At 39.7% G+C, this 72,089-nt stretch overlaps 1 protein-coding gene across 1 annotated transcript; it reads left to right on the top strand.

Moving 5' to 3' along the window:
- Window positions 1-21,699: 21,699 nt before the first annotated feature.
- OFCC1 (orofacial cleft 1 candidate 1) lies at window positions 21,700-49,553 on the top strand (the record flags this gene model as incomplete). Its single annotated transcript, XM_010149309.1, has 6 exons — window positions 21,700-21,711; window positions 28,003-28,069; window positions 28,371-28,547; window positions 40,362-40,448; window positions 43,677-43,760; window positions 49,384-49,553. Coding segments are annotated over exons 1-6 (597 nt in total), but the record flags the coding sequence as incomplete, so codon positions are not given.
- Window positions 49,554-72,089: the final 22,536 nt, after the last annotated feature.

The raw sequence follows: 72,089 nt of genomic DNA, 5'->3' as shown, positions 1-72,089 counted from the left end.
GAAACAGGTTATGATGGCCTACTTGTAGAGCTGCTCCTCTTGACAGGCCAACTGATCTCACCACTCACCTCACCTCACTTGGCTCTTAAACTCCATGGAAATGAAGCGTTCTTTAAAAAGTCCCATGTCCAGAGAGGTCCTGTTTGTCTCTCTTGACCAGTTTTCTGTGAAGTAAGTGTAACCAATCCATCATAAATGAATGCAAGTTCTTCAAACGTGTGACCTCAACAGCACTTCAGAATGTCTTCAGACACTCCTCATGGAAATGATGTTTTCTGAGTTAATGGCTTTGAAGTGACTTTGTGCCAAGATGGTCTGGTCAGCTTGGGAAGGGCACTTCCCAAGATGTCTGCCTCTCTGGGAATGGGGAAAATCATTCATTAACTTCATAATGTTATTCTGATACCAAAGACAACCCAGAAATGTAGAAGTACTCTTTTCTGATTGTAGAGATGACATCCTTTACTTGATAAAAGGAAAGGAGTTGGACATCATTTGTTGCCTCATCTAGGTTCAGGGTCTAAGAAGCAAGAGCAACCAAGCTGTCTGTGCTTAAGAAATAAAAGTAGACTTCAAGAAATAAAACTCTTGGAAACCTTCATGAGGAAGCGACTTCCTCCCTCTGGCTTTTTAACCCTTCTACAAAGAGGAGTAGTGTCCCCATGATGAATATGAATGAGTGTGTGAGAAACAAGCAGCCAATAATGGCAGCATCCGATCATGTAGAGTTGATGAAAGAAGAAATAATGGTGTGCCCTCTACGAGTTATTACTGGTAGTTTCCATAAAAGTTAAGTAAATGAAGTCTGAGGCTCAGTTGAACCACATCTTGTCTTTCTTCTTGTGTGCCCAGGACAATACATTGTTGTGAATAGACCACCCGAGGGCTGGTCATGTGTTTTGGTAGAAATCATAGTTTTGTCAAACAAAGCAAAAGACATAATCATAGCCTTTTTATATTAAAAAACCTATTTTAATTATTATCGTGCATTTCCAATTAGAAATGTGTTAAACAGTTGCTATTAGAAGTTTAGAAGCATGAAAACAGCAAAATGCCAGAGAATTTATTTTGTAAAAGAACGTCATCCTTATTTTGCTCAGTATCAACAGAGTAACAAGGAAACAAAGATTCCTCCTCTGTTGGCCTCCCACCGCATTTTTTTTTTTTTTTTTTTGGGAGGGATAGAGGATCGGGAGGTTGGTTTCTTTCCCTGGCCCCTGATAAGAAAATCCTAAAAGTCACAATCTTTGTCAAAACAGTTATGGCCACAGAATAAAAAAATCTCTTGAAGCTGTAATTAGTTCACGTACAAAACGTGATGCCTAGCCATGTGCATTACTGGTGTTATGAGATGTACAATCCTTGGATGTGTGAAGTCTAGCTAGCACAACAATAAATCCCTGTGGAATATAATAGATGGTTGTAGATTGAGAAGGGAGTATATGCTGTTCTTATGGAGTTGACGGGATTCTGTACAGTGAGGGGGTGAAGTTTCTTTGAAAGATCACTTTGTAGCCTTAATAAGCCTAGATATAAGATGCCTTGAAACTTCCTTTTCTCTTTATGGTGTACATGGTATGGTACAATGCTATGATATCACCTGTTTTCAGATCCAAAATGATTTTAATCAGAGCTTTTGTTCTGGACATTCTGTGGAAAACTTCCGTTTACCTTTCAGGTTACTTACTTTATAGCCTGCTCTTCTTCTGGTGGTGCTTCTCCTGATAAAATATCATGTTAGTTACAGGTTAGACCTTGGAGACCGACCTCTGCTCCACAGTGCTCTGTGATACTCTCACCTTTGGTGTAATCTGCTCTAGCCGTGGAGTTACTCTGTGTTGTCACATTGATGCTGCTGCACCCTGTGGTTACCTGTGCTGTTAAACATCCACAGAGACTGGAAGAGAAGGAATGTTTTGAATTATACTTTGTTTTCCTGGGTATTACCAATGCTCCTTGGCTGATGGGCTGGCCAACATCACCTTTACTGGCCTGCTTGCTATGTTACATTGCTGGGACTGGCTGTAGGTTGCTGATGGAAAGTGACTTGTAGGCACCTGTGCAACCCTGCTGACATCAGGACATATGACCCTTCTTAGTCTGGTGGCCTCTGAATCTTGTAGTTTGACTGAGAGATGCTTTTTATACCTCTCTACTGTGAAACAGAAATTAATTCTCTATGAACTAGGAGAGACAGCTCTTTATTTGTGCTTCTGTTGTATGCAAATATTTTGGCTTCTCCAGTGCCCCATACAGCTGGTGTTCCGGTGAGGAGGAAAATATGGGGAAAACTCCATCACTGTGGATGAAAAGGTGATGATTGTTGTGCTTACCAACTGTGCAGACAGAGGCATTGCATCATTTGGGGGCAATCCTCACTTATTGGGGGTTATATACATGACTAAGTCCTGTGCTACTATCTCCTTTTGGACTTTCTTGTGTTTCCTCTTAAACTGCTTTGTTTTTATGTTACTATGGCATCTAAAGCATCAGGCAGGGGCCAGCAACCCAGCACAGGAAGGGCAGTACACAGAGCAACAGGCATTCCCTGATCTCAAGCATTGACAGTCCAAATGTTAGAAAAGAGGTGATATATGAATTAGGATCAAGGAAAGGACACGAGGGAAAAAAAGTCTCCACAGAGTAGGTATGGCACAGTCTGGGACTAGATTTTTAACATTAATTACAGTAATGCAAGTTTTAGTAATATGCTATTGCAGTTATGTATTTTCTGGATTGTACTTAATGTCTGCTGGGCTATTAAAATCATCTTGAAGATGATGGGTTATATATTTATTTTTGGCTGACTGGTTAAAAGAGACATGGAAACTTAGGGAAATACGGGACTAATCTAGGTCTTTATTTCATTTTCCAAATATTTATTTGGATTGAATAGGACCCTTAAATTTTGAGCAGACGATTTTATCAGCGAGGAATCACAACTGAGCTGATTGCAGCAGTTACACACATTTAAGTCCTCTGGGCAAGACCTGCTGCCACAAACACCGCTGGACTTCATCTCCTCCCCTGCAGTGGGGAGCAAGTTTGCAGTGACACGGAGCTCTGCCAGACACCAGCTGCAAACTTACAGAAGATCAGTGAAATTTAAAGGCGCTCTAGAGCATATACAGGGTGTTCTGTATCAGCAGGTGCTGGCAGTGGGCTGTGGCAGAAAGTCAAAGCTATTTCACTGACACATCTCCCCCCACCAGAGGGGGAAGCCAGAGGGGAAGCCCCAGTGGGGACTGAACATCCTTTGCTGTGCCTATAAACTACAAGAAGACATGCTACAATGGAGGTGTGATTCAGCATTATCTTGCAGTTAGATATATGAATCATAAAATATAACCAGGACTATATATAATAGCTGGTGTTTTGTAACCCCAGTGACTCACTGTGTCTTTCCTAAGGGGAGAAAGCCACTGGAGCCACCTCCTGTGGCTGCCTGAAAGGCACACCTTTCCAGGTCCTACCTGCTGCTCCTCACTTTGCACTCAATAAAAATCTCCCCTCTTGCTCCTCTCTCCACTAGCCAGGAGCCAAGAAACATCCTTCTGTCACTGCTGGTTCCTTGTGCCAAGCGGATGGACGTTGCAGGAGGTTTTCATCATGCTGCTTATCAGCTACTTCGACTTCATGACGCAAATATCTTCTCACTGTCAAACCTTCTGGGAGAAATTACCCGTAATTAGTTCAGTGTAGCTTATCCAGATACACTCTTTGATAGCAGTGCTACCACATTTGTTTCCCAAGCAGCAGTCATTATTATTAAAGAGAAAAATAAAAGAGCTTTTATACCCCATACTTAGACCCTGTTTCCCCCTTCTTTTAGGCATGGAATGGTGGTTTAACACTCTCTTCTTTAGCAGGATGTTTGTCAGATGCAGCTGTGGACAAGACCACCGTGTCCCAAGGAGGAGCTGGAAACTGGAGAGGTTTCTGGTGTTGACAGATTCGCTCTGGCACCTGATGCGGGTGCCAGCAGTCATCTCACGGGGGGACCTGGACGTCACTGTCACCATAGAGACAGTAACAAGGATTCGGTTTCAAAAGGTGAAGAGAAGCTGGGGATTAGGAAGGTAAGGCTGGGTCTGTCTAAGAACTCTCATGAAGGATTTTAAAACAATGCTGTGTTTGAAAGGATACCATAGTAGAGGGACTCTCTACTGTATATTTATGCACATGTGTAGATATGTGCACATAAATATACCTATATGCTTGCATATTTACATGAATTGTTTTGAACAGACTTGGATGCAAAAGAACTCAATGGAGGTTTTTAAAAGACCTTCCTAGTGTTCTGCTTGTGCTCCTCCCATTGATTTTTCTTTTACAGATGATAAAATATTCACTACCTCAATATTTTATCTGTTTTGCACAGAAGCTGAGTGAGCTCTGGTGTGTGGTAAATTAACTTTGTTCACTTCTGCCCCTTTTCTTGGTCTTCTGCTGTGCTTAAGCAATGATATGGATATATAGCAATGGTGAGTGTTGACAGGCAAGATAGGGATCAGCCATGAGTCATTGCTTAACCACATGGGATTTTTAAAACCTGGGCTTATACTGGTCCAGAACAGCTTCCGAACAATCTCTCTTGGACCACTCTTGTATCAGCAGATAAAACTGCCCCTCCTGATGGCTTACCCCGTCACCTGCAGATATAACCTCAGTGATGCATGGACTTGTTTAAAGCTTCGGTTTCCACACTTATGACCCCCAGCAAGGGCTTGACTCCAAAAGGATGTTTCTCATACCTTGAAAGCAAATGATAACTTAATGAGTATGGCTCTGGGGGGACATGATTGGCAACAAGGAGTCATTCATCCAGCAAAGCAACAGATGAACTATTAATGAATAACACAATATAAACATTACTGTAGAAGGGGTGGTAGAAGGCTTATAAAAGACTTTGTCTGCAATGCCACGCAGTGCTGGATGCCACCAGTATGGACAGGGCTGGATGCGTGTTTCTAATCTTGGGCCAGGGATGCTCAGCAGAGCCCTCCAGCTCCTCTTGTGTCTGCCCAGCCTGCCATAACTCCGGCTGGGAGTAGCCAGAGCACAGCAGGTTTCTTAACCATGACACACTCTTTGCCTTGAGAGCTGGAGGAAGTCTGGCATGGGAGCCAGATCTACTGGCTTTGTGTCAGCTCTGGGGTATCTTTACTGTTTTGGGAATTCCCCACTGGGGAGGTACCACTGCTGTTTGGAGCAGAGCTCAGATCTCAGCCCCTGGGGCTGTCCACTCTGGGAGAGGGTTTTGGCAAGGATGTATGGTGTTGTGTTTTTTTTTTTTTCCCTTTCTATTTCTAGGACTCTTTGATTTTATAAATAAGTGACAAGTAAAATTTTGGTATTTACCCTGTGGCTGAATATGCCACAGGGGTGTTTGCATGTGTGCGTAATACCATTTGTATTTATTATTCCTACTGCTGTCGTCACTCACACGTTTTCTGCAAACACAGAACAAAAGGCAGTAAGCTTATGGTCCAACTGCTGTGTAAAGACAGCAGAGGACACAAAGAGCGCCTGGGGGGCACAAGGAAACTGTGAGATAACATTGCTTGGGCTGCCGTTGTCAGACCTCTACAAGCCATGATAATACATGTATGCTTGATGCTAACAAAAGAAGAAACCAGCGTGTATGCGAAGAACCAAATGCTCTACATGCAGCTGGGGTTTGCATTTTTGGGGGTACCATTGTTGGGACATGCAGCTAGCTGGCTGACTTCTGTAACAAACTGCATTTTTAATTGATTTTTATCTGATGACTGCTGCAGGATCTTGTCTACCCAGATTTTAGTCTTGACTTCTCTTTCAGGAATCTTCTGACCAAATTGATCTTTGGTATTGATATGAAAATCTGTGTTGGTGAACTTTCAGGTTTGACTCACTTTATGGGATCAGCCTATGTGTCAGTTATGGCACATCTCTTCATTAACAATTTGATCATGCTTTTTAGGGAGAACAGGAACTGCAATTACATTAGATTTAGAGTTCATCCGGTTCAGCTCCCTGTCTCCCGTGGTGGTGGTCTCCTGATTTTCCAGAGGAAAAAAAGGAAATCCTGCACTGGGCAGGAAGGAGATAATTTGTCATTCTGTCTAAGGTCTAATAGAAACTTTGTTTCAGTGTTTAATAATTAAAAAAACCCCCAACCTTTAATGTAACACATGAGAACATTTCAAACCATGCAATTATCCTATCCTTTTTGGAATCCTGTTAAATTGTTTTCATGACATCCTTTGGCAAGTGGTTTTCAACTTTATCTTCTCCCTGAAAGTATTTCTTCTTAACTTTTTTCTTGACTCCCTCCAATTTCTTGAATGCCATCTTCCTCTTGAAGTAGAAGACAAGCGGACACAGATCCTGTTGATGTGTAGCTCTAGGTTATCCAGCATTTTGCATGCTTGCTTGATGCTTTCTTCTACGGTCAAACTGTTCTCCGAGAACTTGATTACCAATTGAGATTATTACAAAGCCAGATGTCTAGAAAGGAGTTGGATACTGACATTATCTAGATCTAATCTGAAAGACTTTACTGGTGTAGAAGCCACTTCTGAGGGACAGCAGAAGGAGTGGATGGAAAACCGTTCTTGATGTCCAGCCTAGAGACCTGCTCTTGGCACATTCAGTCAATTGTTCCTCTACTAGAGAGGTTCCTTAGCCACTACTCTGGTTGCTCACCCCCTAAAATCTGCTTTTGCCACAGAATGACCATGCTTTATCTGCTGGGGGGAGGATGGGAAACAACACCTATTCTAACAAGCACCATCTTTTTTCCCCCCTGTTGTTTATTAGTGGTGGGGGTAATAGAATTCCTCTCCTATAATGCTTCACACTTGACTGCCTGTGGGAAGTAGTCAAGACCTGCACCTGGAAATTATGCAATAATAACATTTTTTCTTCCTTTCTCACTACAGCAGGAGTATATATTTGTACCAGGTTTATGCCATAGTCTACCAGATGGTACAAGAAGTTGAGCAACTTCAGTTTATAGTGTTCTTCATAAGATTTCCTGTGTTTTTCTTTGGCTCAGGATGTTAAGATTGGCCACAGTTGTGGTTTTTGTTCTGAGGATAAGGGAATACCTGTCTGAAATCCTTCCATCGTGTTTGTTGGCATGTAGATAATTTACCACTTTGTCTTTAAAAGACAGGCAAAAGACAATGTGAAACTGATGTTGGGCATGATTTCAGAATATAGAGCTGTTTACTGACTGTAAGCATCTTTGTAGCTATCTTAAAGGTCACTTGAAAGATTGAACTCAGAGGCAATTGGAAAAACCCAAGCATCTAACCTACTGTATGGAAGTGTGTAGAAAGCAAGTTGTATCTAACTTTTGGCAATGATCACTATGATCAACAAAGTCTGTTTATTTTCACCTACATTCATTCTGTAAGAGGATGAATGAGGCAGAATGACTGTTCTGAGTGCTCAATGTTGTAGTAAGGGTGTACAATCACTTTTTGCATGAACCAGTGGACTCTGGGGAGGGTTTCTGAGTGAATGGAAACCCTGCTGTGCTGTTGACCTTTCTCTCATATTGGGCCCCAGTCAGCAAGGTTAAATTTGTAGACAATCCAGCCAGGATTTTTCCATGTCATAAAGGGAATGATGAGGAACTCTAAGCTCTGAACAGATGACTCAGTGTTGGTGGTGCTGAGTTAGACCTATCACTGTACCCATTGCAGAGGCACGCAGTCCACACCCAATTTCATCCTCTGCCCACACACAAATGTGTCATCTATCTGTACATGACTGAAGTGCTTATATCAGACACACTTGCCAAAATTGTGGGAACTGTCCTAAAAAGTTATTGTGTTCCAGCTTCTCAAGTATTTCTCTCCTCTCTGATCATTCTGTCCCCTCTTTGGATCTGTTGTATTTTCTAAGGGGTCCCTCTGTGCATGTAGGTCTGTATGGGAGAACCGTGTTTGCAGAGATGATTGTGAGTCATGCCAGTCTAAGGAAAATTAGTGGGAGGGATCCACTGAGCTAAAACAATGTATGGAATAGAAATGGATCACCTTGCTTATTTTGGATAGTAATATTTTCTCTTAATGCCAAGTATTCTATTCAAAAATTAGTTTGGATTAGTGGAATTGATAAAGGCACATGCTCTTCATTTCCATAATAGTAGAGGATTAAAATGTAGATGTATGTGACATCCCATCCATATGCAAGTCATGCTAGAATCAGTTTGATTCTATGAAACTTAGCACTGTAAAATTCATTCATCTTCACCACACTGTGTAAGAGAGGCTGTGAATTCATTCAGCTACTAGGAAAAAGTGACTTTCCAATCTAAAGATATGTGAACACATGTATCTTACGGTTTTGTAATTAACTTTCAGATGTATTAGAGATGTAGCCTTCCAGGGCCTTGGTCAAGACTTGAGTGTGTGCACATGTGTATCTCTGAGATTAGGAAATCTAAGCAAGGTTATCGGTGTTTGGGTTTTTTTTTTTTTTTAAGTGTAAGGCCTCAAGCCATCTCTCAGAGTGCAGGAAATTCAGAGTTTCCTTAGGCAAAGTATAATGAGAGTTTGTCTCAAAAGAAAGATGGAAGCTAAGGCATGGTTCATGAGAAGAAGGAGGTCTGTAAGCCACCCTCTTTTTGGAAAGAGGACACGATCTCCTCTCTGGGAAGAGTTGCTTTAGGTGCTGCTGACAGACTAATTGCTTCCTAATGCTAAACAGCTTGGAACTGGAGGAAAGAGAGTTTCTCCTGCAGAGCTGGGGAAAGAAAGGAATAGAAACAGGGAAAATCAGTTTCCCTATCCCCCTTCTCCTCTCAGAGGACTCGGGTATTAATGTCTTCTGGGGAAGGGATACATGGAGGCATGGTAGAAAACCAAAGTTTAGAGAAGCTATCATGAAATTTCTCTTGGTTAAATTTCTTTAGACTGCCAGTCCCAAGAATTCCCAATGTGAACACAAACCAAAAGATTTCACAGAGTCCTACTTCTGAACCAAGTCATGACTGAGTCACATCCTGCCTTACCTGACATTGCACAAACGATCCAGAGAAAATGGCATGATGCGACTCCTCTATGGTAATTTAAATAAGAAGGATGGTTGCTGGCATGCATTTCTCAACATGCGGTACAGCAAAATACTTTTCTGCAGAACTGTCAGCAAAGGCTGACACAGAACAAAGGAGGCACAGGCATTAATCTGGGATAATGATGGACAAGAGGTGTCAGGAGGAGCTGAGAAGATTTGATTCTTGTGACAATTTTTACTGGAAAGCCAGGAGCACAAGTTTGACTAATTTCCAAATGAGTCTGAATAGTTTGGCTAGTATTTATTTAAGCAGCAACTTAGAGTATTAATGGCAACAATACAAAGAAAAAGAGGAAGATCTTTATCAGTCAGTCTTATTTAAATTTTATATATTAAAAATATTTAAATATAACTGTGTAAGCTCACAGCACGCTGTGTTGTTAGTATCTGGGTTGTTAAGATACTGTTACACGGGAACAGGGACAAGTAGGAGCAAAGCATTTGATTCCACAACATCTGCAAATGCCAACAGAGGTTTGGCAGAACATGTGTGTGAAGCTTTGGCTGGTGGGTTTGAACCTGGAACTATCACTACAAGCCGCCTGCAATACTTGGGGTTTTAAGTACACTCTCCCTGGGTTACAATTGGTTGGAGAAATTACATTTAAAACAAAAGAAAGAGGTTGCCCCCACAAATCTGAGACTTATCCCCTGTGGGTATGGGATGATGTAACTCTACTAAAAAGTGTGGGTAACAGCTTACGGGGGCTGAAGACCTGGCAAAAGATCCCTGTTAACATCCACTGTTTTTCTGCTATCACCTACAACTGCTTCATGTAAGAACAGGCAAATACACTGCTGATACAAAGCCCTATCTGACTGGGTTTCATGTGGCCTCCTTCTTCCGTATCTGTGATCATGGCAACCTGTTTCACACCCACACCCGATTTCTTAATTTCCTCCACTGCCCCTTTCAAGTATCCTTGTGCTATATAAAGCAGCTGCTAGTGTTTAGTAACTTTCTGCACCTGTAGTGCAGTTGGTTTAGGACACTGCAGTAGATTTTCCTCACTCAAGCATGTTCAGATGCAAACTGTGCCCCTGGGCTGAGTGCTGGAAAGCATTCAGTATATTCAGTAGCACCGTTTGCAGATGGTGTGAAAGAAGCTGCTCTCAAGCCATCTTGTTAGCTTCAAGGCTGAGCATTTGTGGGCCAAACTGAAGCAAATGCTTTGACACCCTGATATGAAACCAGCCTGTTCCTGTTGTCTGCATGCCAAAGGAAGCTGTTTCTTAGTTGGTGAGTAAGGTATGAAGTGTAAACTTCAGGTTGAGACTCATGAAATTACCTTGCATGTTTTCAGGAGAAGGGGGATTGTGTGTTCCTGGTCAGCTTGCACCCAGATGTCAGCATACAGGTTGAGATTTCTTTTTGAAGAATGCCGAACAGACTTGCTCTTGAAACTGAAGCAAGGGATGCTTCTTGCTGAAACACTTTAGATTACTTCCCTTCTTACCCCAAATTAGTTTTCTAAAAATGCCTTTCCCCTCAACACAGGAAACTCATGTCCCCAGTACCTGTGCCCAGGTGAAGTGGTGGCCATGCATCAGACAGCTCAGCTCCTGTGCCAGCTGGACCGTGCCAGGGCAGAGTGTTGTGTCCTTTCCTGAACTGCTGAAGCAGCTTCCCAGTGCAAGGGAAGCAAGGATTCGGTGCAAGGATGCTTTCCCAGTGCAAGGGAAGCAAGGATTCGGTGCAAGGATGCTTTCCCAGTGGCTATTTCAAAATTCAGTCTCTGGTTTAGGCAGGGCAGACTCCAAAGGTTTGAAACTGTTACTCTGGTCTGGCCAGCTCAACCAATCCTTTCCCAGTATGTATGCTCATGCTGTCCACCAAACTTCATGCTTTAGCTTAGAGGCTTGTCCGAGACTATGCAATAAACGTGATGTAAAGCCAAGAACTGGATCTAAGTTTTTTGGGTTCAAGTAGAACAGCTTGGTCCTGAAACCTACTTCCTTCCTGAGATTTTTCTCCTTTAGGGGGCAGGGGTGGAAAAAAGAAAAGTTAGTTCTTTTAACACACTGAATGTCTACACATGCTTTGTTGTGGTGTACGTGCATCTGAATCCATCTTTTGCTTAAGGTGAACCCATCTTTGAACTCAATATTAAAGACTACAAAGTGGTTATAACTCTCAAAAGATGACAAAACAAGTCTCTTGAAAAATATTATGCCTAATATTTTTGCGGATGGGATGATCAAGAGGACTCTTGGTTCTGATCTGTCCTGTTGTTTTTCTATACTGTTCTTGTAAATGTCTGACAGGAAAAAAAGGAGTCAATACAGTGAAGTGTTATTGTTGGCATCATAAAACCACCACCTTAAAGACTCTGCATACTTTCCTTTCGTCCAAAAGTGGACTTCAGAATCTCTAGCATAATACCATAGATAGGTCTGGTTTATTGGCATTAAACAATGTATTTAGGGCAGGAATAAAGTATTGTGAAGTTTCTAGCATGCTACTCAGGGCCAGTACTCACATAATATTTATTGTCATCTTGGATACTGTGGCATAGTTTAGTACAAGGGAAAGAAAAAAGCCCTCAAAGTTAACTGCTGGCTTTACAATGCCCCATCTTCCTTCTTATTCTCATAAGCTGAACATCCAAAATCTGTTCATCTGATGCAAGTAAGTGGCTGAAGGAACTGTGTGTGGCCAGGCAGTTAGAGGACAGGCTCCATGTTAATCTCAGCCCATAGTGCTGCAGTTATGCCATTGTGGAGGACCTTTGGGATCTCACGGAGTCCTGCTGGGTTTTGCTTGTGGAGTGACTTGCTCACTGCAGCATAAACTCCTGTAATGGGGCATGATTTGTTTTGCTTTCTTTGGTCTTAATTAACTCAAACACCCAACAGCCAGTTGCAAGAAAACCTGTGAAAGACCCATCAGCTCACTCATTTGACAGATTAAGACATTTCCTAATCCAGCTCTCCAGTGGTCTGGAAGCATCTCCAGAAAGTCCTGAATGATAGGATTTGACAATCTAATGCAGATATTAAAAAGAAAAAAAAAGGGGGGGGGAATTTTTTAGGCATCCTTTATGAATATTAAGAAAGTAGAACGGGGCAGACTCCTTTCTCCTTCTCCTTAAAGATCACCTTCAGGGAAGTGTGAAGTGTTAGAAGTAACTAACCAAAAACCATATCAACATCTTCAACCCAAAATGCCATTACTTTGTATTTCATGAGAGTGAAGTGAAAAATGGAGAAGAATAAATTAATCCATTCTGAGACAAGCAGCCACTTGGAATACAGTTTTCACTTGCAACATGCTAAGTCTTAGCTAGGAAGAGCACATCAGTGAGCTAGGGCCTGGAAGGGGCATTGTAAGCAATACATTTTGCATTTTACTACTGCCTCATTCTGTGGGGACTCGTCTTGGTGGACGAAAAACTGAACATGAGCTGGCAGTGTGCGCTGGCAACCCGGAAGGTCAACCGTGTTCTGGACTGTATCCAGAGAAGTGTGGCCAGCAGGTCGAGGGAGGTGATTCTGCCCCTCTACTCTGCTCTGGTGAGACCCCACCTGGAGTGCTGCGTCCAGCTGTGGAGCCCTCAATATCAGAAGGATATTGACCAGTTGGAGTGAGTCCAGAGGAGGGCCACGAAGATGATCAGAGGGCTGGAGCACCTCTCCTATGATGAAAGGCTGCAAGAACTGGGCTTGTTCAGCCTGGAGAAGAGGAGGCGCTGAGGAGACCTCATTGCCGCTTTCCAGTATCTGAAGGGGGCCTACAAGGGTGCTGGGAGAGGACTTATTACAAGAGCCGGTAGTGATAGGACAAGGGGTAATGGGTACAAATTGAAATCAGGGAGGTTTAGATTAGATATCAGGAAGAAATTCTCCATGGAGAGGGTGGTGAGGCACTGGAACAGGTTGCCCAGAGATGTTATGGATGCCCCATCCCTGGATGTCTTCAAGGCCAGGCTGGATGTGGCTTTGAGCAACCTAGTCTAGTGGAAGGTGTCCCTGCCCATGGCAGGGGGGTTGGAACTAGATGATCTTTAAGGTCCCTTCCAACCCCAACCATTCTGTGATTTTATGATTCTAAGTAGAGAGAAAAAATATAGTTGTGGGTCAGATGGAACTGAAGGTCTGCTAAAGGTTTCTTCCAAGTCTTGATGTGATGAGGCATGGTGGCACTATGCAGCCTCACCCCCTCGCTCCCAGGTGGATCAGGGCTGTGTTTACCCTTTCAACAAGTTTCTGAAGTCTGAGGGAGAGATTGAATCTACAAGAGTTTAACATGATCATATGCAAATTTTTGTTTAGTTTTGGTGTTAGCAGTTTAGGAGGTGAATTGACTTTACAGAGAAGGAAGTAAAACAGACATGATTGTGTTTTAATATCTTCAGCTATCATGAGAAAAACCCACAGAAAATGTCACCTAAAATAAACATGCATTATACATGAAGCTTGCCAATCTCCCGTCCATCCTAAGACACAACCCCGTGTGAGTTTTGGTGCTTTACAAAGGCCATTTCTGCTGTTTCTACCAACTTCTCTGGACTTCCTGAGGCTTCTAGTTGTCCCTACCTTCTGGACAGGCCTTATCTAGTATTGATGGCAGGCTCTAAATTTTTCAAAATCAGTGGTGGTCTTCTCATTGATTTCAGTGAGCTCGGTGCCTTATTTAATTTCTGCACAGCACCACGTATGGGCTGCAGTTGGATGGCCTGCAATGGTAAAATCAGTCTGATCTGAAAAGTTGTTGCTCATCCATAGCTGGAAGTTACTACTGCTCTGTTGACTTGTCATAACTAACAGGGACTAATCCATGATTCCTTTTGTGTAGGTATGTAGTAAACTAGGCCAGCGTAGGTTTCACTTGATAGGCAAAAGCAGTAGAAAACGGCCACTGGTAAGTTTTTTTTAATCTGTCAATAATTTTTGGATTCAGTTAAATAGCTAATCTCCTTGTCAATAAATGATAGCAAGTGAATTAAGGTAACAAAAAAGCATTTTCACCTCGTGTTATAGCATCAGCCTATTTAAGTCTGTGTTAACTTCGCTGTTAACATTTGCATTAGGAAATCCTCTGCTTTTGAAGGTAGGAAAATGACGTTGAACGTTCAGGTGAAAAAGATCTCAGTATTTGAGTTATCTTTTGTCCACTTCAATGCTTTTAGTTTTTAGAATGTGACAGATCAGCACTATGTATTGGAAACTGCTTTCATCTTCCCCAAATGAGAAATAGTTCTCTCAAGTCAGTGAAATTATACTGACCTGAAACTCCTGAAAATGATGTTAGAATGAGGTCCTTAAGTTCCTAATTTTGGTATCTGGGGGGAAGGAAGGACAGACGAGGGATCAGAAGAAGTGAAGTACAATCATGCCATTTTAGTTCTGTAGAAATTTTCACATGTTCACTTACTACAAATGTGCTCGGTTGGGAGTGAGTTTATACATTAGTCTGCTGTATTCAACAAAGTAATTCATGCAAATATAGAGATGTGTGTGCATAAGTGTTTTCCAGAACTGAGACTATAAATTACGAAGTAGACTAGGCTTCAGTCATTCTCTTTCACTCATTACGTAATACTTTTTTCAATTGTAATAATCATCCAAGCCAAATCCTAAATAGGCAATCAATTTGTAGGCTTTAGCATCTGAAATGAGTAATGACATGCTTTGTAGAGCTGTTCTTCAGACTCTTCTTCTGTAGTAGTGAAAAAAGTAGTATTAAAAGCTAAGTTTAGATTGAACTATGGGTGTGGCCCAAGCTAGCACAAGCCAAAACTCACTTATTCTCCAACAAAGCAAGTGGTTCTGGGAAAACAGCTTCTTCTGGCTTAGTTTACTCACTTCTGTCAAGTGAAACCAGTTCTTTTGAGTGAGGCTATCTAAATGCTAGTATGCCATTAAAACCTCAAAGCCTTTTGCTTACCCTTTACAGAAAGGCAAATTTCCTGCCTTTTTACTTTCAGACTGCCCCAATCTGAAACTGAACAACCAGCTGTGGGGCAGCAAGGGATACCCAAGTTCGTGAGAGCAGGGATGCCCCACTCTTCCTCTAGCAGTGGACAAGTGAGAAGAGGGTGTTCTATGTGTGAGCATTCTCTCTAGAAACAGGCGGCTGGACTGCTCAGGCCAGGGTAGTTTGTCTTCTCCCTGGTTCTATATCCTTAAATCATTGCTGCATACTACTTTGGTGAAATCTTTCTTTCTCCCTCTCCCTTTTTTAGTTTTAAAAAAAAAAGTTAGCAATGCCTACTGCAATAGGGAATTGTTAGTAGATTCTGTTCTAGTTCTCATATTGCCAATCAGTGTATTTTTTTTGCCTTGTTCTGATAGCAGAGGAACGTAAACATTTTCAGATTCTTATTTACAAGGCTAGCAGTAAACTCTAATGCCATTATAGAATCTAGCTTCAGGATATGTTTTCTTTGATGGGAAAGCCCACTTAAGGATCTCCTTTTTCCTTGCTGGAGTTCCCTGTGCCCTGGTTGTGATGGTACAGCTATGTGCAGGACCAGTGAAGTGGTTCAAGGTAAATAATAAAAATGGAAAGTCTTTTTGGGACAAGTATTTTTAACCTGGCTTAGATCAACAGTAATAGCAGCCCAATGAGACCGCAGCAAGCTGCAGTCCATGGACAGGAATGAATGGCTGGAGAGATTAAGGGGGCAGAGAGCAGAAGCTTATTAAGCTGCTTCGTCACCAAGGAAAACGTGTCATGGGATCACTGCTGACTCTTCTACTCTTATGGAAGTCACGCAAGTCTCATTTTTACAGCTACTCCATTGGTTAGAAACCAGCTTTGGGCCTACTAGACATGCCTTCTACCTCAAAATGCAGGAATTTGGCTGAAGTTATATTTAACTGTTCTTTGCCTGATCAAGGTCTTAAGGTGGCTGCTTTTTATGTGCAATAAATGAAACATTGCTAGCATTTATTTCAAAAGGAGATTTGGTTCAGGAATTCAAATCCCGGAGTCAGAATTTCAATTGCTGATTTTCTGGCTGGAGCAAAAAAACTTCACACCTAGCCGTGCTGGCCAAGGATGTTTAAAACATGCCAGGCATGATTTTCCTGCTGTTATTGGTTGTAAACTAATGGAAATCACCAAAGTCTTCAGGTTGTGTACCTCTGGGTCTTATCAGCTAACTGTATCTTAAAACCAAACTGCAGTCCTGTTTGCTTATTAGTCAAAACATATCTTTACACAATGCCATTTCTCATTAGTAATATATAAGCAACACTGTTAAGTCTCTGTCCATTTTGTGTCACTTTCTCAGTTAGAGACATCATTACCTCAGTTTCCCTTCATTTGTACTCAGTGGTTATGTCTCGTTTACAGGTACCTGACAGAGGAATGTGCTCACTGTGTTGAATATATTGATACATATGTATAGTTGATGTCAGCTGGCATACAGAACAACATAAAGTGGAGTAATGTGAATGTATAAACAAATAGCCTATGTTGTTTCGTGTTGACACGTATATGACACTAATCCAGAAACTCGTGCCAGAGGCGAGTGAAATATGTTTTGAACCACTAGAGGCATTCCTTCTGGGATTGCTCATATGATATGATTTCTGTCTCTTTGCTTTCACTCAAACTCTACTGATCTATTAACAACAGTATTGAGATATATATATACTTTCTCAGATATCTAAAATACATTACCTTTAAAAGTTTGGGGTTTGGTTTTTTTTTTTTTTTTTTTTTGTATTTCCCAGTGCATTCTTGCTTATATTCTCACTTAATTCAGGGAGAAGATGTAGATAAAAACACCTGTAACATTACTTTTTTATAGACATATTTGAAATTTTAATCACTAACTGATAAACAACAAAATGGACTTTTTCCTAGTGTAGATCACACATGCTATTTGCAGGGAAACTTTCCTGGAAAATCATGCTCCAATATTCATAGGCTTACTTCCTAAACTGTGGGGTGTATAAAAGTAGTTTCTGATGGTTTGGTTTTTCTTTGTAGTAGTAGTGTAATAGTAGAGGTTCATGAGGAAGTGCTAAAATCTATGGCTAATACAGACAGTCACAAAACAAACTACTTGCTCCCTTAAAACAAATCAGGGAGGAAACTATGACACACTTTGCATTAGGGACACTTTCCACTAGGTCAGTTTGCTCAAAGCCCCACCCAGCCTGGCCTTGAACACTTCCAGGGAGAGGGCATCCACAACTTCTCTGGGCAACCTGTTCCAGTGTCTGACCATCCTCTCCATGAAGAATTTCTTCACTATATACAATCTAAATCTCCCCACTTTCAATTTATACCTGTTACCCCTTGTCCTGTCACTAGAGGCCCTTGTAAAAAGTCCCCCCCAGCTTCCTTGTAGGCCCCTTCAGGTACTGGAAGGTGCAATAAGGTCTCCCCGGAGCCTTCTCTTCTCCAGGCTGAACAAGCCCAACTCTCTCAGCCTGTACCCATAGCAGAGGTGCTTCAGCCCTCTGAGCACCTTCGTGGCCTCCTCTGGACTTGCTTCAACAGGTGCATGTCCTTGTTATGTTGGGGGACCCAGAGCTGGACATAGTACTCCAGGTGGAGTCTGAAGTTGACTGATGGTAGCTATTTTCTCCTTGTCTACACTTTTATTTCACTTTGCATATAGTATCCCCTTAGATTTTACAGTACTGTTTTTGTTCAATCCAAACATTAAAAGTTTCAGTGTTCTCAAATGTGAGACCTGGGACTTCATCAAGAGATGATCATCCGTAAGCCAGACTCCAAAGCAGCGTGATGAGTGTTCCTGTAGGGCACTTCCCATGTGGTGGGAAATTAAAATATTGGAATGGTGGCATTTGGTATTTGCTACTTCCACAGGAATTGCTAGCATGATAGAATGCACTGATTTTGGCCAAGATAGAGTTGAATTTCTTCATAGTAACTTGTATAGGGCTATGTTTTGTATTTCTGATAGAAGTGTTGATAATACAGGGATGTTTTAGGTATTGCTGAGCAGTGCTTACAGAAGATCAAGGCCTTTTGTGTTTCTCACACTGCCCCACCAGTGAGCAGGCTGGAGGGTGCACAAGAGACTGGGAGGGGACACAACTGGCACAACTGACTGCAACTGACCAAAGAGTTACCTCGCACCATATGATGTCATGCTCAGCAATAAAACTGGGGGTTAGGGGTGTAGGTTAAGGTTGGCTGGGGCTGCCATTGCTTGGAGACTGGCTGAGCATCAGTCAGTGGGTGATGAGCAATTTTTTAATTTTACATCATTTTTTAAAATTTTTTTTTCCCCTCTGTTTTTTCCCTCTTAAAAAAATTAAACTGTCTTTATCTCAACCCATGAGTGTTTGTACCCTTACCCCTCTGATTCTCTCTGGGTGAGGGGGTGAGTAAGCAGCTATGTAGTGCTTAGCTGCCTACTGAGGTTTATCAATAGAAAGATAATATATCTATCTACTTTTTCAAGCACATAGAAAAAAGCTAGGAACATTGCAACCTATCAAGCAAAGTAATTGAATGTGAGCTTAATTTTAAGTGCTAATGATCTTTATAAAAACATGTTTTCAGTAAACTCCTTACTTTTTTAAATTAAAAAAAAAGAAAAAACATAGGAAAGGATCTGAGATTACTTTGAAGGACCTGCTCCCCAAACTGATGATTAAAGAAGGATAAGCATGGCGCTTGCAGCTTCAAAGGTCAGTCTTGCTGAATTTAAGTGACTGATGGATTCTTTTCACCAGAGGTGCAATTTTCCCCTGAAGAAATACTTCGTAAAGACCAATGCTGGCTAGCTGGTATTTATGAGAGAGTCCAAAGGGAATTACAAGTAGGTTGTTAGGGTTATCATTTACTCAGTGGTTTCTGCCAATACTGTAGCACAGAGATCCCACAGCACTTCTTCTTAGCATGTGATAAATTGTGTACCAGGTGAAGGTGAGAAAGGAGTGAGGGCAGCCACTGTGGTGACAAACTGTTGCTTTGCTACTCCTGCTATGAACCTGCTATTTCTCTGCCAGCAATCCCCAGCACCTTAGCCGTGCTCAGCATTGCTCTACTTGGCCCATGATAACATGCCAGTGCATTTGGGAGAACTTTAAGGAGATGCTGGGTACGCGGCTACAAACATCAGTTTTAATTCTGCATGGCAAGGAAGGCTACATCTTCAAGATCCTTATTGTACAGTGGCTCTTCACGCAACCCAAGTGAGTTCCAGTGGCTGATACAGTATAAAGTATCAACTAGTTTGAGAAAGAGGTATCTCAGCCTGCTCCAGTGGAAAGATCTGTCGTTTTGATCTCTCCCATTTCTGTGACTGGCAACAGAAGCCCATCAGTGCAGTTGTGGTGTTATAAGAATTATTTTTGTTTCATCTCCCTCTATTTAATTCCTCCACCTTTGTATTAAAAGTAGATTATTTTAATTACAGAAAGCTGTTCAGATATGTTGCACATTTGATGTAGCTTCCTTAGTTATTCTTCTTATGTAAAAACTAGCTCAACTGGGGAAAAAGAAAAAAAAAAAAAAGAGGAGAAACTGGAAGCATCCAGTTTAATAACTTCTAAGAGGTTGCTTTATTTTGTCATCTTACTACAAATGTACTTAAAAATAACTGAAGTCCACCCCTAAATCATACAAAACATTACATCAGCTAAGTATAAAATAAAATATCTGGTTGCATCTGAAATAATTTTTATGTTGTTTTTTAGAGTGATGGAAAAATCACATACTTTGGTTTTGCTGTATGCTTTCAGGATTGCAAGCCAGTTTAGTGCTAATGATTCAGCTGTTATCCAGCTAAAGAAAATAGACTGAGGCTCAGTAAGGCCACAGTCAACACCAGTTAATGCAGTGTGGAATGTGTTGCCTGACTGGTATTAAAAAGAAAAAAGGAAAAGCAGTGTTTAGCACCTTAACTTAAAAAAACCAACAAAGTCGTCCCTAACCCACCCAAACAAACAGATTTCTCAGAAAACCCAAATAAAAGGAAATTCTTGAACTCTAAGAAAATCACTGTTAAGGCACTGATGTTATTAATGTATCTTCTGAATTCCTTGTTTATGTATCTTTGCCTTTGCTTTCCTAATTTGGTCAATCACACTCTTTAAGATAAGACTCCAAGTCTTCCCACTGATTTTTGGATTACTGGGACTATTGTGGCTTTGAAAGTCCTTATTACTGCATCTTTGGCTCCTCTTCAGTAAACAGATGTTGGCCATGGAGGGAAATGTTAAATTTACATCTTTATCAGTTCTGCCGAGATACTACCTTGGCCTAGAACCCCACCCTGGATTTTGGAACTGGGACTCCAGGGATGTTTTCTGACACGTATGATGACTAGGCACATGACCTTAGCCCACCTGTATGATCTTGGTGGGGCTTTATTTTCAATATTGCAGATTGCTATGGAGGAGAGGAGTTTTGGCATGGTTTCTGCAAAAGACATCTGCTATGGTGCAGGGGCTGTTTGGGCAGGGTAGAGCGGGAATTACCAGAACCGCAGCCCCCAACATCACTGCAATGGTCTTGGCACCTCGAGGAGGGCACTAAAATTGAAGAGTGATGGCAAAGGTCAGCGGAGTCTCAGCATCAGCAAAGCCTGGACAAAAGCTCAGCCCTTCATTTATTACTGAGGAACTGAAGAGACAATGCAGCCTTTTTCCGCAGAAGATTTGTGGCCCTGTCCACTGTCTATTGTATGGATTTCAATGAAACTTAAGTGCGTACTTAGAATTAAGTACTTCTTTTCCTGGTGCCCTCAGGAGAGTTTCCTCAAGTGGGGCCAAACGTACTTTGTACGGGGCATCTTCTGACCCAGAAGGTCAATTAAAACTTCTGAAGAACTCTGACGGGATATTTTTAATTGTTCAAGGTCTAGTTTTGTTTTCAGGCCCTGCAAAATAATCTGAATGTCTGTTTGTATAAATGCATAAGGGAAAAGCTGGCAAAGAAAGAAGCTTGCTCTTCATTGTGGTTCAGGTCCTGTGACTGTGGAGTCAGACTGAGTTTTGCTTTTTATTTCAATCAGTGCAGGGGCAACCTGTCTAGCCATTTGGAATGAATAATTATTTTTCCCCACATAGAGATAAAAATGAGGCATTTTTGCTAATGTGATAGGTAACTTGTAAAATTATTTTATGATTGATTAATGATTATAACCTCAGAGTAGTCTGTCCTTCTAATGGAAATCTCAGCACAGGTAGTGGGGTACAAGTGGGACTCACCTAAATGTCAGATCACAGAAACATTCCTGAGTCTGACAGCTTTGGTACTGTAAGCTTCAGGTTAGGTGTATTCCATGGCAAACTCTGCATTGTTTTCGTAGTTATGGCTTATGAATAGGAAATATCCACTTCTGGGCTACTTCCAATCAAAACATCATCTTTCATGTTACTTCACCTGAGCTTAAACTATGTTTTTCTTGTTTATCTTTGTTTGTTAGCTATTTTTTTAATGTGATCTGATGCAAAGTTGTTTTCAAAAAGATTCTCTATATCCTCCCTTTGCTCTTTGGCAAGGCAGGAGCAGGGACTGCAGTAGGAAAAGGCCTCCTATCTTGGCAGGTTTCTAGGCTGGTGCTCTGCAACCCTGCGTGTTAAACCTAAGGGTATTAATGGCAGTGTGAAGACTGAAAATTCAGATGCACTCTCTCTTTTGTTGCAGGAGGAAGCGTTTTCTGCTGAAGGTCTGAGAAAGGGCAGGCTGGCATGGAGAAAGAGGTAAGTGAAGAAAACCCACGCTGTAAAACAGAAAAATTAAAGAGGCTACTCCTAGCATTGCTATTTCATAATATTATTTGTAGTGTGATGGGAGGGAAGTCAGTAGACGCGTAGGCTCCTTTATATCATTGACAAGTCAAGGGAATGATTAACGAGAGCACCAGACAATGTAATGGTAGGAGAAGGCCCACAGAAGTTAAACAAAAGTGCCTTCAGAATTTAGAGAATTCCCATGATCCATAGTAGGACCTCATTGTGCTTGTCTACTGTTTCTATTTTTGATTAGATTTATAAACACAGCACCACATATTTTCATGTGGCTCATAGCCCCAGGGCAGAGAGAGATTGACTGCGCTGAAACTGTGAGGCTTGTGAATTTCGGGCAAGGGATGGAGTGAAATAAGTAGTGTAATTGTTTGTGTGGAGTGACCGTGGGACCTCCTCTGTTCTGAATTACACATGGTTCAACCCTTTGACCTAACCAACCTCGGCAATGCCTGGTAGATCTCCTAAAGCTGTGCTGAAAGGTCCTATCAGTGACATGTTGGAACATTATCTGTCATGTGAGATGTGTGCCAACAACCATATTAAACTACATTAATTACTAGTGAGGCCATGTTTGTGACAATCTCAACTTCGTTTAACCCATCATCATGATAGTTACTGTTTAAACAGGAAATACAAATGGGGACGATTTAGGAAATCAAAATGCAGCACCAATGTTTTCTTTAATAAATAGTATGTTTTACTTTATTTCCTTTCTATTTCCTCCCCATCCCCCACCTTTTATTGTTCCTGTCATTCGCTCTGTAGCTTGAGTTTTTGAGAGCTTTTCAATTTTAAGAGCAAGCAAGAAAGACTGCTTCGTAGTAACTCAACTAATATGCCAGTGTAATTGTTACTTCTTTCAGTGTAATTTTAAATGATATCACAGTTGACAGAAAGCACCAATGCTTCTTTTCTAGCAAGAAGCAAGCATGCTAAGGTTGTTTATGTAAGGCTGGAAGACCAGACATGGGTTATTCGCTTGAGGTACACCTTCGCTGCTGTATGTTCCAGCTAGCGCGTCTCTGTATGGCAGTGTTGCATATTTCTGGATCAGGAGTGAAGCATGCATTTCTTTTGAATTCTCAGAGAACAATTTTCTTATAGGCCTGACCTTATAGGTAGCAAAATGTACTGTGAGCCCCCAAAAGGCAGCCCAGTATGTAGAAAGTCAGAAGCATTCTTTGCACGTGGTTATTTTCTGAAACAATTCTGAATTTTATAGGGGAAGAGGCAAAAGGTCTCCTACTTGTTCCTGCATGGGCAGTATACAGGTTCAGTTGTAGCTACTGTGCCCGGTGTTATATTAGACTAGACACACGGGGTTATGTCTTCCACCTACACACTGAGCTAATTTTTTTAGACAAGGCTTTTCTTTAAGCCTCATTCTCCAGCTAGAACAGGCTTAAACAAAGTGGTTATTAATTTATTTGTTTTCTAATTGCTGCAGAGTCAGCTAAAAAATATGTTTGACCCTACTAAGTGTCATTCTCATTAGCAATGAAGAGTTTGCTCTCTGCAAAATCTAACGTGGAGTGCTTAAAGCAGACAGGTGCAAATTACAAGCTGTTTCTCTTTGGCTGCCATCCCTTAAATAGGCAAAGTAATAGGCTAGGAGAAGGAAAAAGGTTCCAGCTCCAGCTGCATAAAGGAAAGCCTTAACAGGGACTTAGCAGCTGGTTGCAAGAATTAAATGCTGTAAATACCAACTAACGCATTTGTGTGTTGGCTTTCACAGAGGAATATGTTTTTAGTAAGGCTCCATCCCTTTTTATGTGAGAGAATCATTCTTTGAAGACTGTGCTCTGCTTTATGTTGAAAAGCTAATGCTCTTGCTGAAGTGAATGAGAACAGAAGCCAACATACCTGTTCCTGTTTACCATCATCACACTCCTTAGAGCATTTCAGGCATTATTGGGTTCTTGGAGCCCTACCAGATTGACAATATTTCCAGCTACTTCTCTTTTGGCTGTATTCAAACAAGGCCCCAAAGGGGAAAAAACCAAAACCCAAACCAAACAAAAAAAACACACCACAAAAACCAAAACCAACCTACAAAAAAAATCATGGATGAATCTGCTGAGCTAGTTTGCTGATGTTAGAAACAGTTGTTCATATTAGGAACACCTAATTTAATTTCATGAAAGAGACATAACATGCCAGTATGTGTATGAATCTAAGGTATGTATTTCCTAAAAGGAACTAAAACTCTGTCATTCCAAAGTTGCTTTTCTTTTTGACTTCCAGCTTGCATGGGGACTGCTGTCTGGAAGCAGTAACTTTAACTTTAACTCTAAGGCTGCTGATGAGGTCTGTCTGTGTGATCTTCGTAAGCAGATAAGGGTAGGAAGACAGCTCAGAGCAGAGCTTGTTTACAGCAGGACATAAGAAAACAGCTAGACATAAATGAGGGCTGACGGTTTCATGAAGCACAATTGGTTGATCACAGATTCAATATGACTGCCCTGAACTGAGCGATGATCCGTACAGTATGCAAAATTCACTTTCTTGCTGGTCTGTGCCCACCAGCCTTCCAGCAGCTTTCCCAGAGCCCCTCAGCCACGGCTTTGAGTGGAACCAGAGCTGAACGCAGCATTGTTGTACCCAATTCCTTTTGACAACAATCACATTCTTTTAAAAACTTCATAGGTTTTAGTTGTCACTGGTTATAAATGAGGGTTTTTTCCCTCGCTGTTACTGCTGCTGTTGTTGTGGAGCTCACTGCTCTGCCACAGACCCAAGTACAGCGGGTCCTGGTACTCCTGGTTTTCCTTTGTTTCAATTGGTATTGGAAAGCAAGCGGCGCGTTTTAATGCCAGCGGCATGCAAGAAGTAATTTAAAGGTTTAGGTCACTTTTTGAATGACATGGTGATTAGTCTGCATCATGCTCAGACACTTCTAACTCCCCTTGTCTTTGCATAATGCAGCACACTCAGAGTAAAAAGGCATTTAAAGAAAAAAGTTGAAAGACAAGAGTTTTTTTTTTCATCAACTGCGGTGGAGCTTTGAGATAGGATGAATTGCTATCAGCAGCAGCATCACCCTTTAAACTTGACTTTGCAAGCAAAGGACATCCCCTTTCTATGTGCTGGTTGTGGATGGACAGGTCTGATGCGTATTGTTTGTGGATTCAGGTTGGACCACAGCTACTGCCAGTGTAAGCCAGCACAGCCTTTGAGGCTCTGGCCTCAAGTTGTGTAACTTTGCTTTTTTGTAAGAATGCATTTTTATGTTTATTTTTGGATAATGTTGTATAATTAGAATGGCAGTTTTCTGTACAGATGTGCATTCATCTAGGTATGCTCGCACAACTGGAGTTTGCCTGTAACTATTGCAAGTGGTCACTGAAAGAGTTCCATTTAATTTGCTGTTGGAAACCTAAGTTTTGCATGTACGTGTGAACTGAATGAAGAACAATTGCTTCAGACATAAATTTGCATAAATACATAAATTAACTAGTAGTGACTAATGATAAAGTGAATATAAAATGCCACTGGATAATTTCCTGCCTGTTTTCTGATAAGAAGGCAAAGTATCATAAAGGTAGTGGGGCTGGTGAAAGAAACCTAAAATGAAGTGGGGGGAAGAGTGTAATTTACACTACTTAAAGGTGCTCATGTGTAAAAGAGAGAAGGATGAGGAAATTGGCTGGAGATAGGTAGGAAAGGAAAGTACCTTCTAATTTCCTCTGAAACATAAAAAGACAAGAACATGTGTTGATTACACAAAGGCCACCACTGAAATGCTCTGTTATTCAGTTATGTTGAGAAGTAACCTTGGAAGAATTCCTCTCTGCTGTTGAAAATCAGGTTTTGTTTTCATTCTAAAAATATGAACTCATGGAAAGCACCTTTTCAGAGCCTGATCGTGTTAAGGGACAGGGGCATAATTTCTTTTGAAGTTTCTTGTAATAAAGTAGGACTTCCAAGCCTGTATATCAACTACTTAAAAATACTAACTTGTCTTTGAATGAAGTGCTAAAGAATGTAGTCTGTTGTGTTCCTGGAAAAGCTAAACTTGGTGCTAAATATACTGGATATTGTAAAAAACCCCAACCGCTTCCCCCTTCCCACCGTCCCACTGCTCCCCCCCTCCCCCCACCAAAAAACTCACAAACGAAAAACCCAAAGAACAAAACAAACCTGAAACCAAACCCCCCCAAACCAGACACATGCACCCACACACATACACACTCCAAAACATTGAAACCCACTATGCTGCTTTATGAGATCCAAGGAAAGAGGAATACTTTTCTCTCTTCTTTGCTGTGAAAAGAGCTTATGCGTTTTACAAACTATAACAATTGGAAGTTGACTGTCATCAATATAGCCTGCAATTGGTTTTGCCAGGGAAATCCGACATATAGAAGGAATATACAGAATGCAATGCAGATCATAATTCCATCAAAGTTACAGTGGTATACTGTTTATACTGGCTGAAAATTTGTCCCAGTATTTTTGTTTAGATGTTGTTTTCTTTAGCTGTTAATATAAACTTCAGGGTTTCCTGTGGTGATTATACACAGCATAAAAATTATCACACAACAGTGTTATAAATACTACTGGAACCTTTAAAACTGACTCGATTAAAATGTTATAGTGTGCAGGAACACAGCAATATTTAATATTTCAAGAGTAATAAAATTCTAAAGATACTGAGATAGTAAGTATGTTTGAAAGATTTTTCAGTTGGGAAAAACTCAGAAGCAGTAGGGTGAATTTCCAAACCTATGGAACTCCTGTCAAAATTATAATTAATTTAATTTGTGCTGTATGTGGCTTGTAGGAACTAATTCTGTTATAGTATTTATTTATTATAGTTTCCAGAATGTGTCTAGTCATTTTTAGAAATATTTGCTTTTTAACAGGGTAGTAGTCTTATTTTAGAGCAAGTCCACTGTTTTCAGACTAACATGTATTTGTGTGTGTCTATATGCATGTATATATATGAAGATATTAATATATCTATATTAATATGTCAGTGCTATGGTTCAGTTATTTTTGACAGATTTATTGATTGTGTCTGCTGCAAGCATTGTTGTTTTTTACTGGAAATTGACTCTCACAATCAAACAGGAAAGATGAATGCTGTAAAAATTACAGTTTTTCAAAGATTTTTGTAATTAATCCTTTTGTATTGACAGTTTCCAGGAGCTATGTTGCCAGGAGTGGTCTTTATTGCTGGACAATTAAGCAATTGGCTTGAAAAAAATAATGCTGTTTTCAGAAACTGTCATGTGACATTAAAAAATGAATGGGTCTGAACTGTTTTCTTATTTTGGGTTTGGCTTTGATTAATACTCCCAGATGTGCTTTGTTTTAGGTGATCTCTGCTTGCTTTGACTGTTAGGGTCTGTTATGGGGATCTATAGCCATGCACGAGTCCACATGTGACTCCCTTGCCAGTGCTGCTCAAGGTGGTATACAAAGACATCTTTAGCACTCGGGCCTTCCTGATGGTAGCAACGTGACTGGTTTTTGTTTGTTTGTTTGTTTGGTGTTTTTTTTTTTTAATTATTATTTTTTTTGGTTTTTTCCTACAGGATTTGACATGGAACATGTCAGAGCTTAGGCGCTCTGAGATCTCCTGCTATTTGTTTTTGCTGTAACTGTTGTTGACATTTCTCTAATATTAAATTAACTTTTAATCATTGTAATGAGTCCTGCTCCCCCTCTCTCCTGGACTGCGATCTCTCTTTTGTGACATCTCACTGTAAATGATTTTGGATTTATTTTTGGTTTATTGCCTTGTACAGAACCGTAGAGCTCATTCATTTTTGGCTGCTCTGTGATGAACAAATAGTGGTTATATAAGTGGGCCTAGAAAATAAGAGAAAGGGGGATGTCAGGGAAGTCTGTGTATAAATATGCTGCATAACCAAACTTTTCTAAATGAAGTGCTGCAGTTCTGCAAGTGAAATAAAGCACTTGCTTCTGAATGCATACTGCAAAGACAAGTCTTCTAATGTTCTTCATTTGTTGAGGTTTCTTTGCATTAATTAAAACTGAGAAAAAACAAAGTATTTTAATGTGACCTTCATTTGGCATTTGTTTTAACTTTTCTTCTCCTATTTTATTTAATTCTTCCACTTCTGTTGTTCAATTAGTGTTTGACCCCTTTAGCAGAGATGTAAATTAAATGACATTTCAATGCCATCCCATATTTAAAATACTGTGTTAGTTGTGGATCATAAAGGATGATCTTCGTTCTTTAGCTAATTTATTCATTTAACAATTTCCCTCCAGAAGTTCCAGCAGAAGGCTCTGAAGCAAACTAAGCAGAAGAAATCCAAGTCGGCTGAATTTCTGATGGGTGAGCCTTGCTTGATGAGTTATTGCTCATAATTTGTGTAAGGATTAATTAACTAATTACAGACAAATGGCTGTGGGCGAAATTTTGCTCTTGCTTGTCAGGGTGCAATTTGTAATTATTTTAATCATTTATTCTTCCTTTTTTTTTTTTAGAGTTAATTTTAACCTAATTCTGTTTTGGCGACATTTGAGGACGATACACTTGAGTCTTTCAGCAAAGGAATTACTAGAAGGAATTTTCTGCTTGTCATTGAAATACACTTTGCTATAATGTGCTCTTCTGACCTCCTTGTTTTCTGTAGTAAAAGAAGAGAGAACAGCAACAGAAGGCATTGAAAATCCAGCTTTTAACATCAGCAGCACAGATCTTTCAGCATATCAGCCTTCAGAAGAGAAAGTTATTAGACATGACAAGCCAGATAGCACCCTTGCAGCTCACCAACAAAAACTCGGGCTGCAAGCCCATGCTGAACCAAGAGGTGAGACATCAAACCCGATTAGCCTCAAATGCAGCCACGGTGGTTGTGTTCCCCATCCAACCTGCATGCTTCTTGGCCTGTGCCGGGCGTTCCCTTCCCGACTTGTCCAAACAGGTGGCCCTGCAAACCCTGGATGGGAGGCCAAAAACCATTGGCTGTCTAAATATTTAGTGACCTGGGATCCGTCTCCATGCCCATCCCTGTAATGGGGGGCGCAGGGAGCAGGCTCTCACAGCAGTGCGTCCCCATCATTTGTGTCAGGTTGGGTTTCAGAGGCACCACAGCTGGTCTGAGCACACAGATGCTGCTCCCTCTCTGGCTCCCAAGCATTGTTTTAAACAGCTTACAGATCCATGATTGATTGTTGTCCTTAGGTGTCCCATATGCCCTCAGTCAATCAGCATCTTGCCTCTGCTTCATGTTTCATTATTTTTTTCAGCCAGATACTTGGAGCAGAATCCTGTTCGTTCAGCTTGTCCAGGAGGAGCAATCCTGGCTTTTAAGCTATGCTTTGATGCAGCACCCAAAAGATACACTGCCTCATGAAGAAATCTGGTTATTATTTAGGTTCATTCAAACAAACTATAAGGATCTTTACTGATGTCAGTTTTCCTCTTGCAGAGGTTTGATATCTTTTTAACCCATTGTTTAATTACTCCATTTTGAATTATTATTACTGCTGAATGATACTATAAATGGTTATTTTTACTTAGTAAGCCAGTGAGGAAGATGGTGAGGAAAAGAATGTAAAGGCATTTTGTGGGCTATATGAGGAAACCATTGAGCCAAGATTTGATTTAAAAGCAAAAATGCCTGAAGTCAGACCCAAATCTTCCTTAAATACCCTAAAAATAATCCCCACAAAACCAAAAAAACCCCCACCACCAACCCAAAAAAAACCCCAAGAAAATCCCTTACTAGACAGAGTGATCTCATTAATTTCAAGTGGACTCTGTGCATCCATGAATATATAAAAGTGCATCCAAGGTCTGAGACCTCCAAAGGTACCAAAGGAACTGGTATGGCTTTGAGAAGTCTTGATTGCCCAGCATTTCCCATTAACTCGAAAGCAACAATGCTGCTTGTTAGTGCCAGCCCAGGCATCTAAATGAGTAAGTTCAGGCTGGTGAGCAGAACTTCAGACATTCACTTTTGAAACTCTGGACCTTTTTGCCATAAGATTTTATTCTTGTGGGACTGGAGAGTCCGTGGCTCTTAATGGCCCCTTGCAAAATTAGGTTTGGCTTTCGATTTAGCCTTCATGTGACTCTGTGTAGCGCTGCACGGAGCAGGAATTCTTCGTCTTTCCTTTGCAGTCTGTCAGAACAGTGATTAAGCAGACAACGGGATTGATTGTTTTTTAATGAAATAGTCTATCTGGCAAAAAATGAAGTCAGGCTCGCTGGAGACTATCCGTGCTTTCAGTCGCCTCTTCAGAAATTCATTAATAGTTCCCTCAAGAAAACAACACATTTTTTTAAAAGACTGAATTGTGCTTTTAAACACTTTGATTTTTCATCCTAAGTAGCATTTTGTTCAAAAAACCCTAACTGAATATAATCTTTGTGAAAAGAGTAGAAATTGTTACCTTTTGCCTGGAATGCGATGCCTTGATACACTGTTAGGTGTTTCTGTAATGGAAGAGTAAAGCTTGGTGAGAGTTGGAAAATTTTGTTTCCCAGCGCTGTCTCCCTCCTCGACCTTCTGTTCATCCATTTAACCAAAAGATCAGTTATTCACACAGCTCTGCCTCTAAGCCATGCAGCTACTAAAAAAAATAATCATCCATTTATACCATCATAAGAAAAAGTCTAGATTGGAAGAGACCTCTAGAGATCATCTGGTCCAACCTTGCATTAAATTATTTTGAGCCTAACTTATGCCACGACTTGTTTGGCAGTCACAGGGACCAGTTCAAATTTATCAAGGGCTGTTAATAAAACCACAGCTTCAAGGCTGTCCAGAAACCTGGGACAAAAATTGAACTAAACCTTCTGGTACCTCACAGACTAATTTTTCCCATTCTGAAGTGTAACAATACTTCTTTAAAGAGGGAAAGGGAAAAGCCAACTGCATAGATAAGTGCAGTACCACGTGAATGTGGTAATGTATAAATGGTAGTGTTTCACAGTGAAGATTAAGTCTACAGGTAGCTTACCCCTATTTGTGGCAATCTGTTGTGGTTTGGGACTGCCAGAGCCCACAAGGTTTGTTCCTTGAGCCCTTCATTCCTTTGCTTTGCTCCATGTTCATTAGCGGCTTTTCATAGCTGCTATCATTTCAGCTCATAGCAAAAGCACAAGTGGTGTTGAAAAGTGCCACCATCCTATAAGCACAGGGGAAGCTTTTCTGCAGCTTTCTCTCCTGCCTCTCATCTCTCAGGAGCCACTGTGCAGTTCACAGGAGAGATTTTTAGCACACAAGTCTCCTTTTTTGCCTAGGAGGTGAGACTTGCACCCCACACTGGAAGCTATTTCTCTAGGAGGGGATGCCCACACACGCTGGCATTGCTTTGCAAATGCCATTAAAATGCCAGTCCTTTTGCCACTTCATGCCAGACTTGCTTACTTTAAGGAACGTGCCTGCCAAGCCCAACAGCACAGTCTGCGTAAAATAAACAAGTTTTAGATTCCTCCACTGCTCCCTTTCACTCTTCTCCTATTTTCTTCCCCAAATGACAATAAAATATTACTACTCTTGGGGCTTCCTCCCCTTCACAATCGTTGGGTGCTCTGCCAACTCTCATCCCCTAGGCTTAGGTTCGGTTACTTACTCAGTGAGGAATGGCGTTTGTCAATTCAAATGCTTGGTGTCAAACTGTACAGTTTAAAAGCAGTTATAACCTTAAGCACAATTATTTAATCACAGCATTTAACAGATTACAGGTTGAGAACACTATATAAACATCAGGCTGGATTTTCAGGCTATGAACTTGAAGGCAGGGCATGGAGATGCCATTGCCTTTCCATTATCTTTCCACCCATAACCCATGTCATTATTGGCAGCAAATAATAGCTGCAGGGGTTGCTATCATTTCCTCCACCTTGTAATAGTGTCACAGCCAGTTCCTCTGTCAGCAATTGCTGGAGGGGAAAGTGTTCTCTAGAAAAACCTCCACCTACTTTTGGGAAGCCTTCTCATACACCTCCATGTTGAGGATACCAGGAAGGACCGCGAACAGCCAGCTCTGTGTTCAATCCCTAAAACCTGTTTCTGGGATTTGGCTCTGTCTGCACAGGAGGCTGCTCTGCAGAACACACATCACTTGGGGATTAAATAGCCAGTGCAGAGGTCCACTGTATTGCAACTTGCCTGCCTCTGCCCCCAAATATCTTAGTTCACAGGTATGTTTGTGCTATATTGTCTTTTCCATTCCCTTTCCTCAGATAACAGAACATCTCCTCAAAAGGAGAGTTTGTGAACTGATTCTTGTTTTCAAGAAACTGATGAAATCTTTCTGGTTGTGTGTTTCCCCAAACCCTTCCCCCCCCTCCTCCCCCCAAAGTCTTCTTCACTTTTCAAACCAGATTGTTGGTGGGAACTATTCATGTGACTCAAAGTGCGTGCTTTGCTTGTGGGGAAACTGAGGCAGAGCATGAGGCCTTCTCTGCAGTCACCCTGCAGGTCTGTGATAGAAATAGAAATAAAACCTCTGATCCCTAGTCCATCTGTCTGTCTATTAGGTCATTCTGTGTCTTACACTGTCATATTTCCCGTGATGGACACAGTTCCAAATTTTATCAGTGTCATCTGTAGACCACTGTTCAGGAACAGGCCATTGAGTAGCAATTGCTGCTGTATGCTTCCCAATCGTTGCTTTATATGGTGAAGACCTGGTACTGCTATTACATGTAAGAGTGACTCAGGGGAACTGGCTGACTATTTGTTCAGGTTAATCTCCTGATTTTCAGCCAGCTAATTGGTTACAGTGGCTTCTACCCTGTTTTCTTTTCTGGATTCTGTGCTGACTCTTTGATGGTCACTCCTATAACCTTCATTTCTTACATCTTTGATTGTAAAATTAAGGTAATTTAGCAGTGGCTTTGTCTTTGCCAAACTCTGCAATATATTTGTTTCTGAAAGTACTCAGAGTTTTCTTGTGACTAAATCCAACCAATTCTTCTGCCCTTCCTCCCATCAGCATATATTGAATTTTGCCAGAAATTTTCATGTTGACCATCCCAATGGGAGGTCTAATAGACAAATTTCTCTGGGAAGAATACTTGGAATTAGATCATCCAAATTCAGAGTGACAGGAACGTATGTCCATCTGTTTCTCAATTGCCACGTACCTGATCTCAAGGTGAGCCAGTATTGGCTTTTTTATTTTCTTTATTTAGTTTTTTTTCTTCAGAAGGGTTTAAATCCTTTGTAGAGTGCCCTAATGTTCAGGCTGGCTCGGTAAAGTCTCTGCTCAGCAAAGTGCTTCCAGTAAACTGTCGTGACAGAAGCACCAAACCTACAGGAATACACCATCTTTGGCTGATGGCAGACTATGAGGGCAGTTGCTCAACCTCTGCTGGATGATGTGTGTCAGAAGCAATCCCTTACCACAGGACTACTGTACTTAACGTTTTATCATAGGCCTGTAAAGCAAATGTTAATCTATTTTAACATTCAATGCATTTTGTCCTCAGCTGCTGTGATCAGAAAATGTGCAAGTGGCTTATCCCAGTTTGTAGTGTTTAGTGTTCTCCACAGCCCAGACCTACATAGATGTGATCCAACTAATCCTGAGAAGTGCCCTGTGGGATGGCACTGATCACATTTCTACAAGACAGGGAAAATTTCCAGCCCAAGCATATAGAGGGGAATACATGTCAGAAGAAATTACTGTGATCTTTCTGGGGTGCCAACTGCACATGTGAGCCGTGGAATCCAGGTACGGGTCTTTTTTACTTGGTGGCTGCATAGACACTTTCAGAGACTGTGGTACTCTGGCTTTTGCATGGGAGATGAAAGAAAATCTAGTTGTCTTCTCCTGTATCCTGCACACTTGTACAAAGGCTAGAGGTGGTCTGACCCTAAATGTTGATGATTCCAGTTAAAATTGTCTCCAGATGACAAGAAATGTGCTTTCCCCTCCCCCCCCATCATCCCCAATACTCAAATCTTTTTCAAAGCTAGATTATCTCCTTAAATCAAAAGTTCTACTTAATTCTACCATTTCATCTGCAACAGGCACTGTTAACATCTCATATCATGCTCCAATAAATTTGCCCACAGAGATTAACAGCATTTGAGGGGGAAAAAAAAGAAAGAGACAAAAAAAAAAAAAAAAAAAGAAGAGGGAAAGAAAGCTCATTCAATTGAAGACCAGAAACTATTCTTCTAATTAGCCCAGGTACAGTATGGCATTAACATGGCTGTACTGCTTCTGGGAGTAAATTAGCATCTCTATGTGGTGTGCTGCTGCACCACTTCGTAGCTGCAGAGCTAGGTTGGATGTGCCTAACATGGTACTGCATGCATCCTACGGGGAATTCCAGTGTAAATAGAGCAGTTCTCCTTACCAAAAGCCAAAGCAGAGAGAAGCCTTTGCTAAGGAACAGTGCCAAAGGTGGTTCAACTGTAGTAGGGCAATGTAAGCCCTTTCTTTCTCAAATGCCTAACTGCATGAGGACCTTGACCCGGCAATCCACAGGCCAAAAAGGGGCTTTATTGAAGGAATCATGTGGGATATCAATTTGATGATAAAAATATCAGCAAGTGCATCAGATTCAGTTAGTTTACAGAAAACTAGAATCTGAAGTTTTTTGAACAGGATCTAATTTCATTCCAAAGCAATGCTAGTTACCCACTGGAGAGATGGTAAACATGGATGAAAAAAACAGGCACCTGCGGGAAACTCACATTTGTGCTGCACAGGAATGAAATGGGAGCTTGCAACACTGGCTATTTGTGTTGGACAAAGTGATTTGCATAAAGGATGGGACCAGAAATACGAATCAAAACCATACCCTTTTTTTCTTAAACAATGGCAAAGTTTATATCTAATAATTCAAGTTCTGTGTATGTGGTTCCATGCTTTTTGATTCCAACAGGGACTTGAAATGGAAATGCCAAACCCGGTATGCAGGGCATGATGGATCACCATGTATGCATAGGAATAAAAAGGGTTGTCATTGGAAGTAATTTTGCGTTGAATTACACAATGTGTAATCCAATTGAAATCAGCAGAACGGCACAAGGTGTAATGTAGTGTGCAAAACGTGATCCATTGCATGCAATTTCAACAACAGGGATACTGTACCACTCGTCCAAGTAATGTGCTAAAATTGAATTTGTGAAAGGTAGGGGGAAAAGAATTGTGAAGAATGGATGCTTTTTATAATTGGGAAATACTCTTTCAGAAGGTGCCTGAATAGATACTTTTAAGGCTAATTTATTATACTTGGAAATTGTTTGCTTCATAATAGTGCTGTTGGACCCTTGAAATTCAGCAAGTTCCCTCACTGAATTAGTGTGGGACTAGCTGAGCCTGCCAGCCTGGGAGCTCTCAGTATCCATTTTTCCCCACTGACATGTGTCACATTATCTAATAGTGTTCCTAAATGAACTCCATCATCATCAGTAAATCTTTTTCTCACGCCTTCGACCAACAGCGTTTCCCCAGGAAAAGCAGCAGGTCTCGCACTGGTGTCCCCTGGCACAGTGCCCTCTGTTGCCTGTAGGGGAAAAAAATAAATAAAAAAATTCCCATGCTGTACTTTTGCTTAAACAGCAGCAAATGTGGTAAGTCTTCCAGGAGCGGAGTAGTGTGTGTGTGGGGAAAATGTGGGTGCCGTGAGTGCGGTGTGGTGGTGTTCAAGTGTTGGGGAAGGCGCAGCATGGTCTGTGCTGCTCAGGCTGGTGAACAGCCCCTTTGCCAGCATACCGTCAAAGCTGACAAGTGAGTTTATTCAAGGCTTGCAGTATAAACATAAAACACAGTTATGTGGTTTACTCATTACCTTATGGTCTGCTGAGGATAAGAAAAATGATATATGATACCTTTAAAACGTAAAGATTGAGAAGTTGCCCAGTGATGGTAGTATTTAACAAGTTGTGTTTTTAAGATATAATCTACTGTCCAGTCACTTGCTTAATGATGTTAGGTTTGAGGATACTGTTAATACATGTTTTTTATTGAAGTCTGCCTGATAGTCATGAAAATTTGAAGCTCTCTCTGAAATGTTCTACCCCCCATGTCTCTGATGATAATTTGGAATAAGTTTGTGCTTCCCAGAAATCTTATTTTAGATCTACATCTAAAATAATATAGGTAATATTTATCTATACTTATAGATGATAATGTTAGATGTAAATCTAAATAATAATACGTCTTAAGACATTCATCTAATATATGTAATCTAGGTCAGCTTATATAAATTTAATCAAAAGCATTTGTAATGGACAAAAGCTGAAGTAAATACATCATTGTTCAATAATGACAATTAAGAATCCAGACTACAAGTAGAACTTCTGGTTAACTCATAATAATCCTCTTTTTTTTTTCTTGCTGAAACGGCAACTGAGAGTTAATATTGTTTTGTGGATTACATATCATTTTACTATGTTATTCAAAACTGAACTTTTATTTTTAACATCTTCATAACACTTAGATGTGAGTAAATCTAGCGATACAAAATTTTGGCATAAAAACTCAAAATTTTTTCTTGTAAATTTTCAGTTTCCTAAATTATTTTCCAGTTCATTGCTAAAATGAACTATGACTCTTTATGCAGTTTTGGTTAATGATTTTTATTTTTCTTCACTTCAGCATTTTTTTTTTTGAGGCAGGCGTTTTTCCTCCCATGCTTCCATTTATAGATTTTTTTTTTTTTTTCCCCTGCAAAGTACAGATTAGAAACAAAGGTCTGTATCTACAAAGAAGCAACTTGCAGATATCAAGCTTTGTCAATGTAGGTACTGAATCATGAAAATAGGTGAGCGGGAGTGCTAGTCACAAGACCCACCATGAACTGAGGAGGGGTGAATAAGTGAAGCAGTTGGAAAAGCAGGAGGTAGGACCCTTCTCTCTCCTTCTCAGTCCCAAGTCTTGGTTCTTGCTGGCCAAGTTGAGATGAGCACCCCTCTTAGGGGATTCAGGTCTGACCCCAGTATGCTGTTTTGGCTCATGCAATCGCATAATCGTCTCACAAAGAAACCTGGAAATATGCTAGCACAGAACCTTATGTCTGGGCTGCCCAAAGGGCCATGTCTGCAAAGTAAAATGAAAAGTATCCCTAGGGAAATAACTTTCATTTTGTTGAATGGAGACAATGAGGATTTATCATAATGTTCACAAATAGGAATTGTTGCTGAAATCAATGCTTTAAGACAGCTGTGTTGAAAGGAGGACTACCGTTTTCCATTCCTGGCTGCATCACTGTGTTTCAAAAAAATCTGGGTCAAAACGTTGTCTCAGATTGGAATTTTGTCTTTCTGCGATGCCTCTGCTTTATTCTATCTTATGCAAAAGGCTTTTATGAGTCACCTTAGTAATGCCCAGCAGTGTTCTATCAAGTCATTGATAAGAGGCACACGTTGACCACACTGCTGCCTGAAAAAGGAGAGGTGTTACTTAATAAAACAAGTTTGCTCCGACTGTAATCTGCGTTCTGTCTTCTAATGAAAGCTGTCTCATGCCAAAATTTTTGCTTTTATCCCTAAAACACAACATCACTTTGAAAACAAGCACCAGTAAATGCTTATTCAAGCTTTTAGTAATGTCACCTGGCTATTAGTAATTCCTTCATTTTTACATTGGTCAAAAGGCACTTAACAAATCCAATAGGGTTTTGTCTATTCTTTCATGAAACTCAAAACCTAGATCAATAATAAAATATAAATGGAATAATTGCCTGTCATCCAAATTCTATGCTGTACCCTTGACGTGATATTGATACGGGCTACCTGATCTCTTTGTAGAGTAGAAGACATTGTAGAAGTGCAGTTCAGTCATACCATTTCTGTCGTATTCTCAGGACATAGACTGTATAATTGACTACAGACATCTAAGCTTAAAAGCCATCTTAGAGTTTCATCCAGTTCTAGTAATATGTGTGCAGTCCCATGGGCTGCGTCCAAGGATTATGCTAATTTTATTAGCAACTCCTCTTGCTTTAATTAAACTGTACAAATTCCCACCTGGTCACTGTTGTGCCAACACCCTTCTTTCAATTTTTATTTGAATGTATAGATAATCTGTGGTTTTGCACTTCAATTCTGTTTTCCTGAATTATCCATTGTGTTTTCCACATGAAATAATACAATTTTGAGGGGTGAATAGGATTTCAAATTGAGTTAATGGGTTTGAGCAAACCTCTGGATCAAAGAAAAGACCTAAGTTTCTGAAGTTGGCCAAGTCATTGTAGGAGCGGGTATTCAAAGTAACTTGCTATCTGAAAGCACCAAGCTATACACTACTATTCAAAATACCTGCAAGCCAGCTCTGTATTAACGTTTACTTTACTGTGTTTAAACCATGAAGCAGAGTGATGTGAATTTCATAGTGGACTGTTAATTTACATGTTATACACTTTCAAATATTTTCAAAAGCAAATGTGGAATGATTAGTAGTCTGTTCACATGCTCACAAAATGTTATTAGCAAAATGCCTTGGGCAGTATGTTATGTTGACTAAAATTGATAATTTTGTATTTTAAAACTAAAGCAACTTCCCCTGCCCCCAACAAATCTTAGGACCTGCCCAGACCTCCTGGTCACACCAGTTCTCAAGGTGTATGTAAGCTGAGGGGGGGTGGGGGGCAGGGAAAGACCAAAAAACCCCCCAAGAGCAGTGAATTAAGGTTTGCAGTGTTTTTGGCTCTTCAGAAAGCCTCACTGAAAGTCTTCTGTGGAGTCCTGCAACTTAAAACAGCTTGTTATCTATAAAATCAACATAAGAAGGTGATTTTGGAATTTACCACTCATTCTACCTCACAGGTTTTAATGTGTGTACGTTGTTGCTCTGGAGAAATCAAAGTTGGTTGTTCTTTTTACTTCCGTATATCTTTCTGTCTTCAGCTATATGTCGTTCTGACAGAGCTAAAGCCCTCAATGAAATACCTCACACTCTTCAAAGACAGGTTGAGCTTCTTCTTTTTAAAAAGAAGACCAAAGAGCAATCTGTTTAATGATATTTGTCAATTTATCCTTTTTTTTTTAAATAATGGTTTCCATGCCTTGCAGACCCAAATATAACATGACACTTCCTCCTGAATGCCAATTAGTCTGTTCAGAAGAGTTGCCCAAAAGTCCACTTCTCAGAGTTTCACACCAGACCCACAGGATAAAGGAACATCGGGTATTAAAAGTCAATAAATCTATTGTGATATTAAGACTGTGCAAAAAGCTGAGTATTGCTGTATGGTTGCAACATACTTTCCAGAAATTTACATTTACAACTATGAAGTAATTGAATAAAGAAATGCATCATCATTTTCTCTTTTAGTACATGGTGAATTATTTTACCAACATGTGAAGGGGTGTTCATATAACATCATGGTGCTTTGTGCTTGAGAAAAACAATTACAGTGAATAAGGTAGAATGGCTCTGTTATTGCAGTACATAAGACTTTGATTACATACTGCCAAGATTCATACCAGCCTAGTAGTTGTTGACAGATAAAGTAACAAAAATGAAACTCATTTATTTTTTCTTTATTGAGACCTCAAGGTAAAGCAAATTCTCAGTTCTTGTACTTACTACATTGAAGGAACAGGGACTGACAGTCAAAATGTGCCAGTCCAGAAATATAAATTAAACCTAGTTTCATATCAAAGTTTCATTTAGTTTCTGAAAAGGAGCTGCTGCTTGGATTATTTTTGATCCTAAAACAAATACGCTGTAGACTAGTATGGTGTATCTTGGATGAATTAACACCCTCATATATTTTAGCTCTTATATATATTCCAGGATATATATCTATGTCTATTCAAGCAATTTTAAAATTTGTCATAGACTTAATTATTTTACTTTTTGTCTATTTGAAAATAATTTACTGTGTTTGCAAACCCCATGAACTTGAGGATGGTTTTAATAGAGTGTAGCTCTTGTGCTGAAGGAAGGATTTATTTTGAAGAGTAAAGCTCTCCCTCTCCCCTTGTGTAAAGAAAATTATTCTGGCTTTTACTGGGAGTTCCTCTAGGCAGCTAGATGCTGCATTATTCCTTGGAAAGTCTAACAAATTACTTTTTTTGGTAAACTTGATTGGTTTCTAAAGAGCAGATAAAACTAGCTGTTGAAATGGAAAGTGCTAAAATTAGTGGGTTTATCCCATCAAAATCTTGGAGTAGTTACTTAGCCCAACTGAATATAACTGCTGTTTGGATTAATGAGGCAGTATTCTAGTATCTCCTCTGTAATTAAACACTTCTCTGGTTGAATACAGTATTAAAGATGCACCAGACATTGAAACCTCAGTGGTGAAATTTAAAACTGTTGAAATTGGAGGGGTCAGCTGTGAAACACAAATTCCACCGCAACATGGGTAATGTAAATTGTGTTTCAAGAATAATTTGACTTACGTTGGGGAGGCTGGATTTTTAAAATTTTTCTTATCTTTCCGTCATCTAAATTTGAGAATTTTTCTCATTAGTTCCTGAGCAAAAGTAACATAAAGTGCACTTGTTTCCAGAATTACCTTTTCTGACCTTTCACAAGATGATAATTGCAGTACTAGTAGGCTTAGAGGACTTGTTAAAAAAATTAAGCTTATAAAGTAGCAAAAAAATGCCCCTTTGCTTGCTGGTGTCGATTTCAAAATTAACATTTTGGTTCATGTGCTTCTAATAATCGCTGACCCTTACTTCATGTGCTTTCCACAGGAAATGAATACAGCAGAAATTACTTTGACCCGTTGATGGATGAGGAAATAAACCCAAGGCAGTGTGGGATGGAGGTCAGTGAAGAAGGTGAGGCAGAATTAAGTATGTAATTTTAGTGTCAGAATATTCTTTTCCATTCATGAAAATGAGGTGACAAAGATCACATATGCAGTTCTATTTAAATATTGAAGTTTACAATTTAAATTATAAGCCCTAACTGCTCTGAACACGATAGGCAATATGCACAGTCTTTGATCAAGGACAGTGAGTTAATGGATGGGTAAAAGTGAGGCTGTGCTGTGTTCATTCCACCACCGTAGCAAAACGAAGCATGCTCTGAGAACATTGTCTACACTTTGTTCTCTTTAATTAACAAAGATAATCCAGAACTGAGTACTAAACTGTAGCTCTTCTGCAACCCTGCTCCCAAAGTCCTCCTTGGAGAGCAGTTTTATCACTGAGTTGAAACCAGTGTTTGCCTAGCATAAGGAAATCCCAGAGTCTGCAAAAGTTCCCAGCCCAAGAGGAGGCTTTGTTGGTTTTCTTTTTCCCAGTTTTGCTGTCTGTGGGTGACAGGGAGGAGTGGAAGGGTGTGACTCTGCAGAGCTGGGAGAGCAGAAGTTATGCATAAGTATGAGGGAGATTAACCAGGAGGTATTGTCTAGCAGAGGAAATTCTGCTTGGCTGTCCTGGTTTTTAGATAAAAAAGGGTGGGAATGGGCCTGCCTGAATTTGCATGGACTTAAGTAAGAACATCATCATGGTAATGAAGTGCTTAGGTATGCACTGAATGCTTTGGCCCAGCTCCTGTTGTTAAGCACTAACAACCCGATAGCACGCAAAACCCAGGTCTCCTGTGTTACCTTCCTAGCCTTTCGCTTTTTTTAAACCTTACGCGCATTTGTACTGAAAAGACTCTATAGGCATGAAGTTTTAGTCAAATCTAAAACAAATTATCTCAAAAAAGTGTCTCAAAGTAGGTCACTTAAATTCACAATAAACTTTGGATATGGAGGTTAAAAACCTTTGAGGCAAAAACTTGTGTGACTAAGAAAAGCAGGCTCCTATGCATGTCAGTAACCTGAATTTCTGTGTATTGGTGAAAAAAATCAAGGTTTATCAAGGGTGAATTACATCTAACCCTATAATTTCCCCATTCATTGTATAGGACTGCAATATAATACATTGGACATCAACTTTGGCTCAGAGATTTTAAATGAACGATATTTTTGTTTTGTTTTCCTCTTGGTACTGCCTTGGTTCATCTTATGAATAGGCTCCATGAGTCATGATCTGCTTCATAACCAGAGAATGAAAAACAGATTAGACTTCTGTAACTGTCTCTGTATGCCTAAAAACATGAACAGATAGAGTGGTGACATACGGGATACATGGAAGTACAATTTTCACTGGCAGAAAATATTCTCTTTGCCTGAGTCACGGAGGCTGTGATACACACTTAACCTTAAATGTTGTTGATTTTTTTTTTTTTTTTTTTTTTAAATTTGGAACAGATGAAAGGTCTGAGAAAGTCCACCCAGTTCTGGGGGTGGGAGTGGAGACACAGCTGTAGTCACCTGCATATCAGGCTAGACCTGAAATCCATGTGTGAACAGTTGTCCTTTGGCATTCCTCCTTTTTCTCCCCAGCAAAAATGTCATTCAAAGGTTGGGGTAACACTTGTTTATTAAAGGTCTGTTAGCAATGGTACTAGTCTCAGGTTGGTTGTGTTGACATCTGCAGAGCAGTTATTATGCTGTATTTGCCAAAAGCAAGTCTTCTACCTGGAGGTATTCAGAAGCGGTCTGGACATTGTCCTGGGCAACCTGGCTCTAGATGTCCCTGTTTGAGCAGGAAGGTTGGGCCAGATGACCTCCAGACGTCCCTTCCCACCTCAGCCAGTTTGATTTCGTGATACTCACAAACCAGGCTCACTGTCTGGTTTCCTTTTCCTTGCAGAAGTGTTTAAGTGGAACTGCATTTGTATGTAGTGGATGGAGTTAAAAGGACAGTTATAACTGAAGTCTGGTCCTGCCTCTCATCCCCTGATTGGAAACTCTATTTGTTTGCCTCCTCTTTCCAGCTAACAGCTTGTCACTAACAAAAGACAAAAGCAGACAAGATGAAGAAATCAGGGCATGCTTTAAAGTTATACTTATCTTGTGACTTGTGAGTCAGGCCCAATGCCCAAAGAGAATAGGTGGTGAAAAGCAAATCTTCAGCCACTAACTTTATTATACAGAGTTAAATATAATTTTAATATGTTCATCATATGGGATTCTTTAATGGGTTATCTGTGAAAATGAAGATATTAGCAATTATCTTTTCTATACTTGACAAATTAAATTTGTTATGGAAATTTGTCTGACTTGATAATGCCCTGAGACACCCCACTATGGATTTGCTTCCTCGCTTGCCAAGGGAACATTTCAATGTTACCTGCTAAAAGAAATGTAAAAGGTTCTGTACTTGCAGAAGAGGTTTGCAGAAGCCTTGCTCTTTGAATGCTCAGTGTAACTGAAAATTTTGCTCTGAAGTTTCACAGTAAAGAAAATTTATTATTTGAGATTCTATCAGACACTTAAAAAGAGCCACCCAAGGTCGCTTGTAGCTGTACTTTAATTCATACCTTATATGCATTTCTTTGGTCTTCTACCTGCCTGTCTTCAATGGCAACTTAGAGAAGCCAGAATCTGGGAGATCTGGAGAGGACGGTCCCAACTGTTCATGTCTCCCTTGAATATAGACACTTGAAGTGATTCTTTTAGGTCTCATGAAAAATGGGTACGTGTATGTGTGTCCCTTGCTCCTTTTTAAAACCTGCAGATGTCACAGGAAATTTGAATGATTGACCAGCCACAAAATCAAAAATTCATAGTGTGCTGTAATGACTACTCATACTAGATAGTGTGTTAGTATTATGGATAACAAGCTAAAATTTCTAATAAATATTGAAAATTAAATTAGAAAAGAGATTAGATACTTTGATTTTTATTAAGAGTCATATAGAATTCATCTGGCAATTTGAATACCAATAATCTACTAGCAGAATTAGTAAACCAGTTTCAGTTCAGATCAAGATATGATACTGCTCACCATTTAGAAGGATATGATTACATATTTTTTATTTTAAAGTGTCATAATTCAGAAGAAAATGACAGTCACCTCTGCTATGAAATGAGCACTATGAAAACTATGTTTGTGTCAAATTTTTTCCTAACTTCTGTATTTTTAGGTTTTTCTTTATAGTTTAAAATAGTGTTTCCTGAAATACTGCAGGAAGAAACAATAGATGTTTGATTTTTTTTTCCTAAGATCCTGTGAAATTTGATGAGCAAATCCTGTATGGTAGACTAATGAAGATTCTAGATGAAGAAAACAAGATGCTGCATTTCCAAGGTAAATAACAAAATAATTTGCATAAAGGAAAATAAAACTTTTGAGTCTGGATGTGGGGAGGAGAATGGGTAATCCATCCCCTTGAACTCAGAAGCAAAAGGGACATGGGTTTTAATGAGAGCCCATAAGATCTTTTTCCCCAAATGTTTTTGTTTTGAGTCATGTTTATGTGGTTTTAAGTGTAACTTAAGTGGTATGCTTTCTCTAAGATGTTTCATTGCATGTTGAATTCCACTCTTATGAAAGAAGACTGGAAATATCATTGCTTATATGCTTAAAACTAGAAATCTAAATCCTTGTTTAAGCTCATAATTGGGTGGGTCATTTGTCAGATGTGTGGGTTTTGTAACAGTGATTGAGGTTATCTACGTACCAGGTGAGTAAGAAAATGTTTTCTGTGGCTTTGTTAGAAAATAAAAATTGATGTTCCATCTACAGTATAAACAACGAAGTGTAGGAGAAGAGATTTCTTCACCTCAAGCCAACAGCCTTACTTCAGCTTCACTTACATATATAGGCATTATTTAACACTCAGTTGATTCACGAGACTCTTAGCACCACAGCCTTTACATGAAGTGCACGTCTGCTGTTCTCCTCTGGTTCATCCCAGGAGAAGTGACATATAGATAAGCCATGGCTCGGGGCTGCCTTCATATTTTTGGGGTATTCCCTGTCGTCCGTCCCCCCCCCCCCCCCCTTTTTTTTCCCCCCTTCTATTTTTCAGCAGTGGTTTTTTATGCAAAAGTATTTTCTGTTCTTTGTATCTGTATGAAGTTTCCTCTTGTATTTCAGTTATACACAGGACCTACTCTATCAGAGAGACAGAGCAGGTGCTTGCCTACGGCACTGGAGCTCCAGGAGCTGCAACATGTTTTATGACTGTTTAGTTTGTGAGCAACTTTGTTCTAGAAGATGCAAACATTTTCATTTGCCTAGGGTTGCAAAATCACTTTAATTGGCACAGGTCATATCTGAAATGTCTTTGAAACCCATTTTGCCTCATCTTAAATGTTAGAAAAAGAAAGTACAACCATCACAGCTAAATTCATGCAGATAGTTTAAACAAAAACCTTTGACAAATTATTATCAAGCTCTCTATTGTTGCATGTTAATGTAGAGCTCTGCATCGCTGAGAAAGATTATGACAGTGCTGGTGGTTGATTGTTGCTTTTATCCAGCAACAACATAGATTAAAATAAAAGCAAACGTGGTTGTGAAGTCTACATTATTTCTGTAGTAGACATGAGGTGTTTATCTGTGGTACTTAACATAGTCCTCATCTGCAAATATTTATAGCATTTCATATTCTTCAGTAGCTTTATCATTAAAATAACTCTGTATGATTAAGGAAAATGTCCTGATATAATTTTACAGTCTGCTCTAGGGTTGGGTTCCAGTACCCTTTCCATTAGCTTTCAGAAAAGTTAGATTCTGGGGCTCCCCCAAACTGGTATGAGTGGGACGGAGAAGCACATCTAGGCAGTGGTTCAGCCTAGACACCTCTTATCTGATGAGACAAATTGCGCTGTTCCTTTGGCTCTAGAATGTTCTTGGCCATTCCTTTTTGCATGGCTAAAATAAGTGAACCGAATTGCACCATGTGTATTTGTCCAGTTCTAAGCAAGGAAACCAGGGTTTGAAGGGGGAGCCTTTCCCCTCCATCAGTGTTTACTCTCTCCTTCAGCTAGGTGCTCTAAAACTTTATGTTATGTTACAAGTAACATTAATGAATATCGTTAAGATGAACACATGCTTTACAGACGATAGTAGCAAATACCATATTTAGAGAGAAATAAGGTTTCACTGATCTCAAATGCTTATAATTTAATCTCACCAGGTATGCTCGAACTAAAAATATCTTTCTCTCCCAGTCATTTTATCAAGTGACCATGAGATACTCTTCTTACTGTTTGGCTATGTGGTGTGTGAGATGGCTTCAAAGCTCTCATCTATCCAAAGCCATTTGAATATATGTGGTGTGCTCTGTGGATGGTGATCTCGCGCTGAGGCTGCTGAGATTGCTGAGCTGCCAGCTCATCTGTTCGATTCAAGGGCAAGCAAATGCATTAACACATATGTCCCACACTCAAGGAGCATGTTAGAGCCCCCTGTGTAGACATTAAGGTGGTGAGTGGGGGAGACACACTGTAGTCTGTTGCTGTCTTGTGTCTTGAGTGTTGCCTCAGTGCTTTTATTTCTTAAAAGTGCCATGACTGGCATCAGAGCTAGTCCTGTGGTGAATATTGTACACCATCCTAGGTGAATTTTTCAATTTTTTTGGCTTGGGTGAATAAAATTCAGAAAAGAGCAAAATTTCCTGGGGAAAGAAGGGTTTGTGCAGCCTCCACCTCTGCGTGCATATATTGGGCTGTATTGTTTTCTGCCTGTGTTTCTCCTTCCTGTTTCTTGAACCTGTTGTTCACTTCCAAACCTTTTTTTTTTTTTCAACAAAGAACAAGTCTCACAGCTCTGAATTTCCTACCAGTTTTATGGAAGTGGGCAGCTGAGCAGAGCAGACAAGCATTATTAATGTCTCCACTGAGGGAAAAGCTAATATAGGAGTTTGACCCTTATTAGACATCAGAAAATCCATAGAATACTGGGATTCATTTGGTTTCGCTCTTACAGAACTGCTTCTTTTCTTCATTTGACCACTGAGCTGAAAAATCACGTAGTCATACAGTCCTAATTAATAGATGATCCCCAAAGGAAAGGAAAGAACATGGCTCAGAATTTATGTAATTGTATATTTAAAGCATTTTGTCACTGAGTAACCTGTTGGTCACTCTTGCGGTACATGTTATTTCGTATTATAAGGCACCTTAAAAGGCAACGTTGGTTGGTTGTTTTTTAGAGAAAGATGTAGACTGTATATTTTTTATCTAGGGATAAAATCTCTCAAACAATATAGAGTTGTGATCTATGCACATCTAAAATGATGCTAGGTGAATACCATAAAAAATGCCTTCTATTATACTATTCTTTGTCGACAACTGAAAAATTGAAGTGCAATATTTTGCAGAACTTTAGTTGTTTGAAACTGATGCATAAGCCTTTGGTGGCATACTTTTTTAGGCTACAACTTATACACGGTGTATTCTAGAACCAAGCAGCCAATGTGCATTTTCCTTGTGGAGTTTATAGCTGCTTTATACATTCAAACCCACACTGAGGTGTAGTCTGCTGGTGAACCTGCTGTTTAAATTCCCACCTCAGTATATAAATCACTGCTATCTGATGGACACATGCAGGCGTGAATTAAACTACATTCAGCCAAGTTAATATCGGAGAGATTGTTTTAATTATAACACAGCATCTGCAAATACAGCATATGCTAAGTAGAAGTGATTTAAGCTATGTGGACAGTATTTCCGAGGCAATGAAAAGTTTGATGCAGATGCTAACAACTTGAACCAGACAGTTTTTAATTAGTTTATCAATCTATCAGTGAATTTCCTCACAAATTTTCAGCCATTTCTTCCAGTGTGTACAAAGTATTAACATTTTTAACACTGTGCTGACTTCTGTAAAGCAAGACTATGTTTTGGTCAAGCGTTGCTCTGGGGCAGCAGCTCAAGTCTGTAGCCTGTGCGTCAATTCAGACAAGGAGCAACCTCATGTTGTGACTGAGTTTCAGAGGTCTCTTTGCAAAGCCAGAATGCAAGAAACAGACCAGCTGAACAACCCTGTTCTGTCCCTTTCTCCAGCTCAGGCAAATCAACAGTTTTTTAAAGTGTGCTTAAATTAGCATATGTATCTTTTCAACAAATATTTTTAAAATCTGAGTCATAATTTACCTCTGTATTTTTAGCATTTAGTTCCCTCAAAGGGCTTTTGAAAATGTTCTCTCTCTTCTTTTGATCTTTTTCCACAAAACATGTGCTAATGAGCCCAGTGTCTTCCACCAACACTGAGTTCACTTGACACGGCACCTCACAAATGCAGTAATAACAAACAAAAAAGGGATTTTTTTTTTGATGAATCACTGCATGGTCATTTTTGTGAGCCAAATGTTTTTATTCCTTTTTTTTTTTTTTTTGATATATGAGGACTCCTTCTCCATACCCAGAGCATCCTGAGATAGGAATGCACAGTCTTCTCAGGATTCAAACTTGCACTGCTGCTGTGAAAACAGTACAGTGGCTGATTTATGCCAGCTGAGCATATGGCCCGTTGCATACAGCACAGCATTGAGGGGAAGAAGGGATGCTGCACATTCTGCTGTTGGCAATGTTTCCTTTTCCAGCACTTCCTGGGTTTTCTCTTTCCTAGCCAAACCCTTAATGTTACAGTAAATTTAAATGTAAATATTGTTTTGTTTCTGCAGTTAATTGTTGTAGGTCAAATCACTTTTCATTAGTCTTGTAAGATGCTACATGAAGAGATTGTGTACCCTAAGGTAATGGTTTGGGTTGTTTATATCTACTGTACACTTCCCCCAACATGATTTTGAGTTGTATCCTGTTGTAATTAAATAAAAAAAACCCACCCCACTTCCTGTGTGTTGGTGGTACCGAGGTGATTTAAGTACTCGGGAGGCTCAACAATTAAAGTCATTAGACAATGAATAGTGAGTAAAACTGAAAATTTTAATAGCCTTAGTTTTATCTTTCCTTTTCTGGTCTTCATTAGAGAATGGGAGACTTCAAAGGGGAGTGAAGAATAAAGAATCTTTTAACTGCTTTCATGTCTTAGGATGGACAAAGAGAAAACCAAATAACTGGATATGGCAGTTTCTTGCAGAGAAAGGCACAGACAACTATAAAAACATGCACTTAGATAAATATGAGACAAGAAAGATAGTCAGATGTGGACAACCTGATATCTGTAATTTCTTAGTGATCCTAATGTGGAGAAATGAGAAAAAACAGTAGTCTTTATTATTTACAATCCAAAACAGTATTATTACTGTAGCAAATATCAGTGAGAAGGTTTATTTTTTACATAACATGATGAATTAAACTGAAAAAAAGACATTGCTTCTCTTTAAGGTCAACTTTATGAATGGGATTTAGTTCATTTATGTGCAGCATGTGCCCTTTGGTTCTGCATATGTCACCACAGTGAAATCAGGGGAATGATGTGGGTGAGAGCAGAACCGGACCCAATTAATTAGGCAGGAGCTGCGTGAACACACCTGAGGGAGGAATCCATTCCGCCGAGGTGAGTGGGAGGAAGATGAAATGCTTGGTGTGTCTCTGCCTAAACTCCCTTTCAGCTGCAATTATTCCTCCTCTTCCTCAGTCGTGAACACACCTGAGGGAGGAATCCCTCTTCCTCAGGAATGAAAGCCAAAGTAATTCCAAATCCCAATTCCTTTAAGTTTTGCAGGGGAGGGAAGTGACTGTGGAAATGCAGAGCATCCCTTTCAAAAACTGTTTAAGGAACAAGCTGCATGTGATAAATTTGTCCCTGTATGCAGGTGTTGCTCTTGAGGAGAGTTTTCCTGGTAATGGGACTGAGGACCTATCCATTCTTCTACCCCTGCTATTTATTACTGTTCATTTTATGGCATGAATTGCCCTAAAATGTTGGTAGGCCTAACATGTTAACTGAGAAGGTACTAACCAGTGAATGATATCCCATTTGCTAACAGACAATCTGCTACTTTTGTTTCAAGCAGCCCATGTCGCCAGTGAAGATTTTCTAGACTCCGTGATGCCTGTCAACTCCAGTAAGGCATGTGACCTTCACAGGGAGCTTGAAGATGAAGTGATTCCTTCATATATCGAACAGTTTGAGAGAGATGTTCAGGATGACATAATTCTGCTTGGCAGCTTTTCACTGGAACAGGTCAGAGTTAAGAACTATACGACAATTTTATTGCTTGCTTCATAACATGATGCTGGCTTGTTAACCTTGTACACCCCAATTCTATTTCACTGCCTGGCGATACATATATTGAAAGGTGAAAAGATAACCCGTTTCGTTGGCTTGCTTTATGCGACTGGCACTTTGCTTAGCTAACAGCAAGGACCTTTATCTTTGTCTCCTTTTCAATATGAATAAAAATAGATTGCCTTCTTTCCTTCTTTCCTAAATAGTGGAGTGTCTCTGTTTTCTAGTGAGTATTGCAATTGAGTTTCAATCAGAAGCCTAAGCTCAGGACATCTCTCTCTGCCAAATTTAACAGAGATTTATTAATCTATCAATGAGCTAGTATTTATGTAGCAATATTAATTGTACAGAGGATAAGATTATTCCCAAATTATAAATCTGCTGGGTTTTTCAGAGTAGCAAAGTTTCCTGTGGTTTCCTTTTTCTCATTTCATAGTGTAAAGAGACAAGGTAGGGTTCATGTTGACAGAGACATGAGTTTTCAGAGCTGAAATGATATTTGTGGGCACCTAACTGCCATTTGTCCCTTTGAAAAATCTCAAACCAAGACTAGGGGACAGGAAGAGAGATTAATTGATGAATCTATCATTTTTAATTAGCAACATGAGAACAGTGCACTGGCTCTGGTGGGCTTAAAATAGGTTATCCAGTGACTGATGGTGATCTAAGCTTTCTTTTATTTTCAGAGGAAGTTTTGAGAATTTTTTCATTGCAGCACTAAACCTCATCATTGCCTTCTGCTTGTTGGTGAGGGACACAATTCCCTTACTTGCTGCTCCCCTCTAAATCTTTGTGTAGCTGTATTTTATTCTTGATGACTTTTTCATAGCTGTATGCATCACGCATGGAAGATGATCTGGGGAATATTGTTCAGGGAACATGAAATGGGAAGGAAACATGAGGGAGGAGTCTGCTATATTAGGGGTATCACCTGCCCAGGGGACTGGGAATAGGAATTTGGGAACAAGTGAACAGAGTGCTGCACCTTTCCAGAAGGATTTAGAATATGTTGAGAGTTGACACTTTAACTAAGTTGGGGTTATTCAGATGTCCCCGAAGATTCACGGGGCTCTGTGGCACCTGAAGGGGTACAATAGATTTGTCAGTCCTTTGTTCAGCCTCCCTCTAAACACAGTCACTGAGAGACTGATTGTCTTAGACTCTTTTTGGAGGTGTTCATCAAAGTTTGTGTTCTAGACAAGAGCAAGCTATTTGGACATCCCAAAACAACATTCTGCTTTGTAACTGACAACTGTATATGTGAATCCACATGTAATACAACATTAGAATGCATTTCTTCCTTATTTTTTACAAAAGAAAGAAAATGCTCCTTTAATGTGATTGATTGAGCTAATCTACCATAAGCTTACAGACAGGGACTCAATATTTTATACTGCACAGAAGAGGTCTTTAATGTCCATGTTTTCTGTCCCTTCCTCCCACACATCTTTAACTTCAGTTGTCCATGCCCTGCTTAGGAAACCAATCATGCTGACATGTTATCATCTGTCACATCTGCAACATGCAATGCAGAAGGTAACAGGAGGGTCACTATAAAATCTATATTTGCTTCTAAAACAGTGGTGTATACATCATCCCTTTCCTTGGAAACACGTAGAAATGGTGTATTCAGTCACTTAGAACAGAAAATGGAAGGTGACATTGGAAGTAGGAGCTGCAAACATGCATGTCTTGCATTGTACTGGTATTCAAAGACATCTAACAATAATGTGAGCATGCCTTATTCTTCCTTAATTGACCTTCTTTATTCTTTAATGGACTGTCTGTGATCTGTGGATATACCCCCACACCACCAAATGTTGATGCCTTTCCGCAGCAGCTACAGGTTCAGTGTTAGACTTGCTGCCACAGTCTTCAGATTCTGTTGGTGCCATCTCTGGGACTCCTCCAGCTTGTGTTGTTTCAGCGTATAATTATTTGTTTAAAAAAGTCTTTAATTTGCTGCATAGCGTTTACTTCTTATTCAGGAAAAAACAAAAAACCTTCCCTTTCTTCTGCAGGTTTAGTGGCTAGCAGATGTACTTTAGCCAGCATAATTTATGATTAGTTAATTTAATCTGCCAGAATGACATAAAGTGAGCCTAAAACAAGCTTCTATCAATTTTGCTGTTAGAGGTAACATAATATTTTCAAACGTCTACCAAGCTGAGTAATTAACCTTGGGGCTGAGTGAGAGTCTATTAGACATCTCTCACATTCCTTTGCCTTGGCAAAATGAAAACAAAACATGGGAGCTCAAGGGTTAAAAGTAGTAAGTTAGAGTTTACAGTATGTGAGACTGGTTTTATAAGTGAGGTTCAGAAACACACGTGAGTTGCTGCTGTTCTTTTTTAGCCTGCCAAAAATTCTCTCCAATGAGGCATCTGATTTGCTCTAGATTTTTGCTGGTGGTGTTGGCATGAAGAGGACAGTGATGTATTAACTATCTATCCCTTAGATCATTGCTTTTCTTCTCTGCTTTGTAGCTTTACAGTGAACGGGTGGTTTCTGTTTAAACAGCAGTTCAGTGCATGAGATAACCATGATTAAAAGTTTTTGAAAGAGCAGATGCACTTTCCAAAATAATAAAAAAGAAAATAGGTTTATGCAAGGTTTTAGCTCTGGAACTTTCAACCGTGTCATTGCTTACTTCATGTTCTGTTTTGTAAGAGCACAAGCTGATAGTTGAGGTTGGCAAGAAATACATAAGGGGAGATCTGATAGATTCTTGTAAAGAAAGCATTAAGCAGATGTCAATGTTCTGTTAACAAACACATTAAAGAATATTAAATTTGGAAAGCAGTACTGTTTCCTGTGTCCTACCATGTAGGCCTACAGATTTCAAAAGCCCCAGTGACATTTGCTTTTAATAAAGTAAAATAAACTCTACAGAGAGAAAATCATAACTTAAGGACTGTGTTGTGGCAGAAGCAGAGCATGTACAACCAATGCAGGGCATGCAGAATGCCTCAGAAAAACATCCGTCATGAGATAATGCAGGGACACATGCTTATGGGCAGAACTTGATCTTACACAGCAGAGAAACATGCAAGGAAAGACCTGACATAATGCTGGTTTAATATGTTTCATTAAAGGCAAGATGCTTGCAAAATATGAGGGACTGTGCTGAGGCTGAAGCAAACATGGCTGATTGGGTTGAGATTGCACTTGATGGGCCTTTGGCAACATTATCTTGCCAGTTGTTAATTCAAATGCCATGGAAAAATACCAGCTCTAGGGTTTTCAACTGTTTCTAAACTAAGTCAATAAAAGGGATTACTCAGGTTTATGTGGGTTCTCTCAGAATAAATTATTTGTGGGGCAACTGTAAGAAGTTAACAACATCTTTCCTGGTTGGCCACCTTCTTCCTCTAACTTGGTCAGTATTCTTAACATAATTGGTTCACAACCTCTGTCCCTCTCTACAGGATCCAGCCCTCTGTGCTCGGTGTAACACCTTGCAGGAATTTTCATTACAACTATAATAATCAGTTTTGATCCATGACCTCAATGTGAATTACTCAAAAACCTCTGAAAGTAAAGTCCAAGTTCTGCTCTTCAGCTGAGTTGCAGTAGTAAGAAATGAGCTAGTTGTTGCAGGTGGATGGTAATAAAATGTTGCCTTTCATCAAGATACTTACCTTTTGGTTAAAAAAAGTTAATGCCTCTGGGAATTAGACCTACTGTTCTGACAGGGTCAATATCATCACTGCTCTGACTCCTTGCCAAGTCACAGCAAGATCAATTTATATGATGATGGAAGTGATCAGTTCTTCTTTGGTTAATGGGAGACAACATGTGGGTAAAATTCAGTACTATGTAAGATGATGACAAATCTACTCTTCAGCCAGGAATTTAATGAGTGGTGGGATCAGGCCTTGACCATATAAAACAGCAATGTGCATTTGCTTGCATGTTCTACCCTGTTGGATAACACTGTCATTTATATCCTGATGGTACCTGCAGACCTCCTCTCATCAAAGCGGTAGCTGTAACTAAGCATCATACAATCCTGTGTGATGGTTCTTTGTGAATACAATACTTGTGTGAATGTATGCACCTAAGAGCAATGCGGAATTGAAGGTGACCTTTCCGCCGCCGAAACCTGGCTACTCCTTTTTGACATCTGCCAAGATCTGAAATGACTGTGATGTTCAAATGAGTAATTTTTGTGCTTTACTGAGAATTGTAGGTCAAGAATACAAAAGCTGGCAATATTTCTTTTACACCATGGCTTAAAAGTGGGTGACTTCACTTTAGTTGAGTTACCTCATTGTTTGCTGCACTCATTTGGGTGTCAAAACATGTCTACAGTCTGGTTAACATAATGGTCTCCATTTAATTTATGGGATATAGTAGGAATTATGGGTATCTCTATTTTACAGAGGAAGAACATGGACATGGATAGACAGAAATCTACACCCATCAGAAGGGCTTAGCACCTAATTTCCTTTTGAAATCTGTTATTTAAGCCAAGCTCATCAAATTCCTTATTGTCCTGCCAGGTAGACTCTTCCTAGGCTGGTGAAAAAGTACTTCACTGAAACCCATTTTTGAGGAGAAAAAACACAAGGTGAACTTCCCAAAGCCTGAGGTATTGGGATTCTGGCCCTTGGTTCTTCTGATGTCCTGCTTAGTGAGTGTCCATGGTCCTCGGAGATACATCAGCACCCACGTAACAGACCCAAAGCCTGAGCAAGATGCCAGTATGTTTATCTAGAGGACTTGTTTACCCTATAGGCTGGCAACCTGAGCTTTCTAAGTATTTTTATTTTATCAGGCTTGCTTCTGCTTCCTTAGTGGGAAAGCTGGGAACCCTCCCAGTTTCTAAGGTTCCACCTCATCTCTTCTGGATGCTCAGATGTACAAATTTGTTCCTTTTAAAGGTGAGGGGATGGAAGGAGAAGTATGGATATGAATGTCAGCATAAGCATAACTGTGGAAAAGATGTTTTATATGTTCATAAAGGACCTGTCAGTGTGTTGTCACTATACCCTTAGCATTATTATAGCTGCTCTTTTTAATTATAATGCTCTCTTGATTGCTTTGTTGAGGAATTATGTGGTTTTTTTAAGTCAAGTAAATATTTAGATGGAAGTAATGAAAATCATCTGTATTTTTTTCTATTTTTCACTAAAAAGAAGTTCACTTATTTTTCCTGCATTATTTCGTTCTGTAAGATCAGAAGGGTGATTAAACAACTAAAACAATTCTTGGTATTCTATTGAGCTGGAACAATGAATCCTACAGCTACTGTAAATGATGATACTGCATTTGCTGCTGCTTAAGGTAATCTGACTGGTCAGCTCTCTGGCTCATTATCCTAATACAAACTCCAGTAAGGAAGTCTGTTTCTATGGTTCAATAAACAGAGGCAATTGGAAAGATTCTTCAAAGAGAATCAGAGATTGCCAAGTCTTGTTGAAGTTTAAGTGAATTCATCAAGTACTGACCACCTGTTAAAAGAAGCAGAACTTAGGTGGGGATTATAAGGAAAGTGTGAGCATTGCTGATGTAAAGAAGCACGAACCTGCAAAAATAAGTACAATGAAAACAAATTTTTAGTCACTCATGTATTCTCCAGAATTACTTTTATATTTGGTTCCCTTCCTCTCCTTCCAAAAAAAAATAAAGGGGGAGGATATATTTGTACCTTTAATACATGTGGAGCCAAATTATAGTCACAGGTGTAGCTAAGTCTACTGTTGGTTAGCTTTTATGACAGAGACTCCTTAGCAGCACTAATACGCTACACAGGTTTTATGAGTTATGGATAAATGAATTGGTCTAAATGCTTTTTTGTTTCTGCAGTCTTATGGTAGAGCTGAATTTGTTGAGCAGAACCTATGCTCAATGTTACTTTTGACCTTTATTTCATAGGACAGATTAATTCATCTGCGTAAGGACTGGACTTCTGGAGGCTGTCTAGTCCAACCTCCTGCTCAAAGACAGGGCTAACTTTGAGGTATATAAGGCTTTCCATGTGTGATCTGAGTTTTTAAGGGCTTTGGGGTTGTTCACACCTGTTTGTTAGTGTGAAACATAACCAGGTCATCTGTAAGTTTCAAGATGTAGAAATACTCGGAAAGACAGTCGAGTTGCATTACATGCTTGCTTACTTGTTTAGTACAAAGATGGGAAATCATCCCTGTTGCTCGGCCTGCTGGCAATCTGTTCACACAGTTGCTTTCTTTCACTACTGTGCTAGATCCTCAGACAAGATGCTGCGTTCAGGACTAGGTGGTTACAATGAAGACATACACTAAAGGGCATACACCCACTCAAAGACGTGTCAGCGTAGTATGATGTTATGATACCATTGCTCATGTCAGCATTCAAATCAGAGAAGGAGGGCTTACATTTCACCTGAAAATGTGAAACGATTTCTACCTATAACTTTCAGCAGGGAGGTGAAGCAGGATGTGGGCTTGCAGGAGGGTTCTCTACAGAGAAAAATCATTAGGCATGGTAACTTGTCATTTCCAGTGTTGTGTTTAAGACAATCATATAGCAAACTGTACTTAAAGCATTGTTTCCCTCTCTGTAATTTTCATATACTAATTGTAAGTGAATGTCTTTCTTAATTATAAAATGTTCGAGTGCCTGTCTGCACACTTGAAACAGAAGACGATTTGAAAACCACTACAAATGGAAGTTATTGGATAATGCTAAAGCCTGTGCTTTTAGATTACAATTACATAGAAAAATTTGTGAGGCAATGCTTTATTGACAGTCAGAAAAAAAACCCCAGGACTCAGAAAAATGGGGTAGACTGTAACCTCAGACCTAAACATAGGTTTTTTACAGGGCTGCAACAAGCAAATTAGTTATTATGACTCAGTTTTCCCTATCTACAAAACAGACCTAAAATTAGATACCTGCTTTAGGGAAGAGTAAGAGGATTAAGGGAGTAAAGTTTCATGAAGGACTTTGAAAAGGCTATAGAAATAATAAAAACATTATGTGCTGAAATTAACAAACATTTTTAAATTGAGGAGGAATGGGGAAAAAACCCACAAAAAAAGGTCTCAGTATTTCCGATTGGTATTTCCTTTCAGTTTCTCTTCAGTTGTTCAGGCTATGATTTGCTGTCAGCATCCAGAAAATAGAAAATATTGTAAAACTATGAATTTCAGTATGTAGCTTAAGAACTTTGAGTTTTTGTTGTCTGTAATGTAGACTATTTATTTTAGAGCCACAAATTGGCATAGTTCACTTGGTTTCCACTGGCATTGTTCATGCTACGTGAGGTTATACTGGAGGGCAAATGTTCACTAATAAAGTGTTGTTAGCATCTTCCATTATATCTTGTTATTTAGGCTTAAATCACCCGAAGCTTCTTAGTAGCTGGTGATTTCTAGACTAATCTGGAAACATCTGAACTTGCAGAGATTTGACAGGCTAGAGCATTTCTGCTTAAAATCTCATCATCAATGGCAAGCGCCATTTCAGCATTGAGTGTTTTCAGTGCTTGGCTATGGTTGTCAGACACTCTGATAAATGACCTTGCATACACTTACAAGAGTCTGTAGATTTTGATGAGGACATCAGTGCTTTATGACCTTGAAGCTACATCTTCTCAACTATGAAATAAGAAGCAACTCAAGGTGGTTCTGAAGAAACTCTAGGTGGTCTTTCTGTGAATGGCAAGACAGGAATGAGAAGGGTGAGCCCTTTGTTTTGAGTATGGAGAGGAAAAATCTTTTTTGCAGAAGCTGGGTAGCTCTACAACTGACACCCTTCTGGAATTTCCTCAATGCTTCTTAAGAAAAATTATTCAAGTTCTTTAATTGGTTAGTACTATCATGTTGGATCAAAATCCTGAATAAAAACATCTCTGAGTTTTTGGGAAGTTCAGGTCCTTGTTTATCACACCTGCTTTACAGCCAGGTCTAGTTTCCATAACTTCAAAATTAGTGTACTTTATATATATGTCTTATAAAAGCATCCACTTTGGTAGCAGAATAGGTAACTTCCCAGGTTGGTTGGTAAGTCACCCTTCAGTGCATTGTAGAGATAATGCAATACTTTACAAATTTATCAAAACAATCAGCCTATAATGTTGTCACTAAATGTATCTGTATTACTCAGTGTAATAAGGCTGTAGCATGACTAAAGTAAATCTCACTTTGTGTTCTGCTGTATCAGTTTTAAAAGAGAGTGAGTATGAGTTTTGTTTTTTTTTTTCGCCTAGCTGTTACAAATGGCTCAACCGTCTAAGTTTTCAATTTTACACTCATGAACAGTAAATCGGTTTAATTTTCTATTTGGAAGGAAAGTCGTGGGGGGTTGGGATTTCCCTTTTTAAAAACTGAGAGTTTGAGAGTTTGTGAGAGTCTGAGAGTTTGTGACACATTTTTGGCAGACCACACCATGAATAATGCTACCATGTGTCCAGGATTTTGACGCAACTTTACCTCTTGGTTTATGGCCATCTCTGAGACAAGGTCACCTAAATTCCAACGTGAAAAAGGGCAGTGCAGTTTTCAGAGCAGGCATTATTGAGCTACCAGAGTTTTGGCTTTGAATGAAGGGCAATCATCCCACTTACCTCTCAATGCCTCACTCCCCTGTGATGTCTCTGTAGTTAACATGGAGAGGATAAGTATCTCAATATCTCACTTTACCTGAAAGGAATGTTAACTTTTCTAGCAATATTTTTTCTTCATCTCCAATGGTTCCACTTCTGTGGGTACTGTGATGTACCAATGTGGTTTCTTAAGGAATGGAACGGAGGGGAAGCACCAGGATCCTCTGTGTGTGGGATCCCTGTGGGCGGTGGGAAGCTGCTGGAGACCCCACTGATAGTGTCTCCACGATGCCTCTACTGTGCCCTGACATGGTGGGGGAGGCATTTGTGGGAAGGTGGACCCCCACTGCACTCCCCTCAGGGAGTACATCTTCAGGGCCAGGGCTCAACTGGCTGTTTCAAATCACAATGGGAGGAGTACTTCACCAGAAGGTTGTAATACCAGTGCTAGGACTGACCAAAATGAGGAGGGTAAATGTTTTCCCTAAATACTCTCTTTTTACTAAATGACAGAAGACAAATTCCATTTTTCCTCAAAGCTTTGCTGAATTTTGTGGGCTTTCTTCGAAGAGGACAGGATGTGTTTGGGCAGTGTTTGGTTTAAATTTTTCCAAACTGAAAATTAGTATAGAAATCAAGTCCTACCATTTGTAAAATAGTTCCACAGTGAAAATAGCCAGTCAGCACTGATTAATAGTATTGAGTCAGGTTCTTGTTTTTGTCTGCAGTAGAAACAATACTTACCATTGTGTGTCTCTAGGCTGATCCCAGACTGAAAGATCTTTTTAAAATACTGGCCTTGATCACGCTTTTTGAAATGAGTAGATGGGCCATTTGTGTAATTAGACCTCAAGATAGCTGATGAAGAAACTCAGACAGACGTGTGAAGGAGCTGGCTCACAGCTGAAGCAGTGCCTGATATCAGGACCGGGAATAGGACAAGGCGGTGCTGTGATCGAGCCCTTCTGCCTTCAAACAGTGCCCTGCTTTCTCCAGTACATCCCAGGCAAGCTCTGAAGGGCATCCCATCATTCCCAGATTTTAGTCACTTTTTTTTTTTTTCTGAAGGGGCTCTCAATGTCTATATCGACTCAAAGTTAAACCACATTTCATGCCTTCTTGTGGGGAACGCCCATTGTCAAAAATGGGTCATTTTTACAGTCTAGACAATGCTGTTGTCATGATGAGAAACAAGCGCTTAGCTATGTGTGTGATGGTATATGCCATTGAGAAAAAGCACTTGGATTTATTCCAGTAAATCTCTGATTCAAGGGATATTGCAGCAATTATTATTCCACATTAAAAAAAAAATTATATGGGCTGCTCTGTTTTTGAAAACTTACACATATTTTCCTTTATTAAATTGCTTCCTGGTGATGGAAATGTCTGAGATTTTTTTTTCTACTGCATCTACTTTCCTTTAGCTTGCACACCCCTGAGGTAATTAGTGTAGGTTAAAATTTACATAACTGACTTTGGGGTTTTGCAAATAGGAAAGATGGAAATTTATTCAAGGTGGTGAATAATTCATTTTAAAGCAAGTTTCCTGTTTTTTTTAATCATGTAGAAGATGTATTACAGACTCGTAGAGGTTTTCTGAATAGGACCCTAAGCATTGAATTTTTGATATATTTTATTTCATAGGTAAAGAAATATTAACCATGACTCATTGCACTTTTCCTGTTCAATAAGATTTGAATAAACTTAACAAATTTATTAGGCAGATGATAGAGCTTTTTAAAAATTATCATGACACACTGTGACAAATATTTTACTAAGATCCAGAAGAAATAGTCTTAAATCATATTCCCATTGCCACTTCAGAGGCAGAGAGATGGAAAACAGTGCAGTTCATAGAGAGAACCCCAATTCATGTTTTCTTTTGAATATTCATTATTTAATTAAGATTAGGAAGATAAACAAGGGGATTGGATAGCTATGGGAGTCTGGTAATATAATACATTTAAAAAAAAAATCTCTACTTATGGCTTAGCATAAGCCTGGATTGGTAATGTCTGAATGTAGTTGTAATATTACGATATTTTACATGGAGTGAGTTTTCTATTTCATGTTATTTCTTAATCTAAGTGCCCACCTCAGAAAAATCTCTGTCCCAGGCATCACCAAGAGCTGGATACAGGAGTCAAATTATGAGCCAAACCCTCCTCTCATCTTCTGAACTTTAGGTTTAACTGCTTCGGCCCAACTTTAAAACCCTTCCCACATAGCACTGAACTCTCTGGATGCCTGATGTCTTTTGCCATGAAACTTTCTCAGGGACGTTGAGCTCAGTTGCTGGGCACCCTCCCAAACACCCCAGCCGTGGCAGACTGGTGCCTGTGCTTCATGGGGGTGATGAACATCGCTGTTTGGTCCTTGCTGCTGCTGGGACGGGTCCCCTACACCTGCAAAGGCATGTCCTCATGGGGCAGCTGGCAAGGAGCAACCTCCTTTCTCTTGGAGCATTCCCTGGCAGCTGTAGTCCCCACCGGACTGTGGGAAGTGTCATGAGGAGGGGTCTGATCACCCCAACCAGGCAGCTGCCAGCTCTGCTGGACCAGAGCCAGGATGGGAGCCAGCTCCTAGCCCTTTCTGGGGAAGTTGCATATGTGGTGATTCACTGGGCTAGGGAAATAAAATCAGTGCCATCATTTGTGGGAGCAGGAAGGAAATGAGTCCTGGTTCCTGCTCCAGGTACTCCTAGTGAACTTCAGCCCAAAACTGTCTGGGAGTGAGAGGGTTTGGTTCCTACTAGCTGAGGAAGAGTTGTGGAGGGAGCGTTGCTCATGACACAGCTGTTACGCAGAGGGCTGGAAGGTCTTGCTTTGAGCTAATTTGGTCACGTCACCTTTGTAATTACGTCAAACTTAACAGGGTTTGAACAAGTTACATTAAAAGCTACTCACACAGGCTTTTGTAATATGTATTTGTAGTATGTTTTTATACTCTGATATTTTTATTTTGGAAATGAGCAGAATGCTTTGCAAGTAATTTTCATAATGCCTTGGTCTTCAACAAGGATTCCTCAGCTTCCTTGAAAACAGCCAGATATTTGTGAAAAAATTGAGAGATGTAGAAGAAAGGAGAGTCTTCAAGAGACAGATATGGAGTCTCTGATGGGGATTTTTCTCTCCATTTACTATTATACTATTTCCCTACTAAAATGTTTTTTGGCTTTAAGGCTTGATGAGAGTGGAAGTGGAACATAACTTGACACTGTTTTAATGACAGTGTATGGTGTACAGTAGGAAGCCTCCTTGTATATTGATAGTGTTGCATGAAGATTTTATGATGATACCAGTAGGAAGCATGAGATACGCCCTTGAGTATTCAGCAAGATCTCTAAACAGTGAAAGTCAGGGAGAATAATTCTATCTTCTTAAGTTTACAACCTTCAGCAGGGTTATTATTTTCAGGTTTTGCACAGAGAATACAGTCCAAAAAGATGTGGATGCTGGCTTCTCAATGGACTGAATTTTTCATCTTGCCGTGCAAGAGTAAAATAACTTGAGGCCTTCCAGCTTCAAGCTGGAGAGCTGCAGAACTACCGAGAGAGAGAACTACTCATGCAAGTTAGTCTGCTACGAGTTGCAACATCTAAACCTGCCAATACCTCTTACCAAACATTTAAAAACAGCTGTGGTGACAGAAGACGTCAAGATTTAGAGCAGAGTTAAAGTGGGTCAAGTTGCGGGCTCTTAGGTGGACTATGACTATTTTGCATGTTACGTTTTGTTTGTTTTGTTTGTGCAAACTCACTTATATGTGCATATAGGTATGTATGCATACATATGACAGTGTTAAGTGTAGTAAAAGTGAGGACTGTAGGGTACTGCCATGAATAAATATACATTGTAGCAATCAAGCGTTTAAAACAAGGCTAGAGCTCAGTTTTCTTTGGAAATAAGGAATTAAGCATATGGAAGAATACATGGAAATGTTATGAAAAAATAATGTTAGAAAACAGTAGTGACTGAAATTCCTGTTTGCTTCTGAAAACTGTCAACCAGAAGACCTAAGGCAAGCCTTCGTAAATGTGCAATTTTCCAAAGGTTTTATTTGTGTGTTCCTTCTGTACATTTGGAAACAAAATGTAGGGTTTTTCTTTTTTTCTTTTTCTTTTTTTTTTTTTTTTCGTTTTGGCATATGGGACTCAAAGCACCGAAAGGAAGACACTCACCACAAGAAACAGAAGTTGGGAGTCAGAATTCATGAAGTCTTTCAAAGGTATGTCAGATAAGGGCTACCGTGTACTTCTATCTAATGTGCTTTTCCTTTCAAAGATCTTTCAGTGCTTTACAGGTATTAATGAGTGGAATATCTTCTAAACAAGGACCTCAGGCCTAGAAAAATTAAGCCTGTGTTTTTAAAAGAGGCCTCTGTTTTGGATACCTCTAGTTTCAGATACCCAGATTGGGCTGTAATTTTTAAGTGTTACACACACTACACTTCAAAAGGTGATCAAATGGCTTCTTCCAGCACCCTTCATCCCTGTCTCTGAATTAACCTTAGAGACTGAGGGAAATATGAATTGGAGAAATGTTTTTGTGATCAAGCTGTAGGTGACCTTCAGACAAATATATGCATTAAATTACCTGTAAAGAAATGAATGGAAGAAATAAATAGCCCTCATGGATACAGCCAAGGAAGCTATGTTCTGCTGTGACAGCTTATGAACATGCTGGTGAGGACAAAAGAGGCCTAACTTCACTGAATAAATTATTCTCTTGAATCTAATGCCCAGCAAAAGGAGGGAAAGGAGAAAACTGATCAACCCAAAGAGAAATCAGATGCGGTTATTTAAATGTTTGATGTTCAGTAATGAAAACTGTTTACCTTCATAATTGTGTATTAGCTGCTAATAAAGGCAATAGATACAGTAGTTTAAAAGTAATAAAATCAACAACAAAGTGTATTTAATTTTAAATTGGATTGCAAGGAAATGGTTGTCCTAATGAACCCCTGTGTCAATGCAGCTCTTATCAAATTAAATGAAATAATTTCCATCATGAGAAACTAAATAAGTACAAAGTTCCAAACACACCACTCTTCTCAAGGAGAGAAGTTAACTTCTCAGACGCTTCAGCTCTACAGATTAGCTAGATACATTCAAGAAGCATCTTTTATTACTTCCATTTAGGAAAACTGTATCCAAGTTGACTTGAATGCAGCTCAAGTACAAAACATCAAAGATGGTTGACCCTGTGCTTCTGGTGCTCAGCCCTTAGCACTAGAATGTTATCCTTTGTTTTCATCGATCCTGGCTTGGGCAAAATTCCCATATATGTCTTTGGGACTAGCATCTACACAGACCTTCCGACTGATTTAGTTATTGCTTGGGCATTTACATAATGCAATTCTACTGGTAGAGGAGTCTGGCAAAGAGCTTAGCTATGCACCAGTGGTAATTTTACTGCTATAAATGTTCATATATTTTCCTTAAAAAAAAAAAAAAGGCATAAACAAGGTTTGAGTAGAAAGAGATCTGTAGCAATGTGCCAGGAACTTCTAGACAGACTGGGATGTTTAGCATGATTTGTGGAGTCTCTGTAAATGGTTTTCTTGGTAAAGAACCATGTTAATTGTACAAATGTGAAGGCTTCTCACATTATTGCCTAGAATGCAAAGGAGGAAAAAGGAATGAAGACACTGGAATTGAATTTTGCAAAAGGAATGCATTGGAAGTTCAGTCCAGGAAAATATTCTTTATGAGTAGTTGTCTTTTTTTTTTTTTTAATGAACACTGAATTTTAGCATTTTCTTTTGTGTCTGAAAACTCAACTTAGTACATGGTTTGGCATCCTAAGTGAGCGTGTCCTCTGATTGCCTGTGTTGTAGATGCCTAAGGTAATCTTGAATTGCAACTGTACCTGATGCAGTTATTTTTCCCTGGTCCATATGACCCCTCTCAGTACGTTGCAGGCAGCTCCCTCGACCTTCAGGGTGGCCCCTAGCTGGGACTTAGCCAGAAAGAGCCCACTCAGCCTCCAAGAGCTGCTCTGGCTTTCTCTCTGCTTTGCTACTTGACCCAGCTCCACCTGCAAGAGTGGCTGGAGCATCGCCAGCACTGGTGTGGCTGACTGAACCTCCCCAGCCCTTTGCAGTGGGCTGTGGAGGCAAGGGCTGAAGTGCTTTGAAGCCAGCAGAGTGTCTACAGATGTTTTTACTTAGGGTCATTTTTATTTAGATACTAGTGCCGAATAGGGACTGAGGAATTGCCTAGGGTTCTGTGTCTTGAAAGATGGGATGGGATTGCCAAAGCATACAGCATTATAGTGGTTATTGTAAATGCCTTCATTTTGCATTTGCTCCTGCTGTGCTGTAGGAACAAGGTTTTCTCCATAGGGTACCATACCTTTTGTGTATCCTCTGCACTAAACAGAGCAGTGCTGGGGTATCCATCATACGGCTGTTCTTATGCTGTTTGCTGGAGTTCTGCATTGCTACTGTGACCTCTCTAAAAATACATCTTTGAGTTGATATAATTACCCCAAAGATTACTTTAACTACACAAGAAGTGAATATATGAATGCCAAAGGAAAGTTTAGCAGTTCACATACAGCTGAAAATTTGTGTATGTGCATGTACGTGTGTATATATATTACTTTTATAATTTTATATTTTATACATATATCTAAATGATATAAAATTTATATATAAATTTATAAGATGATCTTTTTTTTAAAGGTAGGATTTATATATATGGTAAGACTTTTTTTTTTTTTTTTTTTAGAGGGTTTTAAAACAACCCAATCCCCAAGGAACCAGTGGTTTCCAAAAACCTGTTCCAGTTTATTGAAGCTGGCAACTGGTCCTGAAAGTGTTGACAGAGGCGATAGTTTCCTACTTTAATATTCTTAACCTAGAACCCAAACCCCAACACCAGACAGAGCTGATTATACATGGGCAGTGAAACTTTAGGTTCCTTACGCCGACCTGTGGCACAGACTGACAAGTATTGGTCGTATTACTGGGGCTGTGACTTCATTTTTCATATGCCATGTTTTGAAGCCTGGTCATTTCTCTGCTCAGCACATTATTGTTTCTCCTGAGGCTTATGATATATTCAAGGAAAACCTCAAACTGTGATGTATTTCCAATGGTAAGAGCTTTCCGTATCTGCATTGTAGTTAATTTCTTTTCAGTTCTTCTTCCCTGCTCCCTAACTGCTGCAGAATGGGACGTCAGCCGTTGAAAGCAGAGGAGAATGAATGTGAAGAAGAAATGGTAGCCAGCTTTGGTAACCTTGCTAGTGTAAATACTGGAGTAAACAGAGCAGCAGGACCTTGTGGGAAGGTAAGGTTCCCCATGAGTGCTCTTTTCCCTGGTGCGAACTGCTAAATGGCTAGGTCAATTGCGTTGTTATTATCTTTTTCTTTTCGTAGTTTTAAGAGGGTAGAATGTAGCAGGTTTCAAAATATGCTTTCCAGCCGAGGTAACCATACGCTTAAAGAGGCTGTCTAAAGCTATTAATGATGAATCATTTGGGCATGGCAAGAGTTCTTCAAAACAGTTTGTCAGCGCTGGCCACGCAGAGTTGATGAGACAGCTATGCCACCATGCAAATGAGACAGGCTTGAAATATGATGAATCTTCTATCTCCTTTTCCTACTCAACTGACACTCGCTTTGAGGAAGGTTGTAAATGCAAGAGAGATTGTAGTATAATTCCTCAGACTGGCGTTTCTGCCCCCCAGTCACTATTCGATTATCTTCCAAATTGCTGTGTTTCAGAGAGATAAAGATTTTTTATGGCTTGCTGACTTGAAACAACCAGAAGAGCCAGAAAAGAGATGGCTAACCGGCCATGCATAGTAATTCCATTGGTAAATGACAAAATCTTTGTTTGTATGACATTTCCAAAATTACTACAGAAGATGAATCTAAAATACAAAATGTCACATTTGGCATGCAAAACTATCACAATATATTTCAGTATAAAATTCATAGAGGCGTTTAATTTAGAATGTGTTTAATAACGAAGTCTGCCTGCATCAGTAATCCTGCCTTGAGGTTTAAAAAGATTGTCTTATTTATTCACATAATGTTAATTTTTTTATATATGATTCAGAAACCAAAAATATTAAGGTTAAATCTTCATTGTTAATTAAGATTTTCTAATTAAGCTGAAAATAATTGTCATTCAGATTAGTTGTTAAGTATGGTTTGTGTTGAGAAACAAAAGAAGTTTAACAAATTCAACTGTTTATTTAACTGCTTAATTTAATTCCAGAAGCTTTCTATCTATATGGAAATATGCTATCTCTTCCAAAATAAATCCAAGACAGGATTAAAGAAGAGATTATTAGCTACCGTAGGCTTAAAATGTGAGACTACTAAACCTAGTAGTCAAGGTAGCCATTTGATTCTGAAGTGTGGCATAGGTTTTTTTTGTATCACATTGCATTAAAAGAAGATGACCTAGCACTAGTGTTTTCTCATAGTAATGTAAGAAATGGATTCCTTGGCGGGGGGAAAAATACCATTGTTGATTAGAAACACTAAATAATTAGTTATTGCAGAAGCGATTTTATCCATTGAAGTCAATGCTGGAGTTAAAATGTAATTCCCTCTTATGTGCCTGACCCTACAGATTGCATTTGGGCAGCACTGAAGTATCTGCTGGTATAGTGGGACGAACCCTAGGCCTTTTATCAGGCAAGATGTGTAAGGATAGTATTGCTGTGTCAGTTCCACTCTGCCAACCCCTGTGCTGTAAGATGAGTGTACAAGGAAAGCACCAGAAAGGCATTTCTGATACACAGCACAGCATTTATTCCATACTAAACATTCTGTAACTCAGACAACATCTTGTCAACAGCAAGCAGCAGATGTTTCCTTTTGTCTGGACTTGGAATAAAGGTGCCTGTAGGGAGTTGTTATTAAACTCTACACGTGTTGCACTTTGATTACTATTTTTAAGAGAATCTGATTATATGATAATCAGAAGGTGAAAGGATAGTCTGCATATTACACAGTACTAATAGCCTTGGCAAGGCTAATAATTAGTGTAAAAGCACAGCCTGCCCTGTGTTTCACTCTATGCCTGCGGCCTGCTCATCACGTATTGTGCCTGTCTTGCAAAACATGCTATATTTTTGAAGGTGGTGTTTTCCAGTTAGTTCTGCCTTACTATTGCAAACTAATGGCTTTCGGTGTCATACTTCAACAACTCCGCCTTCCCCCAAGGACGTTGAACATTTTATTAGTAGTATTTGTATTATTTTTTATCTGTCATCTCTGTGACTTTTGACCTCCCTAATTGCAGATCCTTGGTTAGCAGTAGGTAATTGCAGGCTGAACAAGAGGCATGTTGTCTGCTTTTCGGTAGTTATTTTCTCAAAGAAATTTGTTCTTGCTAATTGTATGGTTAAAGTCAGCTCAACCCAGGTCAGTAACTCAGAGCCTTCTCCCTAGGTTGACTGCTCCAAGACACTGCAGCTGATAGAAATTCATATCAAATGCCTGAGGGGAGTCAAAGATAAGGTCCCTAAAGGCCACTACACCCTCAAAATTTCTGTTCTCAGCCGATTAGGTGGTGGCTCACTGGAGTGGCCCAAAGTAGAGGAGCAGCCTTGGACCAGGACAACACTGCCTGTTAGTCATGATGGAAACTTCTACAACACTGAAATTTACTTCGGACAAAGTATCCAGACAGTAAGCAATACTTCTTAAATATGCTGTCTTTGCTTTGAAAGCTAAAACACATCCTCTCTTTCTCCTTCAGGCTTATATATTTAATGCATTCCATCATGTTCATAATTTATTTAATAATTTAAGGTGCAATTTAGGAAGGTGCAATTTTTTTTCCCCTAGGTTAACCCTCATCACTCACTCTAAAAGTGCCAAATATACACTACATCATATAGTGTTGTCAGCTAATTTTAAATTTTACTTTTATTCTCTCTTATCTATGCAGCTTGTCAGCTATGTAATTTGATTTCTGTAAAGTAGCTTTAGAATAATAAATGAACGAGTGGGTGTATATAAACACATGAATGCCCAAATCCTTCTATGAGTTTTTAGCTCGATTGACCCCCATTTGCCAAAAAAGCAGCATTTGGATTATTTTGGAAGGAGCCCAAACACTTGAGGCTCTATTCTGTCTTTTGCAACTGAGACACACAAATTTTCCTGCCTAAGCATGCTGTGCGTGGCAGGATTGTTGTGTGTCTGTTGCTCACTGTTGTAGCTAATGCCTAGTGCTGGTTGAAACATAGGTCTCAGATAAACTTCCTGGCACACAAAAGCTTCTTTACGGTTTGAAAAACAACCCCCATCTCTCTGTGTGGGATTTTTTTGTGTGTTATGAGACACTGGTATGATGACAAAGAGAGTTTTTTCTGTTTTCAATTATTTATTTTGCAGTATAACCTGAATGGTATATTTCCTCCCCTACCCCTTCTGTTGTGCAAAGTGTTCTGTAGGTACAGAATGAACAGTCCCTATCCCAAACAGCATTCAGATAAAGCAACTTGATGTATGGCACTGATACATTCGGTTACTTGCGGACAGGTCATTTCAGCTATTGGGTTTGTGATATATGAAGTGCTACTAAGCCACATTTTCTGCCTTTTAATTGCTTATCACCTGTAATGGATAATGGAGAGTGCCTGTAAATACAGCTGTTGGTATGAAAAGAATCACGCATACAGAGAGGGAAATGGTGAATGTGACTGTCACATGATGTTAAAACAAATGCACGTATCCACCAGAGAAATCACTGAGCTGGGGTTCTCCCTAGGCAGAACTCATGCATCCTGCTTACTGCCTTGAAGACTGTATCCTCAGGCTCCATTGAAAGGAGAAGACTACAGGCAGCAAGACTGAATGCCTCTTGCTTTCAGCATTGTGTTTCTCCTGGGTCTTGCCTGCTGCTTTTACTCCTACTGGGGGAACGTCCCATGTTCAAACGTGCATATCTCTGTGATCAGTAGTAAGCAAGAGCTAGTTCAGATTGACCTGGCTTTTGTCCAGCTGCTCCTCTATGCAAAGGAACTCCTGACATAGATTTGTGAGGAGTATGTGCAAAGTCCACGACCTTGTGTTTCTGTTAGTCTCTGGGTTGTGCAGATACCTCAGTAACCACCAAGAGGGTGGTTATTATATTTCATCAAAAGGTCTGAGGGAAATACTTGGTAGTTTTACTGTTTTTTAAGAGTTTGCTTTGAAGTCCTCTTTAAGTCTTACAGTGGATGTTTAATTAGCATCTTCACCAAACTTCATTTTTAGTCTTAGTGAACCAAGGTGCAGGTCTCGGGCAAGTCCACTTAAAATGCAGGACCAGGAGGAGAAGTTGGATTAAATGACCTTTTGATGATTCCCTGTCTTCATTACTGTATAATGGAGAGCAACATTTTAATGTCATAATTTTAGAGAACCTCCTCCATCAGGTCATTTTGAAGACACGGGTGTTGTACCCAAACAATTCTACCTTTCTGTTCTTCCACCTTGGTATTGGCCCTTAATCTTAAGATATGCTTCAAGAAAAACCCTTAGGATCTGTGCTGAGATAATGGAAATTATAGGCTTCAGACGGTTAGCATCTACTGCAAAACTTAGCGTAAGTAGTGAGGTCTTAGTTGTGAGATCCAGATGAGCATCTGGGTTTGAACACAATCATATACAGCACTACTGCCCTGGGATATATTTCAGAGGGGGAAATAGAAGTGCTGGCAAATGAAAAATAAGCTTCTGTTTTCATTGGCTGGAATAATGATAGGAGTTCAGTGTAAACACGGTGAAAATGAAGACATGCATGCTTGATATTGAAGGAAAGCTTAGTTTTAACTAATATATTAGAGAAATTGTTCCAGAACACTACATCCTTCCAAAAATAATAACCCTGTCATGTCGGTAAAGTTGGTGTCAGCATGGGTTACCTGCTGCGTACAGAAAGTGCTGGTCATGTAAGTTAGATCTGCCTCAGGGCTAGTCTGACTTGTGCACCCGACCTTTCAAAAATGTTTTTTGTTCATTAATCAATGTTCTTTGCTCCAGCCTGCCAGCTCCCTTTTTCCCCTCCTTCACTGTCCTCCTTTTTAGTTTGACATCCTACCTCCCCCAATAACCTCTGACTACATATTAGACAGTGGCTCCTAATAGCTCCAGTTGAATTTTATTTGGCTTTCAGTAAGGCCAGACAGTCACACGAGTAATTTTTTTCCTTAAATTATGCTGGAAAAAACACATACAAATGCTTTGGATTAGGATAAAGTGCAACTGTTGTTTCAAATGACTTTTTACAATTTTGAGAATAGCAGCTTATAGCACGATCTGAAGGGGACTTGTTTTAGACCCAGCATTTCAAGGACATTTTAATCTATTTAGTTTATGCAAGGGAGCTTTAGACTTAGAAGGGTTAATGCTGTCTGGTTTAGGTGAAGCAAGAGCTGTTTTGAAGCTTCACCTATATTATAACAAAAATTGATTGTGAACTCAAGCTGAGATTCAAAAAATGCATTAGGTTAACTCTGGCAGTAAAGAAGCTTCATTCTTAAACTTTCAGTGTACTCTTGCACTGCCTGATTTTTCTTGGGTCTGGAATGAAAGCTGAGTAAGGAAGGAGAGGATAGGAAAGGAGACGAGACATTCATTGAACATCTAGTAAGGCAGTTACTGCAATAAGACTGTCCTTGGCAGCACCTGCACAAATTTGACTGCGTCATCTTTACACTCGATCAGGGATTTTACTCCTATAATTTCCTTATTCCTGTCCCACGGTGGCTAAGATCCTGCAATACATAAAACCTAAGTAGTCAGTAAACATTTTGCATTCACAGTGTATTTAAAACATTGTCTTATTACTTCATGGGATTTATGTCCGAGTGGTAGCAGGTCTAGATTACATTTTTCAGTTTAATGATGGCTTGTAAAGCACAAATGAGTTGTGGTGTGCGAAACTTTAATTTTGCTCAGAAAAAGTGGTGGTGTTTTTGTTTTAGTCAGCTTTTTTTTAAGTTTGTTCAGTAAACATTGGTTTCATAAACGATTAAAATAATAAGAACAAAATCCTCACTTTTCAGAGTTAAAATATTCATTGGCTTCAATGGAATAAAAATTGAAGTGTGGCTAAAATGTTTCTCTTTCAAAAAAAAAAATTTTTTTTTCAGCTATAATTTGGATTATCAGGACTAAAAGTTTTTGTTATACATCACAAGTTTCACCTACTAAGAGAAGGAAACTTTAAGGAACATCTTCCTTATTTCAAGTATTTTCAATAAATCATAAACATTTGTGGAACGCTTTTTGAAAAAACAAAAAAGTTTGTTAGGATGTGAGTTTTTGTTCAGAAGAGGAAGTTCAAGTAGGAAATTTTCAGCTATTGCAAAGAACATTATAAGCCAATGAGACTGCCTGCAAGTGACATTTAAAAAACATTCATTAAGCTGTCCAGTCACCTGGGCTGTTGCTCCTGCACTGCTGAGGAGAACAATCAAGTCAGTGCTGGATTCCCCAAGCTGCTTTTTAACCCTGATCCCATTGCACCTTCAGCATTGGTCCTTATTTTGTGCCAGCCTTCCAAAATTGGCCCTTTAGCAAAATAAAAGTGAACTTCAGAAGTACGTGAGCACGGGCACTAGACATTTTCACCAGTGTACCTGGAACTGGAGATAGCATAACTCAGTTCATATGCATATAAAGCCAAGGTTGCTGACAGAACAGTTCACATATCTGTAGATTTTTAAGGAGTATATCAACCAGTTAATATTTATGTATCAGTGTGGCAAGTTACTAGCAATATTATAACAGTAGCTGGGTGCCATTTTGTTTTACTTGAGGGAAATTCAATATGAATAAAACAGCAACTTTTCAAATATGACATTTAATCCACACATGTAAATCATACCAGGAGGTCTATTATTCATTATTAAAAGGGCACCATATTTTTATTATACGGAAAATGAAACACAAATGCTGTGAAAAATTTAGTGCCTTTTCCTGAAGTTTCAGAACACTTAT

This window comes from Eurypyga helias, unplaced genomic scaffold (genome assembly GCF_000690775.1).
Source record: "Eurypyga helias isolate BGI_N326 unplaced genomic scaffold, ASM69077v1 scaffold13133, whole genome shotgun sequence".
NCBI classification, from domain to species: domain Eukaryota; kingdom Metazoa; phylum Chordata; class Aves; order Eurypygiformes; family Eurypygidae; genus Eurypyga; species Eurypyga helias.
This window is presented reverse-complemented; position numbering and strand designations above follow the sequence as displayed.